Source organism: Lepus europaeus, chromosome 8 (genome assembly GCF_033115175.1).
Source record: "Lepus europaeus isolate LE1 chromosome 8, mLepTim1.pri, whole genome shotgun sequence".
Taxonomy (NCBI): Eukaryota; Metazoa; Chordata; class Mammalia; order Lagomorpha; family Leporidae; genus Lepus; species Lepus europaeus.
In genome coordinates, this window is record NC_084834.1 from 7,592,185 (window position 1) to 7,664,273 (window position 72,089).

Below are 72,089 nucleotides of genomic sequence, written 5' to 3' on the forward strand. Positions count from 1 at the left end.
ATTGGCCGCAACGGCTGGAACTGCACTGATCTGAAGCCAGGAGCTTCTTCCTGGTCTCCCACGTGGGTGCAGGAGCCCAAGCACTTGGGCCATCTTCTACTGCTTTCCCAGGCCATAGCAGAGAGCTGGATTGGAAGTGGAGCAGCCAGGATTCAAAACAGTGCCCATATGGGATGCTGGCACTGCAGGCAGCATCTTTACCCACTATGCCACAGCGCTGGCCCCGTTACAAAGGATTTTCGAAAAGCTCATGGAAATACAAGAAACAAACCACATGGATTTCAAAGTTTTCTGCACCAAAATCAACTTATATTTTAATTCGATTTCCCACAAACTTTTTAAAATGCCCTCCTACACGACAAGTAATAGACATGCAACAGAGGTCTGTTAAATTATTTTTTTCAGTATTTCACCACAATCCAAGAAAGTACAGATAATTTGTATTCCTACTTAAAATTAGAAAAACAGAGCTAAAGAGATTTTGTGACTTTCTCAAGGTCATAAGGAAAAGGAAGCTAGATCTGTGTCAGCAAGTAAGTAGCGCAACTGGGACTACAGCTGAAATGTTTTAAGCAGTAATGTGGCTTTTGCCACCCTGCCTTGTTAGGTTCCTAAGCACTCTAATCACTACTGTTCACAAGAATCAAGACAAGACTCAGCGTACTGCTGCCCTTAGCACCATCCAGCTCCAGGGAGGACCACTGAAAGAGAGGGGCAAAAGGAAAAGAGATTGTGTTTGCCGGGGCCGAGCGGAATTCCTGCGAAATGGAAAAGGCAGACATCAGTCACCCGCACTGTGGGGAAGAGCAGGGAGCACAGGATGAAGGAAAGAGAGGTCCAGTGCTGAGCTGCACAGAGATCACTCTGCTCCCACAGACTGATCTCTGGTCAGAGACGGAAGTCAGAGTTAGGCCAGCATTGTGGGCAGCAGGTGAAGTTGCTGCTGGCACCGGCATCTCATACTAGCGCGCCGGTTTGAGTCCCAGCTCCCTGCTAAGGTGCCTGGGAAGAAGCACGCGATGGACGGAGTACTTGGGCTCCTGCCACCTCTATGGGAGACTCAAATAGAGTTCTAGGCTCCTGACTTCAGCCTGGCTCAGCCCTGGCTGTGCAGCCATTTGGAGAGTGAACTGGTAGATTGGAAGATCTCTTTCTCGCTAACATTCTAACTTTCAAATAAATAAATCTTTTAAAAAAATACTGAAGTCAGAGCTCTCAAAGATATTCAGTGTGTATTTACAGAGTTTTAATGCTGTTAAGGAGCCCAGGAATCATTAGTTATCCAACTCTGTGCAATGTCATGTCCCCGTTGTTTCTATCAGCAAATAAAAATGTCCCTGTGTTGTTCCCTGCTCTTACTGTCCTCTTCTGTTCCTCCCACACACAGGACAGGCCACGGAGGCAGCAGGAAGTGAGACCAATGAGTCACGTGGCCGCAATTAAAGCAACCAGAGAGCCTGCAAGATCACACTGATCTTGGGTCAGGCAGTCACCAGCCCCTGTTGTCTCAACATGATCATGACTTAACGTGTAGGAGGGTTCCCACTGACAACCAAGACAGACATCCAGCTCACAGTGGTGACCCTAAGTACTTCACACTCGTCTTCATTTAGTCCTCATCCCATCCCTGTCAGACTTCATACCCATTTAGAGAGAGGAGATTTGAGGTTAACAGTTAACGTGGTAGAGCTAACATCTGCACCCAGATCTTTCTGATTCCCAAATTCAGGACTCTAAACTACTACATTATACTGTTGGCTGGCGCCATGGCTCAACAGGCTAATCTTCCTCCTAGCGGCGCCGGCACACTGGGTTCTAGTCCCGGTCGGGGCACCGGATTCTGTCCCGGTTGCCCCTCTTCCAGGCCAGCTCTCTGCTATGGCCCAAGTGCTTGGGCCCTGCACCCCATGGGAGACCAGGAGAAGCACCTGGCTCCTGCCTTCGGATCAGCGCGGTGCAACGGCCGCAGTACGCCTACCGCGGCAGCCATTGGAGGGTGAACCAACGGCAAAGGAAGACCTTTCTCTCTGTCTCTCTCTCTCACTGTCCACTCTGCCTGTCAAAAATTTTAAAAAAAATTTAAAAAATAATAAATAAATAAAAATACTGTGGTTACTGAAATAAAATGGGATGCCCTAAATTAAATGAGAAGAGAGAGTAAAAAAGAAAAGGAATACAGGAGATATTATCCAAATTCTTTCAAAACGGCAAATTCCATTCCCATGTGAAATATGCAGATGCTGTTTGCTGCCACACACACCATATGTCGTGGTGAACGACGTCACTGGAAGTATTTTCTGTACATCACGCGCACCCCAGCAGTTGGGCGGATGGAGTGCCTGCCTGGGTCCAGCTGCCACAGCAGTTTAGAGAAGGTGGAGACTCCTCAGCCTTCTCCCCAGCCTGATGCCCACTGGAAGCAGCAATCTGCCTTCTCATTGCAAAGCCTAATATTCTGATGCTTTTTGATTCAGTGGCAGGAGTGAACTGCATAATGTGCAAAGGAGGAAGAAAGCAGTACAGACATCAGCCTCTTGGGGGAGAATCGTATATTACTATCCACATTCCAAAGCTGAAGGGTGAGGCTTTTTAAAGAATATTTATGGGGCATGGAAGTTTTCCTTAGCAAGAATGATTGGATGGGGGAGGGAGGCGGAGGGAGAGGGGGAGAGACAGACAGAGAGGGAGAGAAGGCAAGCACCTTATTTGCAAACTCCAAGGTGGCTCATGTCTGTGCTCTAGTCTGGTCACTCCATAGGTTAATTAAGTATTTCTAGATGGACAGTTAAGGCTCACTTGAAAAAATGGGAACGTTTTGGAAACAAAACCATAAATGGAAGTCTAAATTTTCCTGGACTATTCTAAATCATGAAATCCTTTTAAATGAGATGAATTTCTTGAAAGTATGTGGTATCACAATAGGGCTGGTACCTTAGCATTTTATTAGTTAAGAGAGGTGTAAAAGTATTTGTTGTGTTATTTTTAAAGTTAACATGTTTCTTGGTTTTTCTGTCACAATAGTCAAGTCGATTTTAAAATGCTATACTTGTCACTTACTAGAAGAGCCTTTCAAAAGAGAAATTACAGGACAGGCATTGAGAGTAGCATTTAACACATCACCTAGGATGCCTGCAACCCATATCAAAGTGTGTAGGTTCAAGTCCTAACTCTGCCTTCCAGCTCCCTACTAATGTGCACTATGGGAGGTAACAGGTAATGGCTCACGTCCTTGGGTCCCTGCCACCCATGTGGGAAACCCAGACTGAGTTTCAGGCTCCTGGCTCAGCCTGGCACAGCCCTGGCTAATGCGGGCATTTGGGAAGTAAGCCAATAGATGGACGGTATCTGTTATACATGTAAAATGAAAATAAATAAAAATTTTAAAAGAGAGAGAGAGAAATTACAGAGGTGAGCATTTAGCCTAGCAGCTGGAATGCCAGCGAGACGTGTGTGTCCCACATCAAAGTGTCTGGGTTTGACACCTGGCTCTGGCTCCTAACTCTGACTTCCTGCTAGCAGATCCTGGCATGATGTGATGATAGCTCCGGTAATGGGTTCCTGCTACCCATGTGGAAGACTTGTATTGAGTTTCTGGCTCCTGGTTTGAGCCTCAGGCCAGCCCTGGCTACTGTGCCTCTGGGGAGTGAACCAGTACGTGGGAGCTCTCTCTGTTTCTGTTTCTCTGTCTCTCAAATAACTTGAAAAAAATTTTTGAGAGAAATTATAGTTACTGGAAAAGTAATAAGGACATCAATATAAAGATACTTTGAAAGACAGATCTAGGGGCCGGCACCGTGGCTCACTTGGTTAATCTTCCACCTGCGGTGCCGGCATCTCAAATGGGCACCGGTTCTAGTCCCGGTTGCTCCTCTTCCAGTCCAGCTCTCTGCTATGGCCCAGGAGTGCAGTGGAGGATGGCCCAAGTGCTTGGGCCCTGCACCTACATGGGAGACCAGGAAGAAGCACCTGGCTCCTGGCTTCGGATCAGTGCAGCGCCAGCCGTAGCAGCCATTTAGGGAGTGAACCAATGGAAGAAAGACCTTTCTCTCTGTCTCTTTCTCGCTCACTGTCTATGACTCTACCTGTCAAACAAAAAAAAAAAAGAAAAGAAAAGAAAGAAAGACAGATCTTTGCTGATTTAAAGTTTAACAGTCTCCAAGATGAGGAGATACCTTAAGAGAGAAAAAAAAAACTTCCCATCTGCATACAAGTCTCAACTACATCTCCTCCCCCAAAGCCATAGTGATCCAAGGGTTATTGGTAGAACTATGTCATGTGATTGCTCTTTAAAAGAACAGAAATTATACTGGCATGTTTTCTTCATACACCTGTAGAAAACTCTATTAGTCACACCAAAGAAAAGCCTCATAATTTGTAAAATCTTTATATATAACTCAGTATTTCGTATGTAGATTCCAATAAGGAAACAGTCACACAGGTGATGGTCCAAGGAGGAGGCTTGTAATTTAATGAAGTCTGAATTGGCCCCTCCCATGCCCATTCTCAACACACACATGCACACACCCTGCCTTGGCTCTCTGGACTGTCCATCATCACTACACAGTCAACATGTTCTGAGAAGATCAAAGTAAAAGTTTTTCTTTTAAAAGAGATGGAACTAACACCAACTACACCAAAAGGCACTTTACACTATCTTAGACTAGGATAGGGCAAAGAAAAATACAAACCGTTTTGCAGTAGAACAATATACATGGAATTAAATAAAGCAAGTCTGGTAGACTCTTGTTCTGTGATTTTAGGTTTATTTCACAACTTTTATTTTTATGCACAATTGAAAATTAGCAAGAATTCGAATACAGGTCTTCTATAATGAATTTAAGCATCACTTTAATTGATGGAAATTATTAACTGTCCTTTCCTAATTCCTTTACCAAATGTTGTACTCAAAATCTGGATTCCTCCCAGACAAACTCCCTTGGGGAGATGAGGGGGAATTTTGTTTCCCTCTCTTGAAATGAATGTCACATGAATACAATATCGTTCCTAATTTGCAGTAAACCAACTTCATGGAAGAATATTTACTTTATAAATTAATTCCGAAATACAATGTGAGAAAGAGACACACCCAAAAAGAGGCATAATTTTCTACATCTGTTTACTACAGAAGAGAATTTAGCCAAACTAGCACTCTCAAGCCTCATGCCACCCTAATGTCCAAGATGACAGACTATCATAGCCATCGTGAGATGCATATGATTCCATTTTCACTGGAAGCAAACACGACAACAAGAATATGAGAAACTTTTGGTTATTTATCTATTTAGTTGAGAGGCAGAGATATTCCATCTGCTGGTTCACTCCCCAAATGCCCGCAACAGTGGGGCCTGAGTTAAGCTGAGGCCAAGAGCAGGGAACTCCACCCCGGCCTCCCATGGGTGTGGCAGGGGTGCAACTACTTGAGCCATCACCTGCTGCCTCCCGGTGTGAGCATCAGCAGGAAGCTGGATCAGGAGCAGAGCCTGGCCTAGAACCCAGTCATTCCAAAATGGGGTGTTGCTGTCCCAAATCGTGTTTTAGCCACGTCAAACACCGATCCCAGGAGAAACCATTTGGAAGAAGTTTCAGTAGTGGCTGCCTTAAGTGGGGGAATTATAAGTCATTTTTGATTCATAAGTCATTTTTGATTCATAAGTCATTTTTGATTCATAAGTCATTTTTGATTCTTCCTCACAATTCCTCTATATTCTATGAGCCTTATAAAGTTTGACATGGGTACAGAAAGAGCTACGGCTCTAAACTCCCAAATCAAAAAGAAAGAGGCTCTGATGTTACCGGCTGGGAGTGCCAGTGGCAACCTAGAAAGTCGATGACTGTCACACATCACCTACTTGACACTTCTGTTGGCGCAGGCAACTTCCACTGGCGATAATACTGGCAGTTTTACCACATGACAAAGGGAAGAACTGGATTAAAATACTTAGTCTGGGCCGGTGTTGTGGCCTAGCAGGTTAAGCTGTCATCCACAGGCACAGCCATCCAGTAAGGGCCCAGGTTCAATCCCAGGCTGCTCCACTTCCGATCCAGCCCCCTGCTGTGGCCTGGGAAAGCAGTAGCAGATGGCCCAAGTGCTTGGTCCCCTGCATCCATGTGAGAGACCAGAAGAAGCTCCTGGCTCCTGGCTCCAGCCTGGCCACCACACCGGCCATTGTGGCCATTTGGGGAGTGAGCCAGCGGGTGGAAGACCTGTCTCTGTCTCTCTCTCTCTAACTCTGCGTTTCAAATAAATAAATCTATAAAATAAAATACTTACTGTCTCTGCATGGCAGCGCCTCACGGAACAGCCCCGTAGCTCCCCTCCACTGCTGGTATCAGGGCCCCCAGCTCGGCCATCTCCTGCTAGGGGACCAGCCACGTTATCTCCTTATTGCTGACCAAACAAGACCTCCCAGATTCCTCACAGTAGCTGCCCCTGGGGCCGTCACAGGCCTCCCGGGGTGCCCCTAGGAGACCACAACGCCTTCCAGGCAGAGAGGAAACTTGGGCAGACCTCGTGACTGCCCAAGAGCCACTTCCCAGACTAGGCAGTGAAACCCACCAGAGAAGGGGCGACCCCTAACCAGCCCCAGGGGCAGGCCGAGCCCTACCTCACCCTGCGAGGGAGTTTGCCAGTGGCTCATCCTGGAGGCGACTGGGAGACTGCAGAGCCCAGGGCCTTCAGGGGTCGCTGCTGCTTGGGCCTCTCCTTTTGGTCACTGTGCACTGTTTGATTCACAGTTATTTGAGAAGCAGAGAGCTCCTATCAGCTGGTTCACCCCGCCCTCCCAATGCCAACAACGGCCTGGGGTTGGACCAAAGCCCAAACTGGAAACCCCAGGACTCCGTTCAGGTCTCCCGCCTGGGTGGCGGGAACCCAGCCATTTGAACCATCACTGCTGCCTCCCAGGGCCACATTAGCAGGAGACAGAGATGCACCCAGCTGCAACCCCGGGCACTCTGATATGGGGTGCGGCTGTCTTAGCTACTGGGCTGCACCCTTGGCCCTGGGCAGCTCTTTAACCACCCTGGAGCCCTCTCCCAGCCTTGGACCAAATGTAAATAATGCTTTTTGCAGGAATTGGTGGGAAAAACAATGAAATACTTTCTCATGTTTAAATTCTTAAGAGCTCAAAGAAAATAGAAACAATTATGAAAGTGGTGGCTTTTGCAGTATCCCTTCTGTGACTTTATCATTTTGAAAACCTGGACAGAGTTTTTAAATCAAAGTCATAATTGATGCTTTTAGACACGGCTGTTTGAGTATCTCAGGACTTAACAAAAATCCCAGAAATGAGTGTTAGTAATCTTACTTGTTAATGCACATTAGTTGACGTCCTATACGTTTGCATGAGTTCAGTCCGGTCATAAATCCAGGGGTGATCTTTGTCGATCAGTGATTATTCTGTTTCTCTAGACACAAAGGGAGTACACAGTATATTTGGCTCCCTCTGTCTGGCAGACCGTTCTCCAACAGGAGAACAGGCTCTATCCTCTGTTCTGTGCGGACAGTGACAGAGGACTCGGGGCGGGATTTAACCCCTAGCTTTGTCCAGAGGTCGTGCAAATTAGATGCTTTCCCAAAGTAAGAAAAATAACTTCCCCGCCACATTACAATATATAAATATTTTCCCCTGAACTTCGTGTAGTTGAGTCATAAAAATGGTCTGTAGCGTGGGTGGTCACAACGCAGAAGTGTATACAATGGAGCCTGAATTTATCCTGGAAAATATCATTTCCCGGTCTGATAAAGGCTCCAAGATTTGCCTTCTTGTTTATTGCAGAAATTTATGTTTTGTTGCACATTTCTTTGCCTTATGATTACAAAAAATAAATTAGATCCCTTTCCTATATATATATGTAATTTCTCTATTTTTTAAATTTTTTTGTATTTAGGCTTTGGGGGGGATTTACAAAGGTTAGTATTTGTGAGCAAAGGTACAATATTATACAACATGACAGCAAGAGGAGGGGCGCTTCCTGCAGTGACCACAGAAACTTCTGCGCCCAGAAGCACTTGGGGATCTCGAAGTGAAGACTGAATGTTCATGTCTGATTGAAGGGTGAATACAGACAGTGAGGGACAGAGCCCATACAGAGACTGTCCTCACATTCACTCAGTTACCCATCAAATCTCCCTGAGGGCTGGCGTCTGTGTGCTAGGGTCTATGAATAGACTAAGGAGCGTAAGAGATAAATTTCCACTTCCACAGCATTTATATTGTGGGAAAACACCAGCAACATTAAACAAATCTATTTGAATTTTTTCCAGGTTATATTAAATGCTCCAAAATTAGAAAGCAGAACAACATGAGAGACCAGAACCAGAGATAGTGATAAAGAGCCCTCCCCACCCACCCATGTGAGATCTGTAAAAGAAAATTACAGAGAGGGAACAGCAGATCCAATAATAAGGGAAGAGAAGTAGGAAGTAAAAAGAAACAGAAGGCAGGGGCCAGACTACAAAGCACTTATAAGAAATTGATGCTGTGCAAACTCATAGAATGGCGGATGTCCTAAACAGCACGCTGGCCTCAGAATCAGCCCTCAAGGCATTTGGATCTGGCTGAAGAGCCCATGAGAGTATTTCAGGCATGGAAAGCCAAGACACTCTGGGGGGGGGGGGGGGGGAGACCTAGATGAAAGATCTCTGTGAGTGAGATCCCAGCAGAAAGAACAGGCCATCAAAGAAGGAGGTACCTTTCTCTGAAGGGAGGAGAGAACTTCCATTTTGACTATGATCTTGTCTAAATAAGATCGGAATTGGCAAACTCAAAAGGCTTCCATAGCCTTGGCAACTCATGACAAGAGCCTAGGGAGATTACTGACGCCATAAACAAGAGTGCCAATTTGTTAAGTCAACAACAGGAGTCACTGTGCACTTACTCTTCATGTAGGATCTCTGTCCTTAATGTGTTGTACAATGTGAATTAATGCTATAACTAGTACTCAAACAGTACTTTACATTTTGTGTTTCTGTGTGGGTGCAAACTGTTGAAATCATTATTTAATATATACTAAATTGATCTTCTGTATATAAAGATAATTGAAAATGAATCTTGATGTGAATGGAATGGGAGAGGGAGTGGGAGATGGGAGGGTTGTGGGTGGGAGGGTGGTTATGGGGGGAAAAAGCCACTATAATCCATAAGTTGTACTTTGGAAATTTATATTTATCAAATAAAAGTTAAAAAAAAAGAAATTGATGCTGTGTTTGATTCTGAGTGGGAAAGCTACCCAAAATGCATAGCACCATTTATGACTTGGCTCTTCTGAGACTAACAGCTGTATGATCTTTGCTCAAGAAGAGCGTCTTTTTTATAATTATATTCCAGACCCCTCCTTCATCCAGACTTATCCCAACAAGCCCCAGCAGCCATATGGAGTGTGGGTCAGTCTTCAAGACACTTTACTTTTCTAAAATTACTACAAAACTGTATATTATGGGGATGGGAATTGTGGCACAATGGCTTGGTATGCCCCCCCCCCCATTCTCTACAGGAGTGCCTGGGATCAAGTTCCACCTCTGATGCCCATCCTGCTTCCTGCTAATGGGCCTGGTAGACAGCAGAAGATGGCCCAAGTGCTTGGACCCCGCTACCCACGTGGAGACCTGTATGGAGTTCCCGGCTCCTGGCATCAGCCCGGCCCAGCCCTGGCTGTTAGTGGGTATTTGGGAGGAAATGGCGGATGGAAGAGTCCTCTGTGTCACTCTGATTATCAAGTAAATAAAACTTGAAAAAAAAAAAAGACTTATGATGGACATTTTAGAAATAAGTAAACAAAAAGGAATAGTGTCATAATCCCAGGTTTTAACGATGATCAACCATTTTAAGTTTATGTATTTATTTATTATTACTGCAAACTGCACTTTATTTAGTCATTGTTTATATTTGAAACTCTGGGAGCTCGTAATTAACATCCTTGCCTGTAACCCTACAGACACGAGAGAAGGTTCCAGCCTTATATTCCACATCGTTTGGCTATGCTTTGTCCTCGTGAGTCCTTCCAAGCTGGCTGCCACCCGGTTTCACAAGAGTTCTCTTGCCCCCATTGCACCTGGGAGGATCAGGTGCACGCACGCTCGCAGCACCTGCGGTACTTTGGCTTTTCACGTGGGCTTAGGCAGAATTTTCCTCTGAGCGATAGAGACGACATGCCTCCCACTAAAACTTTTTCCTATTCAGGTACTAGCCCAGCTTCAGTTTTCTGCAAAGATTTTAGGTGAGGAACGGGAACAAAGATGATGACAGCTCTCTGGCCACCACCAACTTCAGTGTCTTTGGTTGCTCTGATGTTCAGCTCCATTGGCTGAGCCTTCAGGCCTGAGTTCACCCCCAGCTCCAGGAGCACCTGGGAGACGCCCAACTCAGAATCCTGATCTTTGTGCTCAAGCTGAGCATGGCTGCCCTTGGTTGTATACCAGCTGAAGGAGAGGCCAAGAGCCTCAACTAGGTATTTTATTGTACTTTTTAAAAACACTTCTTTATTTGAAAGGCAGAGTGGCAGAGAAACGGGGAAAGAGGGAAAGAGAGAAAGAAATTTCCATCCACAAGTTCACTCTCCAAATGACTGCAGCCAGGCTGAAGACAGGAACCTGGAACTCCATCCTGGTGTCTCCCACATGGCGGGTGGCAGGGGCTTGGACCATCTTCTGCTGCTTTAGGCTGGTTAACAGGAAGTTGGACCAGCAGCAGAGGAGCCAGGACTGAAACTAGTGCTTCCAGATGGGATGCTAGTACTGGAAACCAAGACTTAGCTGTGCCACGACGCTGCCCTCCTCTGAACTAAGTATTTTAGCCATATAAGCAATACATTGTTCTCTGCAAATAACACACACACACACACAAACTCAAAAAAAGGCACTGAAAATGGCACAGTGCAGAATGCACACTACATCTCCTTCCAGCATGGCCTTTGTATAAATGCATGGGGTGGGATTACTGTTCATGTCGTGTTTTTGTCATTTGGAATCTTTAGCGATCTTTCAGCCGTATTTCTGCTTCTCCTTCTGCCTCTCCTGGAATTCCCAATTTTACCTGAGTTCTTGACACATGCAGAGTAGAAGTGCCTTGGATTGGGAATTCTGTGGATATAGCAAGCCATCTACACAACTGGAAACCACAGGTGAGCACCCTGCTTAGGAATGTGGCTCCCAGTGTCTGACCCTGGCAACCCTGACTGTCCTTGGCCCTCTGCAGGCAGGCAAGCAATAAACCACTCTGTGACTCACTTGCACTGTTTTTCCTGTAAAAAAGCAGAAACAAGTCTCTACATTGAAGTGTCAGGATAACACAGAACACATGTACCCATGGTATTTTCACATACTGTGTACTCAGTAAATGGTTCTTATTTTTATTATTTTTTAAAGATTTATATTTATTTGAAAGACAGAGTTACAGAGAGGCAGAGGGAGAAAGAGAAAGGGAAAGGTCTTCCATCTGCTGGTTCACTCTCCAATTTGCCTCAATGGCCAGAGCTGGGCCAACCCGAAGCCAGGTGCCAGGGGCTTCTTCCAAGTCTCCCACATGGGCGCAAGGACTTGGGCCATCTTCTACTGCTTTCCCGGGCCATAGCAGAGAGCCGGATAAGAAGTGGAGCAGCTGGGACTCAAACTAGCACCCAATTGGGATGCCAGGTGCTTTACCTGCTAAGCTACAGCACCACCCCTATATTTTTGTTATTAAATTTGTCTTCCATGGGATACACAGCAGACTCATAGAATGGCAGATACCCTAAACAGAACCCTGGCCTCAGAATCAGCCCTTAAGGCATTAGGATCTGGCTAAAAAGCCCATGAGAGTTTCTCAGGCATGGAAAGCCAAGACACTGTGGAAAAAAAATGACCTAAATGAAAGATCTCTGTGAGTGAGATCCAGCGGAAAGAACGGGCTTTCAAAGAACATACCTTTCTCTGAAGGGAGGAGAGAACTTCCACTTTGACTATGGCCTTGTCTAAATAAGGTCAGAGTTTATGAACTCAAGAAGCTTCCATAGCCTTGGAAGCTCATGATAAGAGCCTCAGGTGATTACTGATGTCATAAATAAGAGTGTCAATTGTTAAATCAACAACAAGTCACTGTACACTTGCGCCCCATGTAGGATCTCTGTCCTTAATGTTTTACTATGTGAATTAATGGTAAAACTACTACTCAAACAGTACTTCATACTTTGTGTATCTGTGTGGGTGCAAACTGTTGAAATCTTTACTTAGTATATACCAAGTTGATCTTCTGTATATAAACATAATTGAAAATGAATCTTGATGAAGAATGGGATAGAAGAGGGAATGGGAGATGGGAGGGTTGTGGGTGAGAGGGACGTTATGGGGGGGGGGGAAGCTGCTATAATCCAAAAGTTGTACTTTGGAAATTTCTATTTATTAAAGTTTAATAAATAAATAAATAAATTTGTCTCCCAAACAACAAGAAACATTTTTTAAAATGTCATTAGTGAGCCCTGCTTTCCTACCAAATAATAAAATTTCAGGAGTATGTACTGAACGGTGGTATCTGGGATAAATCATTATCTGCTAACTGTGTACCTCAGAAAGCACGTTTGCTTGGTAAGCTGTGAGTGGAAGTCAAACCACGATGTCATGCTGGTGCTCTTGTCAGTCTGTGTGTCTTTTGTAACAAGCCTCTTGCATTGCAGCACTTACTAATGCTTTATTTATGTTCAAAAGATTGGGTCTTGGTCTGTGTTTGAGACTGGCTTGTGATTGAACAGTAGCCATTCCCAAATAAGGGATGGAAAGACCCCGGATGTGCAAAAAGTAATAATAATAATAATAACTGACTACTACCTTTCATTATCAACAGTCATGATTACTGTCCCTGAGAAAAGGGAGAATCTTGTTAGCAATGACATCCTTGAGAACTGGTGGTATACCCATCTAAACTGCTTCCTAATCGAGACAATGATCTCTGTTCTTGGCACAATGACACTAACCGCTCAATTTAAAAATACTGGTTGGGGGGCGGCAGCACCGTGCCACAGCGGGTTAGGCCACCACCTGCAATGCTGGCATCCCATATGGGCGCCAGTTCAAGTCCTGTCTGCTCCACTTCCAATCCAGCTCCCTGTTGAGGTGCCTGGGAAACTAGCAGAGGATGGCCCAAGTCCTTGGGCCCCTGCACCCCTGTGAGAGACCCAGACGAAGCTCCTGGCTCCTGGCTTTGGCCTGGCCCAGCCCTGGCTGTTGCAGCCATTTGGGGAATGAACCAAATCAAAGATTTCTCTCTCTCTCTCTCCCTCTCTCTCTCTCTTTGCCCCTCCCTCACTCCCTGTGACTCTGCCTCTCAAATAAATAAATAAATTTTTAAAAAAAACAAAAACAAAAATATTGGAGGAGAGAGTAAAGAATAATTAATTTTTGCAGAACATATTAATAGAAGTAACCAGGCAACAACCATTCATGAAGTTCAGACTAGCTTTTTTCCCTTCTTGCTTGGCTCTGCAGGGGAAGACAGTAGATCTGTGGAATGCTTCATCTTTGAGCTACTTTTTAAAATAGGTGGAATAAATTTACTAATAAAAATCTTTGAAGCATTTACAAATCATCAGTATAAAAGCATTATTTTGGGGCTGGCGCTGCGGTACAGTAGGCTAAGCCCCTGTTTGCAGCACAGGTATCCCTTATGGGCGCCAGTTCATATCTCAGCTGCTGCTTTTCCAATAGAGCGCTCTGCTGTGGCCTGGGAAAGCAGGAGAAGATGGTCCAGGTCCTTGGGCCCCTGCGCCCATGTGAGAGACCCGGAAGAAATTCCTGGCTCCTGGCTTCGGACTGACCCAGCTCCAGTTGTAGTGGCCATTTGGGGAGTAAACCAGCAGATGGAAGATCTCTCTCTCTGTGTGTGTTTCTCCCTGTCTCTGTCTGTAACTCTGCCTCTCAAATAATTTTTTCTTTTACAAAAAGGATTATCTCTGTTCATTGGCTAAATGTTGACTAAGTCTGCAATTGAAATTCTGACAGATAATTTGATGGAAATTAAATTACCTTTTAAATAATATATTAAGTATAATTTGTGTTATTTTAATTGTAATTAAATGTGAGTAACCATGAAACAAGGTAATACTTTCATTTTGTAAAAATCATAAACAAAAAAAATTTAACTCAGATTTTTATAATTTAACGTTGTTAAAAGATTGCACAATCTGCCTCACTTTGTGTAAAAGATTAAAAATTGGGAGATGGGGATACAGCATCAAAAGATTGCTCATCCAGGAAAACTGTCAAGTATCTGTCTTTAGATTTCACCATTCTAGAATTGATACAGTAAGAGTGATTCATAAACCAGCAAGTGGTAGATCTGTATCTGCCTTTCAAACAAATTATATATATATATATATATATATATGAAATTTTAAAAATCAAAGATTTCTTGTGATTCTATGGATGCCAATTCACTATTTGTCAGGTAAATATACTGCTTACAGAATATAATCACAATAAGAAAATTATTTTTTTTTGACAGGCAGAGTGGACAGTGAGAGAGAGAGATAGAGAGAAAGGTCTTCCTTTGCCGTTGGTTCACCCTCCAATGGCCGCTGCGGCCAGCGCATCACGCTGATCCAAAGCCAGAAGCCAGGTGCTTCTCCTGGTCTCCCATGGGGTGCAGGGCCCAAGCACTTGGGCCATCCTCCACTGCCCTCCCGGGCCACAGCAGAGAGCTGGACAGGAAAAGGAGCAACCAGAACAGAATCCGGTGCCCTGACCAGGACTAGAACCCGGGGTGCTGGCGTCGCAGGTGGAGGATTAGCCTAGTGATCCGCGGCACCGGTCAAACATTTATTTTTAAAAACAATGCATTCAGCTTCTCATTTTATATTAAATAACCCTAGGGATGTAAAATATTTCATTAATATAAAATTAGAAGCTTATGCTTTGTTATTTATTTGAAAGTTTGTTTTTAAAAACTACCAGAGGGGCCAGTGCTGTGGCATAGCTGGTAAAGCCACTGCTTGCAGTGCCAGCATCCCATATGGGCACTGGTTCAAGTCCTGGCTGCTCCACTTCTGATCCCACTCTCTGTTATAGTCTGGGAAAGCAGTAGAAGATGGCCCAAGTCCTTGCACCCATGTGGGAGACCCTGAAGAAGCTCCTGGATCCTGGCTTTGGATCGATACAGCTCCACCCATTGCAGCCATCTGAGAAGTGAACCAGCAGATGGAAGACCTCTTTCTCTCTGCCTCTGCCTCTGTGTAACTCTGCCTTTCAAATAAATAAGTAAATATTAAAAAAAAAAACTACCAGGAAATTCAAGTAATTTTTATCTTCCTGAGAGCACTTCAGATTCCTTAATAATTTTTCTTATGTCTCAAAAATTTGATTGTTAAAATATTTTTATATTAAATGGTAGAGTATATTTTTGTCCAGTATTTTGTCATCAGTTTATCATGCAATTATAAACACACTCTTCTGGAAGCAGAGACTAGAATTTCACATGATATATCAAAATCAAAAATTGTAAATACAAAAACTTTTTACACATAGCAAAGATTGCAGACCCTGGGAGGCAGCAGGTGGTAGCTCCAGTAGCTGAGTCCCTGCCAGTCACCTGGGAGACTTGGATTGAATTCCAGATTCCTGCCTTCAGCCTTGGTCTGACCCAGCCCTAGGCGTTGCAGACACTTGGGAAGTAAATCAGAAAGTGGTAGATTTGTGTGTGTGTATGCCTTTCAAGCAAATTGTATGTATGTAAATATATGTAATTTTAAAAAGCAAAGATTTCAGGCTGTCTCCAATACCCTAATTACATAAGAAATGTAAGTTATTTAAGTAGTGTGGAAGTTAACCTCACCGATGTTATGATACAATACTCCACCTTCATCCCCTCCACTCCATGACCACTGCTGCTTCTTTCTCTGGCCGTGAGCTGGCAGGATATCCTGCAGCTTCTTAATAATCTTCAGAGCAAATCTAACGCGGTCAGACACGGACTGCACAAGGGTGACAGAGAATACTTGCACTCACACTGAAAGCAGGTTTACTCTGTGTTTTAAGAGCTATGGAATATCTGGTCATTTCTAAACTGAAATTTCAGCGTTTGTCCAGATGTTTGACATTAAGGAGACCCAGTCTAACTCTAAGTTAATAGAAAATCGAATATATATTATCAACTGTGCTACCTGGAGGGTAGTACAAACAGAAGGAAAGAAATCGAAGAGGTTAAAAAGGCAGGACATGGGGCCGGCGATGTGGCACAGCAGGTTGGGCCCCTGCGTCCACACCAGCATCCCATACAGGTGAGGGTTCGATTCTCAGCTGCTCCCCTCCAGTGACAGATGTCAGCCTAAGGGTTTGAGCCACTGCACCCACGCTGGAGACCTGGATGAAGTTCCTGATCCTGGCTCCTGGCTTCAGCCTGGCCCGGCGCTGGCCAGGGCAGCCATCTGGAGAGTGAACCAGCAGACGGAAGATCTCTCTGTCTCTCCCTCTCTATATAACTGTGCCTTTCCAAGAAACAAATAGATCTTTAAAAAATAAAAATAAATTACTGGCTGACTCAGTGTGAGTAGTTGACATTCTTCAAATGACACTCTGTTAAAGCAATCCTAATTTCAGTCACTTTCTCTCCCTTGTTGGTGACTTAAGCGAGATAATGAAATGAACCTCTGTGCCTGAAACAGATTGTGAAAAGAAAGAAGGGCACGAATCTCTTCGTCTTCATCTATTTTAGGTCATCATAAATAAATTGGAACAGATAAAAACAAAACCACAATGATGATAAGCAAAAAGTCCTCTTCGATATTTGTAGTATTCATCATGTATATATAGAAGGAACAAAAACTCACTGGGGTCAAGATAGTGTCAAATGGAACATTCACAACTATATCTTGTCTGTTCCAACAGGAGATTCTATTAGAAATAGGGGTCTGGCACTGTGGCCTAGTGGGCTAAACTCCACCTGCGGTGCCGGCACCCCATATGGGAGCCAGTTTGTGTCCGAGCTGCTCCTCTTCCGATCCAGCTCTATGCTGATGGCTGGGAAAGCAGCAGAAGGTGGCCCAAGTGCTTGGGCTCCTGCACCTGCGTGGGAGACCCAGAAGAAGCTCTTGGCTTTGGATCAGCTCTGCTATAGACACTGTGGCCATTTGAGCAGTGAACCAGTGGATGGAAGACCTTTCTCTCTGGCTCTGACTCTGTAATCTACCTCTCAAATAAGTAAATAAAAATCTTTTGGCAGGCGCCGCAGCTCACTAGGCTAATCCTCCGCCTTGCGGCGCCAGCACACCAGGTTCTAGTCCCGGTCGGGGCACCGATCCTGTCCCAGTTGCCCCTCTTCCAGGCCAGCTCTCTGCTGTGGCCCGGGAGTGCAGTGGAGGATGGCCCAAGTGCTTGGGCCCTGCACCCCATGGGAGACCAGGATAGGCACCTGGCTCCTGCCATCGGATCAGCGCGGTGCGCAGGCCTCAACGCGCCTACCGCGGCGGCCATTGGAGGGTGAACCAACGGCAAAAAGGAAGACCTTTCTCTCTGTCTCTCTCTCTCACTGTCCACTCTGCCTGTCAAAAAAAATAAAATAAAATAAAATAAATTTTAAAAAAAAAAATCTTTTTTAAAAAAAGAAGAAATATGTGTACCATATAGGGATTAAAATTATGACAGTAAAGAAACCTGAGACTAAAAAAGATTAACACAAGATTAACACAACACAGCAGAGATTCAGTAGAGTATGAAAAGGAAGAGGTTGAATATCTAGGATAATAATGCCAGCTTGACAGATAAGTGACACTCACATTTGTTTTTTCATTCTCATCAGAAATGTAGATCATGGCCAGTTCCCACCAGTTACTTTCTCCTCTCGAATCATCTCCTAGCAATTTAGGAGACTGATGTGTCTTCCCTATGCCTGAGACATATACAATTTAGATTAGATATAAATTTAGATAGGCAAATAAAAGATTAGCCAAATGAAGTAATTACAATGAAGGTGTAAATTTAGCTTCTTGGTTCAAGACCCAGAGGGGCTCCCCATGCAGAGCTCTGAGGCTGTGTTTACCAGAACTGTCATGAGGTAAAATACACCTCACACAAAGCAGATACGTGCCGAGAGGAGCTTGTGGTTGTACAAGGGTTTATGTCCTGAATTTTAAATGCGTATAATAAAACTCCTCTTAAATGTGAACTCCATTCACTAGACTTGCCTTGTTTGTCCTATTCCTGTAATCAAATGTACCCACTACACCATATAACTTCCCATATGAATATATACACATGATGTACATATATTATATATACATATACACATGATGTACATATATTATGTATACATATACACATGATGTACATATATTATATATACATATACTCATGATGTACATATATTATATATACATATACACATGATGTACATATATTATGTATACATATATATGTATATGGGATGATGTTATAATGCTGCAGAATTTGACTAAAATTCTAGCCCTTGTTAAACTCAGCATAAAGAGGAACCTCAGAGAGTATAAGTGTATGGTTCCCTCCAAGTTTATTCTTACTGTGGCGTACAAATTCCTTTCCTCACTTTGCGAGCCTACTCTGTGAATGGGTTACACTGTTACTGAGTGCCATTGTTCAATTAGGAAAAGTTTCTCCCGTAGGTAGCCCAAAGGAATCCTCAACAGTAAACAAGTAGAGGAGACAGCCATCCGTTTAGTAATTCTGCCTTGAAATTTTCTTTCTACTGTGTTTTGCTGAGAGAAATTCTGGTGCATCAGAGGAAAAAGAAAAATATCACTGAGACTAAAAAGATGCACGCAACACAGCCGAGATTCAGGAGGGTATGTGAAGGAAGAGGTGGAGCGCCTCTGCCAACCTTATTTTAAGGCGAGACTCCTAAGGAAAATAACACTCCATTGTCCTCTGTTAGAATGGGGAGGAAACATTGATATGTTAACCACCCTCTCATGCTGAGGTGTGACAAAATGACCAGTAAAGAATTTTAAAATTTAAGTTGTTTCCATAAGACTGTCATTCCATCCCGACTACTTCCTTGAACGCATTTAACTGGGTATGGCCTTAGTGTCACATTTTACTAAGAGCAGAGTGGGAATTAAATGGGTAAAACGGGGCCTCCTAAAAGTAAACAAGTGAAGAATCCATTGAAGTTCCTTCACATTCAAGCCCTCTTGTTTTAGCTTCCCCTTTGTCGTGCTGCCTCCACTTCTCATTCTCTCTACATTTCCTCTGTTACTTAGCCCTTCCCTTCTTCTCCTTTTCAAATGAGTGGATTCCCATGGATGTTTTTCTCTTCACACACACACACACACACACACACACAAGAGGCATCCATGCAACCCCTCACCCCCACTGCATCTGCTACTGATTGGCGTCTACCAAAAAGGACAAAGGGTCACAGGAGCCATCCTTCAGTGTGCATGCAGGGTTCTGGCAGACCGGCTGGAACTGGTGGAAGCAACTGTCATTACAACACTGCCGAATTAACTAATTGGATCCGTATGTGCGACCTTACATGCTTTTAAAAAGAAATTAACTTCAACGTGTAGTTCTGATTCCAGTAAGAAAGAGTGCAGAAGTAGAAGCACACACCTATAATAATTCATCAGTTTACTTCTTTGCAAGGTAGTATACCAAGCTTTTACAGAGACCTTATATTAATAGGTCTTTGCAACCGTATGATAGAATAATTAGATGTAATTTATTTATAAGAAAGAAGTAGCCTATCCTAAATAATTGTTTAAGTATTTACATGCATGCACACATGTTTTGGAACTCCATAGTTACTGTTTCTGAAAATCAGCATTTGGCTCAGAGTTCAGAGTCAGAAATATAAAGTGATCTGTTCATTTGAAGTATGAATGAAACTTAAAATTTTTAAAAGCTTCAACAAAGATATAAAATACTCTTCACTATAAATATGTAAGGAAACATCACAATGTTTGAAGTATGATAAGGATTGGCTTATAGGTTTATGTGAAAAGGTACCCAGCAACTGAAAACAGGAACTCCGACTTCAAATCCTAGCTCTGTTGGTTCCTCACTCTGTAACCCTGGAGAAATATCTCCTCTCCATATATATCAGTTGCCTAACTTGTTTTTCATTTTTAAAGATTTTATTTATTATTTATTTGAGCTGTAGAGTTACAGACAGTGAGAGAGAGAAAGGCCGTCCATCCTCTGGTTCACTCCCCAAATGGCTGCAATGGCCAGAGCTGCACCAATCCGAAGCCAGGAGCCAGGAGTTTTTTCCAGGTCTCCCACCCGGGTGCAGGGGCCCAAGCACTTGGGCTACTTTCTACTGCTTTCCCAGGCCATCAGCAAAGAGCTGGATCAGAAGAGCAGCAGCCGGGACTAGAACTGGCGCCCACAGGGGATGCCAGTGCCACAGGAGGCAGATTAGCCCACTGCACCACAGCACTGACCCCAGTTGCCCAATTTGTAAACAAGGCCCAACAGAATGGTTACACAGATTAAACGAGTTAATTCAAGTGAAGTTCCTACAACAATGCGCGGTACACAGTAGGTGATGTCGAGGTGAGTGCTGTCTCTGACAAAAATCGTTATTGCTAAACATTTGTTCTGTTCCTGGTTTTGCTTTGGCCTTCAGCAAGTCACTTAATGCCAGTTTTCTTGCAAAAAGGAAGCAAACTGGACTTCATTTCTCTGGATATATATCTCGGTGACCTTTATTGGACTTCAAAAGCACATAAAATAGTTTAAACATCGTTCTGAGTGATACAGGTTCAACAAACATAAAGCAGATACAAACATGTCTAGCTCAGGTGCCAAGTTTGGGGAATGCAGAAGTAACTGTGCAATAATAGTGAAACACACCTACTAGCCTGGTCACGGGGCGTGACGGACAACTGTATGCTACATTCTTATAAAGTAACCTGTGTGGACACTCACTACAGGAAGGAGAGCATTGGCAATCACTCAAGACGTGGTCAGGGTACAAGTCTGGCAAAGTGTAGCAGTGCCAGACAACTGGCCTGAGCAGCCTGCGATTCCACTAACTGGACTGGATTCTCCATAAAAGAGAAATGCTATTTTGTTGGGAATGAAGTAAGGGTCAGTTAAGAGAATGAAACTCTTAGAAATTGACCAGAAAGGTTTTGTGTACTTTTTTAGCCACACATTAATTAGCATGCTACCACCTTAATGTTCTATCTGAGACCTGGGGTGCTGGGTGTTTTCTTTCTCACAAAGTACGAAAGTACAACAGGATTGCTGCTCACAGGAGGGGCTCATTTCATGTTTATTGAGTGAATTAATGAACCCTCATAAATTTTCATTAAAAGGAATCAAAGTAGAGCGAAAAGTTAGGGTTTCATAGAACTTTGGAATCTGTAAACTTTAAAAGCCTAAATTCCTCATTTACTTATTTATTTCAAGGGGGGAGAGAGAGAGAAGGAGGGATATAACACACCCATCCACTGGTTCACCCCCCAGCTGCCCACAGTGCTCGGGGCTGGACTGGACCAGCCAAAACTGCTGGGAGCCGGGCACTGAACCCAGGTTTACCACAAGGGTGGTAGCAGCCCAGCTACGTGAGCCATCCCTTCTGATCCGATGGCCTGCACTAGCAGGAAGCTGGAGTCAGGAGCTGCACCTGGGACCTGGCTATCCTCACGGGCCATGGGTGTCTTAGCCACTAAGCTGAACGCCAGCCTCTGCCTCACTTTTTAAATGAAACATCTGATAAAGTGGTCCGACCAAAGCTGCAATATTTAGAGACAGAAGATTAAAAATTCAAACTGACTGATGAGGAGGCTATTTGCATTATACCCAACTTCCTTCACTTTTGGTCATGAACAAAATCGCCAATCCCAAGATTCAAATTCAAATTTTTCTGTTCTTTCTTTATAGCCTTAAACTCTAGACCTTTCAAGCTCTGTGGTTACACACAGGTTCAAAATTCCATGAATCCCAAAGTCTTTACAGTACCCTTAAAGAATTCCAGCACTGAGTTTACTAGCAGGTTTATATCATATATAATTTACCCAATAAATGATAATTGTTGCTTAGGAGTCACTTGCATTTATTACGAAAATTCCTGAGACTGGTTTTGATAAAAATAAGCACATAAACAAAGTGAAAAGCAGGAGTAGAGAGGATAAATCCAAATGTATCTCATTATTATTTTTAAAAAATTACTAAGTGGGATCCCTCCTACGCAACTGATCGTTTTTATCTAATTTGTTCTTCATTCAAAAAATAAGATCACCCAGTATCATTTTAATGCATCACAATAACAGTCTCCTGGATGCCATTTGGTCAATCACTCTAACCCAGCAGCTTGGATAAGAATCACAACAATGTACTGGTGTCTGAATATTCCAATTATGTTGCTACCTCTGTTATTTTTGCGTGTGACATAATTGAGAACCTATTATGCCCATGACTGTGTTTTTTTTTTTTTCAAGTTAAGAGGATTAGGAAGATTATCCATATTATCAAAACTATGTGCCTTTTTTGGAGTTATGGGTTCTTGAGAAAATATATGCTTTGGCTCAGATATTGGCCTGATGCAGCATTTATGATCAGTAATGTTTTTTCAGACAGCACATGTGCCCAAGTAGATCCTGGGAAAATTTCTGAGTGAGCATTAAACTGAATAAATGTTTTACCACACTCAGGATTCTAATGTTATACATTTGATATCTCCAACATGTCTGATTCACCACTTCCTCTAAGCAGGCAGAATGCCAATTACAGTCACACAAGGTTTCAGAAATAATCATTTTTAATTTTCTGTGATTCTACTTTCTATGACCATAGCTATTAGCTTCTTCCTCAGTGATAATCTGGGGCCCAAGAAAAGCAACAGACAATGAAGATTGGCAGAGAGAACTAATACATGGAAAAAAAAACTAAAAACATTGGATTGGTCTAGATCCAGAAGTGGTCAAGATGGATCTAAGGATCAAAGGAAAAGGCATATCAAAACCAGGTCAATCAATGGACTGATCTGAAATCCAGCAAGAATCAGAAGGCAGATAAATCAAAGAAATGCGAAGCCAGAAAGAAATAATAGCACAGGCAGATTCCTGACTGGGAAGGGAGAGTGAACGCCATTCAGGCAACCGGGAACCAAATAGGAAACATCCAGGAAGATAAACTCTAAATTGAGCCATACACTGTCTCCACCAGGATTACTTTTAAATGTTCCCATGTGTGGGGAGGAGCAAACCTCGCCACAAAGATAAACAGGTGTGTTAGCCAGCAATCAAGAGTAGATACTGGTGTTCCTAAGATCTACTTTAGAGCAGAATTTAACAATTTATTTGTTTAACAATAAATAAGATACTGACAACGTGGCAGTGAAGTAAACATAAATATCCCTGCTACGCTCATGGAGCTGACATTGTACAGAGTTAGGCAAGTTAAGAGTTTAGCTACAGAACATAGCTTTTTAACTTGAAAGGGAGTCCAATCTCTATCCTTACTTAGGCCAAGTTCTATAAACTCCCATCCTAGTGCTTGCTCTAATTAGTTCCTGAACTTGTCCTTTTTAGTTTTCTTTTTCAGTTTTTACCAGTAAATATTTTTCACATATTTTTTTTCCTTAAAATTTGTTTATTTGAAAGGCAGAATGATGGAGAGAGAGAGCTTTCATTCTCAGGTTCACCACCAAAAGACCACAACAGCCAGGTCTGGGCCAGGCTTAAGCCAAGACCCAGGAACTACTCCCCAATCTCCCATGGTATGGCAGTACTTGATGCATCCAGTCTTGGATGGCAGGCACTCAAGCACTCTGGTCAACCTGCACTGCCTTCCCAGGCACATTAGTAGGGAGCTGGGTCAGAAGTGGTGCAGCTGGGATTAGAATCCGAGCTATGAAGCACGCTACCCACACCACAAGCTACGGCTTAACTCCCTGTGCCACAATGCCAGCTTCCACATGTTCCTTTTCTTTATTCCAATTTTCATTTCTGGAGCCATACTGACTTTAAATTCTTATTTTCTTTTTAAACTGTTTCATGATTTCCATGCTCCATTAAGTTAAATTCAGTACTTCTTGTTTCTGGAGAAGACATCAAAGGGAGGTAGGAAAAGTCCGGCCATCCATGGAGACTTTTCTGTAGAAGACCGTATGTCATCAAGAAACTGTCAGACAGGATGGATGTATTAGGGCCCTCAAGGGAGGCATTCAGTATATGGTGGTGAAAAGGCTATGATAACAGAGGAAATTTTCCAGATCCCTGGGAGAGAGCTGAAGTTAGTTTCAGTTGGCAGGAATCAGGAAACGCTTAATGAGGAAGCCTACACAAAACCTTAATTGGCTAGCTAATATTTAATGAATAAGCATTTAATTCGAGGGTAGGGGCTGTGTATGATTCCTTTCCTTTACCGTACTACCTAGAACAGAGCCTGGAAAAGAGCTCTTGTTTAAAAGGTTCCTAAATGTAAGTTGAACTTATCTTGAATGACTGTATTCAACCCTGAAGAACTAGCAGGACTTAAATTAAGGAAGACAGAGATAAACAGAGCAGATCTTTCCAAAGAAACACAGCATGAACAAAAATAAGAGGAAAATATGGGCAAAGAGTAGCTTAATGTGCATGAAGCACTCAAAGATCAAATTCGAAAGTCTAATGATTCTATCTGAATGACACCAGTTGCAGTAGAGTGGTGAAACCTGGAAGCCAGTGTCCCCTGAGAAGGTGGTAAGGGGGTAGAACAATCAGAATGCACTGTTCTTAAAAAAAAAAAAAATCATTTATTAGGGCCGGCACTGCGGTGCAGCAGGTTAAAGCCCCAGTCTGCAGTGCTGGCATCCCGTATGGGTGCTGATTCGAGTCCTGGCTGCTCCACTTCTGATCCAGCTCTCTGCTATGGCCTGAGTGTTAGGGACCCTGCACCCACATGAGAAACCTGGAAGAAGCTCTGGCTTTGAATCAGCCAGTTCTGGCCATTGTGACCATTTGAAGAGTGAACCAGCGGATGGAAGACCTCTCTGCCTTTGCCTCTGCCTCTCTGTAACTCTGCCTTTCAAATAAATAAATAAATCTTTTTAAAAAATCATTCATTTTCTTTTTATTTGAAAGAGAGACATAAAGACAGAAGGAAAGACATTTTTCATCTGCTGGTTCACACCCTAAATGCCCACAACAGCCAAGGTCTGGGCCAGGCAGAAGCCAGGGGCCTGGAACTCAATCCAGGTCTCCCACGGCATGGCAAGTACTTGATGCATCACTTGTTGCTTGCCAGGGTGCACATTAGCAAGAAGCCGGATCAGAAGTGAAGTAGCCAGGACTTCTACCCAAGTGCTTTGCTAGGGGATGTTTGCTGCACCAAACGCCCACCCCAAGTAGATTCTGAACATCTGGCTGAGTGGAGGCTAAGTGAAAAAGGGCAAAGGGGGAGAATTTTTAGGCTGAAGACAGTATTTTTATAGTGAGAGACCTGAGATGAAAGAAGAAAGATGGAAGATACAAGTGGAAAAGGAGATGGGCCAGATAGACAAGGGCCTCCTAGGGCAAATGAAAGGGACAGGAACCAAAACCAAAAGGTAAGATGCTTAGGACTGGATAGACAGGGGCTTCGTAGGACTGTGCTACTTGCTATTTAATTTTGGGCAAGACACTTAATTTTCTCAATTTGCTTTTTCATCTGCAAAATAGAGATAAAACATATCACAAGATTATTACATGTAAAACAAATAACCTCTTGCAGCTGTTACAAAGACAACCATGTAATATATTTCTTGTGCGAGTCTGAATAGCATCCCCACCCCTAAATTCAACAGGTTATTTTGTATTACAGGTGTTCCAAGGGGCGACGTAGGTTGTTGTGACAAACACCTGCCCTTGTCAGTATATTATCTTTAAAGACTCACTACTACACCTTTGTATAGGCTTAAAACTAAGCCTGACGTTGCATTTCTAAAATCCGTCTAGGTGTCCCACTGGTTTGCTTGACTCAACACCCATAGTCCATTGATTTTGCAGAACAAAGTCGAATACAACTACTACCAAAATGGTGCACTTTTTAACACTATGCTTCTGGTGCCCAAACAGGCAAGCATATTTCAGGGTTTTGAGCAAGTGATTTTAAGAATGTCTGTATACTGTCATAAAGTGCAAGCATAACTAGGCAGGCAGGGAATTTTTACTAACTGACTTGTAAAATCAAGACAAATCGTGCACTAATTTCAAAACTCGGGAAGTCCAAGGTTGTATACCAGCTACCTGTGCATAAAGAAGTCAAATACAACAAAATTCCTGGCTGTTCATGACACGTTACATATGCTTTAGATTTAGCAATTTGGCTGTACTTGTACTTCAGACTGTATCTAGTCTCTGTTTTTGGTTTACTTTATAATAATTACAGAAATTTCCATTTATAACAACTCTATGCTATAAAAGGAAGCACTTAAAAGGATCTCGGTACATGTGTGCAAAAGACGAAACTTTGCTTTTGTTTCTTCTGAATTCATTGAGAGACTGCCTAAGAAGTTTTCCACCTATAATTTCTGAGGCTGCGACGTGTTCGCCTGGTATTCTACCACATGTCATTTTTAACAGAACACAGATTTCATGAGTTTGTGGGTTCCCTGAACTTCCTTTTTGAAAATCTTGGACGTTGGCAGATGACTCGCCATTACTTTTTACATTGCACTTTACAAATAAAAAAGTAAATACTTTGCAGATTTATTTCAGAACCTTTGAGACCCCAGGAATCTTTACGGATAGAAACCCACTCAGATGAAGCAGTTTGGAGAGTTAACGTAAACAGGCAGCACTTTGTAGTAGGTTTGGTGAAGATAAAGCATTTCAGCACGCGTTCTGCCACAAAGCCTGAGGTTAGAGCTTCAGAATTCCTTCTGAAAAGGACAAAAGAGAGACTTCCTGTCATTTCCTTGGCTTTCTGCATGTGGGACCAATATGGGCAATGCAAAGTTTAAACAGATGCAAATGGCAGGGGGAGGAGGCGCTGTCAAGCCTTGCTTTACATAGCTCTCCATACCCAGGTTGAATTTAAGTCCGCCTCTCCTTGGAGCTTCCCGAGGCGACTGCGGCTGACGTTGCGGCAGGCTTGAATGGTCTATTTCACCAATATTTGCTTATGGAAATAAAGGGGAGTGACGGGGGGAGGGGGCGGAGGGGAGGAGGGGCTGGAGGCGGCGGGAGCCTCTGACCACAGCACCGCGCACCAGTAACCTTGTCTGATGTGATCATTAACCTTTCTGGAAGAGGCCGCTGGCAGATCTGCGAGGTCCGTCCTCAGAATGTGAGGGGAGCCGCAGATACATCGCACACACTATTCACTGTCTGTTTGTTTTACTCTGAGAGCTATCGCTCCACTTGCGGGGGGGGCAGAAGAACATGAAATTGCAACGGTTCTTTTTCATGTTTCTCATTTTGATGATGAGTCTCCTCCTCATCAACGGACAGAGACCAGGTAGGACTCGGCTAGATTGGTAACGCGTACCTTGTGTTCGTGCGGCTTGCGTCCCTGGGTCTCTGAGTGTGACTGTGTTTACTCTGAAGTCTCTTCGGTGTGCTTGCAGTTAGCAGAATGAGGGTCAATGTGTAGGATTTTGGATGCATGCTATCTATTCTGTTGGGTCTGTTACTTGGAGTTTTTTTTAAAAGCTAGATTTAAAATGGTGATAGTTCCCTGTTTGTTCTAAATATAAAGAACATTATCCTTAAGCTATTGTTGTCCTTTTTTAAAAAAAAAAAGAAAGAAACGCAGATGCTGGCCTATTTATTATAGATGTTAAAAATTGGGTTTTTTGTTAGATAAAATGCAAAATCCAAAGCACTTATTAAAAGCATGTTGCTGACTGGAAGAGGGCAACTGTAGCAGCATTAAGAACATATATGTAAAAAAGAACATATAAAAACCACAATGTGACGAAATGCAAACAAAACTTTAACAGGTCAGTAGCTGCTATTTCTAGTAACATAGTTAGGTTTGCCACTTAAGAACAAGATAGTGCAGTTTTTATCATTGTGCTCATAGAACCAAAAAATATCAAAAATATATGTATTTATGGTTGAGATATGTGATATTAACTTACTTGAGACTTTTCTCAAGGAAAACATCAATTACTTTGTCCTTCACCAACAGGAACTGAGTAGACAAAATTGTGTAATGTGCTTTTCCTTCAAAATCAAATATCTAAGATTTCAAAGCACTGGCAAGTTAAAATTTGAGAAAGTTAGCTTTCTGACTCAGGAAAACCGCAAACCCAAGTGTAAATACAGAGGTGATAATATTTACATTCAAATATGTCAGAGCATTTGCTTGATGATGATACTTCTCTACCGAGACAAGAAAATGGGGCAGAACTGGTTTAAAATTCAGACTCTGCCTTCTAGTGAATTAGAAGTTTGAGCACCGTGAGGGTCTTTGAAATGATGGCCTCTGGTCTGTCTTTTTAACATAAATAAGGGAGGGTTCCAAGTCAGCCACTCAGAGAGTGCAGCTTGATTCCTTTTTATTGGTTGCAGCAATTGCTGTTCTAACCATTTCTACTTTCCCAAAACACAGAACACCATTACAGGTCCTTAGGACATAGCTGTGACTAACTCACTACCTCAAATCACAGGTCCACAAGGATTTAGGAAGAAATCACAGAAAAGGCAGCAGATACTGCTACTAAGACCTTGCTACTGTTAGGAATACACCTGGTGTACATCCATTACATTGATTTTGTGTGTCATCACATTTGAACAAAGAATAAACTACAGTTTGCAAAATATAGTATGGCATTCTCCAGATTACACAATTCTCTGAAAAATGCTCCTCTGCTTTTTTTTCCTTCAGTCCATTTGGCCATGAGAAGGAAGTTCCACAGACACAACTGCCTCCAGAGGAGATGCGTGCCTCTCCATTCCCGGGTGCCCTTCCCCTGAGGTATTTCTGAGGGACACTCATTTCACTGCATTTAATTGCGTACGCAATGAAGGCTCATTGTTCGTGATTTGTAATAGGGGCTTGTGGTGTCGTCAGAGTTTCAGAGGTACACGCAAGGGAAACGGCATAGTGTTTGAGAGTTGGCTTGTCAGTTAAGGAAGAAAATGAGATAGATTAAGAAGATGTAGGAAAATGTTGATAACTGTTGAATCTGATAGTGCAGGGGGCTAGGGACTATTGTGTGTCTTTGAGAGCTGTGAGTACAAAAATCAGACATGAGGAGAATTGAGTTACAGAAGCGTCTTTAAGCATGTATTCTGAAAACAGGCAAGGCACCAGATGTTCTCCGGAACAAGCACATTTTCCATTAAGCCTCCCATGGACTCAAAGCATTTGGACATATTTACTCAACAGCATCATCACGACAGGCTGGCCTCCATACTTCCAAGTTTACCTTTAATATATAAAACCAACTTAACATTAATGGCACGGAAGCTTTCCAGACTCCCAGCTAGGACTGGTCTCAATGCTTGCAATTTTGCTCCTCCCTTTTCTGTTATTACACTCACTAAAAGGCCAATGATTTCACACCATCACCATCACCAGGAACACCGCTTGACTCAATTAACTTTGAAACACTGCTCAAGTTTAAGTCACTTCATACTTTAAAAAAAAAAAAAAAAAAAAAAAAAAAAGCTGATCTGGTGTCCCATTGTGGTGATTTTAAACTCTTTAATTCCTTTAAGATATATCTTCCTAAAGAAAAAAACTATACAAATATCCCTCAGCTGATTCGCACACACAGGGAGTTGCTAAATTAGCTGATTCAGTTGATCTGTAGATGTAGCTGTTAGGGCTCTTTTCATTCAGAGGAAAGAATGGTTGCTGTACTTATTGTTTGATACACGCTTTTCAAACCCAGTCAAAGCCTTGCCATAGGAAATTAAAGAAAAGAAGAACAATTCAGTAATAAGCACGTATCAAGAGGGCTGGGACAAAAAGCCAAATTCTCTATGCCTGTATCTGTAACAAATTATTCCCTGCCATCAAAATATGAAAAATATGTGTGGTGGGGAAATGCAGACAGTTCCAGTAGGGGGGTCTTGAGGAGCCAATTAATAGTGATTGGAACATGCTTTCAAAGGATTTCATATGTCAAAATAAACCTTTGGTGTGTGTTGGTAATGTTTCCAGCAGAGATTTTTCAGTCTTGCGCTTTTCAGAAATCTGTGCTTAGGAAGAATGAAGAAGTCCTGGATGTTCCCAGCACTGCTCCACAAATGACCTAGGAGGAGAGGGGGCAATGTCACAACAGCAAGAGAATTCCTGTGCAAAGATACTTTGCAAAACACAAGCGCAAGTCCTTTAGTTAGCCACAGGTTGCCTTGATTTTGTTGCAAACCACCCACCATAAAAACTGGGAGTGCAAGTAAACAAGATAGAGTTGGGAAATTTATCTCATCAAAGTGAGAGGAAATTCTGACCTATAAACTAAGTTTGTAGACCAAAGAGAAACTTAAATAAAGGTTATGTAAACCTTTTAATAATAACAATCCTTCACAGGAGTCCGCAGATAGCTTTATAGACACGCTCAGGTTACAGCACCTTTTTTCTCTGTGTTTAGGCTAATCCTACATTCCAGCTATAGTTCTTTGAAGAAAAAGTCACCTGTTGGAATCCAGTGATTATTATAAGAACCAGCGTAAGATACACATTCAGATAATTTCCCAAGAGCTTGCTCAGTCAGCACTGTGATCTAAATGCCATCTTCAAATTGGACAGCGTCATTCTCACTGTCTCAAACATTCCCATTTTTTATGTGTCTTGCAACAAGGGCACTTAGACAGCTGGTTAAGGGCACTGTAGACCTAGGTAGTGGACTCTAAGGTAAAACCCATTCATTTCCTACCCCCTCTGTTTTCTGCCTGCTTTAGATAAAATCGCATGTGGTTATTTAATTCAGTTAGGGTCAAGTAAGACTGTAAAAGGATAGGCAAGACAAACAATTGACTTTGGAAGTTTTCCAGATTAACCCTTCTTAGTGGTTTAGACCTTCAGCTCCTTTGATAGGTATGCCCTATTACCTGCACTCTGTCCACTTTTTCTTAAAGGACTCACAATCCCGAGCAAGATTTCCTTGCCTGTTTTGAGTGAATTAAGTGGAAAATCTGTGCTATATGCAAATCATTTTCTTGCCCCCCCCCCTTTTTTTTTGGTCACAGAAATATTTTGGTATTACCTTCAGCCCTAAGTGAACTAGAGCAGAGAAGAGCAAGAAGGGTGCCAGGAAATGAAATCTTACAGGTTAACGTGAGAGCTCTTGAGTGGGAAAGGAGGTAGGGGCTTAAGATTCTAAGGACTTCCCCCTCTCAACAGTAAAATCTCACTGTTACCTGCATTTTTATTTGTGAATAGGCACTCTAGATAACTACATGCCCTACTAATCACAGGGCTTCTAGCTTTTTCATAACAATGGCAGAATGAAGGCATGGAAACCATATATTATATAAAAACTATGTATGGGTTTCAAAATGTTTTATGTGTCCAAATATACTGATCTTTTAATTAAAAATTTCCATGAATTTTTAAAGTACCTTTGTATACATTCATGGTACAAAATTTGTTTTTAACAATATGGAAGAATGTCAGGTCAGAAGTAAAATCCCCCACCTTACCATCTAGAAGTAATGGCTATGAAAAAGTTTTGGTAACAGTGCCTGTTAATACATTCACGTACTCCCTCTCACTCTTGCTTATCATTCAAAATGTGCATCTCACTCTCAACTTTCTGCCTCATTCCTATCCCCTTGCCATCCTGGGTTCTGGCTTCCTTGACCAAGCCTGTGCCCTGCCTCCTGTCTCTCAGAGGCTGTCCTGCTGTCTTGACTGTTCTCACTCTATTCCTCTTGGGCATATCTACTGTCCAGTTTCCTTACTTGAACTCCTCTTCCAGCTCTTAGCAAGAGATGCAGAAAATGGGGATGGTTGAGCCACTGTGATCCCATAGTGCTCTCTAGTGACCAGTCCATGTGCTTCACAAGCAAAATGCCTCAAACAGTAGCTGTTTCCTCTCCTCCCAGCTATTTCCAACTGACTGCTCCCCAGTTCACGCTGGGAAAGGTCTCTAATGACTTCCTTCTGAAAACCGTGAGCATAGTTCCTGCTTGACCTCGGTTATCCCACTGTAGGTCAAATGGTGAAATGGGTTTTCCTTGGCTTCCACAATATCATACTCCCTTGTGACCATTTCTGTCTGGAACACATCCCTAGTCCCCCTTCAGGCCCTCTACAGTGTCCTGTCTTACTTGGAATCAGCTTAGCTGTACTACCACAGGCACCTCACATTCAGTGTTGTGCGTCAGTCGCCACCGTGTGTCATTCCTGTACCACAGCTCTCTGTTGCGATATCGTATACACAATCAGGAAGGAATATCCCTCAACCTACCCAACATACTCCTGTTCCTCTTTTTCTGGGTTTTCTCCACATATTGCCATCTGACATGAATTTACCTTGTTTTATGTTTAATACCTGCCTAATTTGAGAAGAAGAGACTTTCAATTTCCTTGACAAAGGACTTTGCTAACAGCTATACACTCAGTAATTACGGTAAGCACTCAAGAAATATTTGATGACCCAATGAATGAACACCTGAAATGGAATTTTTCAATTACTCTCACTCAAATCTTTTACCTTCTGTGGTCTCAAAGCCTGGAGAATAATTTTAAAGCTACCAGGGACCAGTTGTTTGCTACTTACCAGGCACCGTGCTATGAAATACACCTATCGCCGTCTCATTTGATGTACCTGCTCTTGTTGCTGGCTTCCCCAGCCTGTCATTTCTAGCTTGAGATACTTTTAAAACTGCCACTTGTTTGTCATCTCTATTGCCACTTCCTTAGTGCCTTATTGAGACCCCCACAATGTGACTTCAATACCTTGATTGCTTAATCCAGCCTCCATTCTGCTTCTGGAAAGTCCACTGCTCTCTTATCATCTGATTTTTCTAAACTTTAAATCCAACCACATCACATCTTCATCAAAATTCTTAACTGTCCCCATGGCTTTGAGGATACACTCACAAAATGTGACACAGAATGCAGTCTCTAGTCCTCTCTGTGGCCTCTTTCTCTTCCCATTCACCTGCCCAGAGAGCTAAGAATTAAGTCTGTGTCCAGTGGCCGATGCTGTGGCACAGCGGGTTAAGCCACTGCCTGGGTGCTGACATCCCGGATCAGAGCACTTCTTTGAGTCCTGGCTGCCCATCTCTGATCTAGCTCCTCACTAATGCACCTGGGAGAGCAGTGGAGGATGGCCCAAGTGCTTGGGAAACCAATAGAATTCCTGGCTCCTAGCTTTGGCCTGGCCTAGTTCTGGCTGTTCCACTTATTTGGGGAATGAACTTAGATAAGTCTTTTTTTTTAAAAAAAAAAAGAAAGACTGTGCTCAGACCACCTGGGTTCGAGTTGTGGCCATGTCATTCACCCTCTGGCAATCCTTGCTAAGTCACTTAGCCTAAGTTGCCCTGCACTACAGATCCATAGAATGGAATGAGTTATGGTACTTTTACCCTCTCATAATACATGGCACATATGAGTAATATTTACATATATATAAACACTGATATATATATGTATCTGTATATATATATATATATATACACACACTGATATATATATATCTGTATACACACAAACACACACACACATACAGCCCAACTACAGTTACTCTTACTTTGAAAGCAACAATTCTTGGCCTACTGCTGTTCTTCAAGCTACACTTCTGCCTGCAGTATCATCCTCACTGTCCTTCATTCTTAGAGAAACTTTCTTGATTTTAAAGACCCCTCGTGGCTGGCGCCACGGCTCAATAGGCTAATCCTGCGCCTGCACACCGGGTTCTAGTCCCGGTTGCTCCTCTTCCAGTCCAGCTCTCTGCTGTGGCCCGGGAAGGCAGTGGAGGATGGCCCAGGTCCTTGGGCCCTGCACCTGCATGGGAGACCAGGAGAAGCACCTGGTTCCTGGCTTCGGATCAGTGCGGTGCGCCGGCCGTAGCAGCTATTTGGGGGGTGAACCAATTTAAAAGTCAAGACCTTTCTCTGTCTCTCTCTCACTGTCCACTCTGGCTGTCAAACAAAAAAAAAAAAAAAAACAAAAAAAAAAGACCCCTCACGTGCATTGATTTAAATTTTCTGCACCTAAATAAGCACTTTTAACTCCCCTTGCCACGAGCTGTCTGAAGCCCTCTCCTGTGAGATGCCCACTTTCTGCTCTCAGAGCGCTAATGGCACCCTCTGTCCCAGTCCTCACTCCCTGTGTTAACTGACTCTCCTCCTCCACACCTCCCTCCGCATGCATGCTAGAAATTCCCTGAAGGCAGAGGGGGTTTTATTTATCTTTGTATCTTCAGCCAAAAAAACAAACTAAAAAAAAAAGTGCCTGAACACAGCGGGCTTTCCGTAGCTGTTGCTAAAAGAAATGAAAAGCAACCTTCACTCGTCCTCATAGCGTGGAGGACTTCCTGCCCTCACACCCCACCGACATTTCCAGCGCCCTGGCCAGCACTTGCTGCCAGACCCAACTGGGACTGCAGATCTGTGTTTCCCCTCCCAGGAATTCCTTGCCTCCTCCAGGGTTCAAATTCCACTTTCTCCAGGAGCTTCACCCAGATTCAATTAGCTTAAAATTATCTCTTTATGCTGCCAACAATCACAGCATTTTTATTAGGTTTCTAAAGCCATTTATCGCATTCTACTTTATTTTTTTAGATGTTATCAGTTTTAGGATGTGAGATCCTTGAGTCTAGACAAAATTTGACCCCTAAAGCTTAGGGGCCAGACCTTTGCTTAATGCAAATGGCCTGAGAACTGCCTTAAGTACATGGGATTCTGGTGTGAATTGTAGGATCTGCAGAACACGCTGCTTAAAACCAAATGAAATACAGAAAATTCCTGTTATCTTAGTTATTCACAGTCTAATGTCCAAAGACCATGCTTGGAAAAAATTCAAGATGTCCTTAATTTACTGATGAAATAAAACTTGTAAGTAAAGATCAGGAAACCTTGATGATAAATATATTTATATACACATTTATATGCTGTGTATATAAATAAAATATATAGTGATGTTTATAATAATATAAGCATGTAAGAATTTAAGTGTATCTTAATAGAAAATATGTAAGTGATGGACTAAAGCCAACTTTTAGCATTTTCTTCATCTAAGAAACTGATTTCTCATTACAGTAATGCTTTCTGGAGATATTTACTTAAAGTGTCCTCTGCCTTACTCAAGAATCTAAAATTTCTTTTTAGCATAAATCTTTAGTCCTCAGTTCATTCTCAGTCATGTTTGCTTAACATTTAACCAGAGGCCTGTTAAAAATCAGGTAAACAATATACACATGGCAGTCATGTATTTGAAAATATATTATTCTTAGATAAGAGGAAGAGAAAATTACTGCTTTTCAGGTAAACTGACATCCATATAATCATTCATTATGAACATTTCGCCATTGGATGTATTTTTTTTTTTATTTGACAGGCAGAGTTAGAGAGTGAGAGAGAGAAAGAGAAAGGTCTTCCTTCCATTGGTTCACCCCCCTAATGGTCACCATGGCTGGCGTGCTGCACCGATGGGAGGCCAGGAGCCAGGTGCTTCCTCCTGGTCTCCCATGCGGGTGCAGGGGCCCAAGCAGTTGGGCCATCCTCCACTGCCCTCCCGGGCCACAGCAGAGAGTTGGACTAGAAGAGGAGCAACCAGGACTAGAACCCAGCATCCATATGGGATGCCGGTGCTGCAGGTGAAGAATTAACCAAGTGAGCCACGGTGCCGGCCCCCCATTGGGTGTATTTTTTAAAAATAGAGTTGTATGGTATATAGCATCACAATTCTTTCACTGCTATTCATATTAAAATATATATGAATCTGACGTTAAGATCATGCACAGTTATCACCTGAACACTAAAAATTTTGTTAGTGGAGCTACAATCCCAAGGAGAATTACCAATTTATAATTAAAGCTTTTGATAGTTACCTAGGCTATTTATAAATGTTTATAGATAACAAAATTAATAATGGAAATCACATAGCTTTGTTCTCTTACAATGAGTAGAGAAGGAAAGTCAGCAGAAGACAGAAGTGGTCCCCAGACCGTATCCCCCACTAGGTCTCAGCTTTGCAAGGGGCTTGGTTAGCCACACCCACTGCTTAGACCTCAGTCCTTCCAAGAGACTGGCCATCTTCCACCTCTACTGGTGCTCTCTGGTCTGCCCTCTCTCCGGTCGAGATTCCAGGACCCAGTGTTTCCATCACTATGGCCAATACTGTAGCTCTCTTTGCTCTTATCTTCGTCTCGCTGCTCTGAAAGAACCCTGAGGCCTTCACCCACACGGGGTGTTTCCACTAGAGAACACGCGGTCAGGAAGGAGCTGTGCTTGTGTTCATCACCTCCCCCATGTTCACTCCTAGCACTCCCGTTTCTGTGGTCACCCTGCTGCTCTGCCCTGTATGATAACAACTCCTAACCATGTCTACGCACCTCAAATCTCACACCTTGACCTTCTTCATTTTCAGCAGTCTTCCCTCTTAAATAACAAAAAAAAGAAGTTGTCAGTGCGGGATGTATATGGTGGCATATAGTCCCCAGCTTCCCAGTAAACACTAGACCCCAGGCTCTCTTCCTTCTACCCCCATGCTCTTCTTGGTGCAGTGGAAGGCATGACCCTCTATGCTGTAGTTCCCCTCTTCCTGCTTTCTCAATCTTAATTTGCCACAATCTTTCCTCATTCTCTTCCTTCCTTGAACCGTCATGTCAACATGGAGGTTTAAATACTGATAAGCCTGTATACTAAAACACATCACACACAAAACCTTCAATGAAAGGTTTTTTTTTTTTTAAAGATTTATTTATTTATTTGAAAGTCAGAGTTACACACACAGAGAGAAGGAGAGGCAGAGAGAGAGAGAGAGAGGTCTTCCATCCACTGGTTCACTCTCCAGCTGTCTGCAATGACCAATTGGGGAGTGAATCATCAGATGGAAGACCTCTCTCTCTCTGCCTCTCCTTTCTCTGTGTAACTCTGACTTTGAAATAAATAAATCTTTGAAAAAAAAAAAAGACAGGGAAGGGAGGGGAGAGAGGGAGGGAGAGAAGGGAGAAGAGAGGGAGGGAGGGAAGAAGATGGTCTCAGGTACGGTGTGATCAGAGATTGATAGAATGAGGTAGTTGAAGTCAGGCTACCTACAAGAAGTGTACCTTATTTAATAGATTGGGGAGCTTATACAGCTTTCTTTGGATAGTTCTGAACTGGCTTCAAGGGAAGAGGAGTAAAAATTGATTACTGACCATATCTTTTTTAATAGAATGCTTTTATTTAATAAATATAAATTTCATAGGCACAACTTTTGGATTGTAGCAGTTCTTCCCATCATACCCTCCCATCCCCAAACCGCTCCACCTCCTACTCCCTCTTCCATCCCATTCTTCATTAAGATTCTTTTTTTTTTTTCCTTTATATGTGGGAACTAAAATTTTATTTTTTTTTTTCAATTTTTTTTTTTTTTACCAAATCTTAACTATCTTGGGCTATTGAGTACAGATGCTGTGACTTGGTTTTCTGAACTGGATGCTCATAGCTTGTAAGTCAGTGTCCTTTTTATCAGAAACTGGCCATTCTTCATTTGCATAGTCAGTCTCTCAGCTCTAAATTGATTTTCTCTCGAGTTCTCACATCACCTTAGCTCAACTACTGCTTCCTGTCCAGCAACCTTCGCACATTCACTTTTTACTCTCTTTTAACCCAGAATGACTGGGGCTTGGCTAGGCAGGAGCCAGGAGCCTGGAACTCCATTCTAGTCTCACATGTGGGTGACAGGGGCCCAGACACTTGGGCTGTCTTCTACTAATTTCTCAGGTACATTAGCAGGGAGCTGGACTGGAAATGGAAGCAGCCAGGACTCAAATTGGTGTTCATATGGGATATGGGATGTCAGCATTGAAGGTGGCTGCTTAACCCACTGCACTACAACGCCAGCCCTCAACCTGATGTCTTCATTGTCCTCCCAAGGCTACAGGTCTGGCAAATCAAACATTAGTTCTAAACCATTTCACCCCACAAATATTGGTATTTTTATTGTTGAGTTTTAAGAGTTCTCTATAGGTTCTGAATGCAAGGCCCTTATCAGATAATGATTTGCAATTATTTTCTATCATTCTGTGAATGTCTTTTCATATTCTTCCAACACAGGGCATTATCAACATTTTAAATCATTTTCAAACTGGTAAGCAAAAGACAATCACATTTTTATGTTCAAAATTTAAGCAGTCTGAGTTGGGAGACATGATTCCTAGAAGAGGCATAGCCATGTTTTCACGGCAAAGTTCGTTATGTGTTAGCACATCACCGTGGCTGTCAGGAAAAGGAAGTGTGAAGGACTGGAAGTGTCCAGAAATGAAGCAGGGGCTACCTTCACGTCCTCAGGAGGCCAAAGGAAGCTACCTGGGGAAACACCTCTGCAATTCCTCTCTTCTCTTAAAGGAAAATTAGGCAGTTATATTTTGCCTATAAATTTAAAATTTACTGCTAAATAACTGAACAGTCGAATAGCAACGACTGATTCCTAGGCACTATTTTAAAAAATAATCAAAATTAGTACGTTGGTTGTGATTTTTTTATTATTGTTGGTTTGCTTCTAGTCACTGTCGGCTGGTTAAAAAGAAAACTCAGAAATCAAATTCCAAAATGTTGAGGGATAATTGGGCTTGCTAGACTGGGTCACTGAGCAAATGAAGATAACTGAGAGTCCCTTCACCAGCTTAAAATCAGATTTTTGGGGCCGGAGCTGTGGCATAGTGGGTAAAGCTGCCGCCTACAGTGCTAGCATCCCATATGGGCACTGGTTCTAGTCCCAGCTACTCCGGTTCCTATCCAGCTCTCTGCTATGGCCTGGGAAAGCAGGGCAAGATGGTCCACGTCCTTGGGCCCCTGCACCATGTGGGAGACCTGGAAGAAGCTCCTGGCTCCTGGCTTCAGATCAGCGCAGCTCCAGCTGTTGCAGCCATCTGAGGAGTGAACCGGCAGATGGAAGACCTCTCTCTCTGTCTCTCCTTCTCTCTCTCTGTAACTGACTTTCAAGTAAATAAATAAATCTTTAAAAAATTAGATTTTTGAAGAAACATAGGTGCTATTATAGTGAAGGGTAAGAATATATAAAGTTGCTTTCAGCTGTGAAGAACCCTGGTACATTTTCGTAACTCAGTGACTACTCAGAAACAAAATGAAGTGTGGGTACGCTGGTCTCTGGGTGCTACTTCTATGTATGATGTGTTTGCTTCTCCTTGCCCCCGACTGTAGGTCTCCAGCGCGCCTCACTGGGTCTGCCTGAAGAAGCAGAGGGAAGACAAGACTCCAACCCCGGAAAAGAACCTCACTGTGACAGGGGCGTGGTTGCCTGGAAGTTCCTGAACAAGAAGTTATCATTGAAGAGCACCAGGGACGTTTTATGAGTTTCACAGGACTCTCTTCCTGGCTCCGCTATAGAGGAAAAATAACACAAATTGAAACGTGATTCTAGGCAAAGCACAGTTATTCACCTGCGTAACAAAAATCCTCAACTTTCTCTGCACACTGTTAGCCTTACATGGATTAGAAAGAAAATACACCAGTTAATGTCTTAGAACTCTCTAATGTTAAAACTGCAAGAATTAAAAATTGCTATTTTATGCTCCTATAAAGCTCCAAAAACATTAACATTGTGTATTTCTGGGTGATGTACAAAATACTAAATTTGAAATCAGTTGCATTGACTGGCTTTGCAGAATAGGGAGAAAATAACTTGTTAATTATTTATATAGACAGACTATGAGAGAAGCTATTCATTCGTACCAATTGTCTATGATAAGCTTTAATGTTTATGAAACTATGATTTTTATTTTTTGAGTTATTCCCACTTGACGTTATGAAAGAAAACATACAGGGGACTGGTAGTGGTTGCAATTCATTTTAAAGCAGAAACATTTATTTCTGAATAATATAATTACAAGAAGTTGACGTGTGATTTTTTGGAGTTCTGCTTCATCCCTGGATTATTTTGCATGGATAGTTCCTTAAAATGACCTGCACTGATAACATCTACAATTGGGCCAGCGAGGTCCTGGCAGGGCACCTGTGTCCCTAACAGACTGGTGCTCATCACTGGGATCACTGTGTTTTGTTGCTGTTGAGCCTGTGACAGTGAGACCTGTATATAAAAAGTCAGGAGTTCAGAATGTGACTTCCCCACAAGGAATCTTAGCTTGTCTGAATCTGAATCGTTTTGATAGCCTGATGTTTGCAAGTTACTAAACATTCTCTTAATTTATTAACTTAGTGTCACAAAATTTTCCTTATCCTAAGTTGATTCTAGATAAGAAATTTACAAATTCATACCTTGATTAGAAGTTTTACTTTGTTACCATCACAGATTAGGAGGTGTCATAAACCATTAACCCTTATTTTTCTAAAACAAGAGATTGGAACCAATATGAATATATAAAGAATTTAGAATAGAAAATCTGCCAGCATCATGGAGTTTGTCTCCCTTTCAAAACTTTTAATAACTTTTGGGACAGAAAATGCTAATACGAGGCATTGTAATTAAATTCTCAAACAAAAGATGTTTTAGGATGTCTTACGTCATTATTTAAGTTAGATACTATTAGGAAATTCTAAAATACTTTTTAGATAAATTGTAATTAGTTTTCACAGATGCATTTGAATAGAAAAAATAAGCTTTTATAATCAATTATATTTATGTTTGAAACATATACTCATATATATTTCACATTAAAATTGACAGCATTTTATAAAGTTTAGATACGTCTTGTTCAATATGAGCCTATACTTTTTCAAGTACAAATTCCTCCATTCACAGAAAAACAGTTAAAACCAGTGGCGGTGTGGCACAGTAGGTAAAGCTGCCACCTGCAGTGTTGGCATCTCATATGGGCGCTGAATCTAGCTGCTCCACTTCCGATCCAGCTCTCTGCTGTGGCCTGGGAGAGCAGTGGAAGATGGCCCAAGTGCTTGGGCCCCTACACCCGTGTGGGAGACCCGGAAAAAGCTCCTGGCTTCTGGCTTCAGATTGGCAGAGCTCCAGCCATTGTGGCCAACTGGGGAGTGAACAAGCAGATAGAATAATACCTCTCTCTCTCTGCCTGTGTCTCTCTGTAACTCCACCATTCAAATAAATAAAATCTTTAAAAAACCAGAAAATTGTTTGTTTTTAGACTATTCTTCAAAAAGAATGCCCACATGAAATAAAACTCCTCTTTTATTGGTATCTTTTAAAAAAGATTTATTTATCTGAAAGGCAGAGTGACAGAGAGAAAGGGAAAGTAAGAGAGAGAGATCATCCATCCACTGGTTCACTCCCCAAATGGCTACAACAGCTGAGGTGGGGCCAGGCTGAAGCCAGGAGCCAAGCAGTCCATCTCAGTTTCCAACATGGGTGGCAGGAGCCCAAGCACCTGGGTCATCCTCTGCTGCTCCACCAGGTGCATTAGCAGGGAGCTGGATGGGAATTGAAATACCCAGGACTCGAACCCAGCACTCCAACATGAGATGCCGGCATTGTAAGCAACAGCTTAACTCACAATGCCGGCCCAATTATGATACTTAAGCAGAATATTTCAAGCTATCCTAAAAAGAATTAACAAAAGAGCTTTTTTAAAAAAAATATTTATTTATTTATTTATTTATTTATTTGAAAGTCAGAGATACACAGAGAGAGGAGAGGCAGAGAGAGAGAGAGAGAGAGAGAGGTCTTCCATCCTCTGGTTCACTCTCCAGATAGCCACAACGGCCGGAGCTGCGCTGATCCAAAGCCAGGAGCCAGGAGCTTCTTCCCGGTCTCCCACATGGGTGCAGGGGCCCAAGGACTTGGGCCGTCTTCTCCTGCTTTCCCGGGCCACAGCAGAGAGCTAGATTGGAAGAGGAGCAGCTGGGGACTCGAACCGGCATCCATATGGGATGCTAGTGCTTCAGGCCAGGGCGTTAACCCACTGTGCCACAGTGCCAGCCCCAAAAGAGTTTTGTTCTTTCTCTTCTAAAAGCTATTTTCAGGGGCAGGTATTTGGCCTTGCAGTTAAGGTACCAGTCAAGATGCCCCCTGCCATATAAGGGTGCCTGGGTTTGGTTTCCAGCTCAGGTCCCGATTCCAGTTTCCTGCCAATGCAGACTCTCGGAGGCGGCAGGTAACGGCTCAAGTAGTTGGGTCTCTGCCACCCACGTTGAAGATCTGCAGTGAGTCCTGACTCCCAGCTCCCCAAGACTGAACTAGCAAATAGGAGTTCTCTCTGTGTGTATCTGTCTGTCTGCTTCTCAAATAAATATTCAAAGGTTTAAATAAGAAATTATTTTCAGGCCAGCATGGTGGTACAGTGAGCTCAGTCACCGCCTAATACGCTGGCGTCCCCCATCACAGCACCAGTCCAAGTCCCAGCAGCTCTGCTTCTCATCCAGCTCCTTATTAATGCACCTGGGAAAGCAGCATAGCATGGCCCACATGAAACAGTTAGCTCACATCTGAGGTAGGCAGCCAGGGACAGAGGGCTCAATGACTCAATTCTGACGTGCAGAAGGAAACCCAAGCCTGATTGCAGAGGAAGACGCCTGGAACAAAATGCCCCCACTGCTCAAGAACAAGATAGAAAAGCTGAAAACACAGCAGGATGTGGCCATGGCTGGGCCCATCCGGCTCCAGATACCAACTCCCCAGCAGTGAAAACGTCATCAGAACTAACTGTTGTGTCTTCAAAACCCCCTACGCACTTCTCTTAGCTCAAAGAATATAAAGTGGGAGCTTTCCTTTGCTTCAACAAAACCTTGCTTTTCGCTTAACAAACCTTCCTTCCTGCTCACCTTTCGTTGTCTGTGTTGCTTATTCTTCTTGATCATAGCACATGAACCCGAATAGTGAGAACTACACACTCCTGCAACACAAGTACTTGGGCTCCTGCCACCCACTTGAGAGACCCAGATGGAGCTCCAGGCTTCTGGCTTCAGCCTGGACCAGCCACCAGCTGTTTTGGCTGTTTGGGGAATGAACCAGCAGATGGAGACACTCTCTATCTCTCAGTCTCTCTCCCCTCACCATCATTCTCCCCTTTGAATAAACGCATCTTTTAAAAATTGTTTTCAAGGAGCAAAGAAAATATTTAGATTTGGGTTTTTCTAAAGCTTTATAAATGATACAACACAAAATAAGTCACTTAAATCTGATCCCTCTAAAGTTCATTTATGTCCTCAGAAGGAAATGGAAAATGATATTTTAAATAGATTTATAGGGGCTGGTGCAGTGGCGCAGGTTAATCCTCCATCTGCAGCACCGGCATCCCATATGGGCAGTGGTTCTAGTCCTGGCTGCTCCTCTTCTGATTCAGCTCTCTGCTATGGCCTGGGAAAGCAGTAGAAGATGGCCCAAGTCCTTGGGCCCCTGCACCCATGTGGGAGACTTCAAAGAAGCTCCTGTCTCCTGGCAGCTTCGGCCATCTGGGGAGTGAACCAGTGGATGGAAGACCTTTCTCTGTCTCTCCCTCTGTCTGTAGCTCTGTCTGTACTTCTCAAATAAATAAAAGTTTTAATAAATAGATTTATAGATAATATGTTATATGTTTCTATGTTTTGACTGAGATAAAATCAACCTGAGAAAAAAAGAATTACATTTATTTGAGGTTTTTTAGGATTAGAATCTGGGAGACATAAAATTCGGGCAATCTTGAATACGTGCTCCAAGATTTTATACAATGATGGCTGGTTCTCCAGCCCAAACAGAAATTAAATCTCCTGTTTGTCAGGAAGTCTGATTGGTGCAGAACAGGTCACACTGGCACGTGAGAAGGGGACTAGACCCAGGGAGCTGCTTTCACACACTGTTGCAGAGGCTGGTGAATTTCACCCCAGAAACTTCTGTTCAGCCCACCTCCCTAGATCTGCATGTGCCCAGGTAGGCGTGGGCAAAACAACAAATACACTGTAAGCCTTCAGTTGTCTGTGTGCCTAAGGCCTCTTTTAACAAAGAGCCCTTTGGCTGTTTTGAGTATTCCAGATCTGTGCTGTGCCGTTTTAATTCTATTCTTTGCTAGGTCTCCTCTTTGATCCAGATCTTTGTGCAGGGAAGCACTGGGGATCATCTTGAAGATCAGTGATATCCTTGCTGTTGGAATGGATCTGTTCAGAAAGTGATGCCCTTATGGGTGTGGGATGGAGGGGGAGTGACAGCCATGGCAATGAAGTGAGTTTCAGAGCTGCAGGCCACACTGAATAAACCAACAGACAAGTGAAAAAATCAGACCCTTAGGCAGGTCAGAAATGACTCGTGGTTGTCGAGGTCAACAGCAAGTCCAGTGGAGCCACAGGTCGGTGAATATGCTCTCAAGTTTGGGGCTACCATTATTTTGGTTCTAGCAATACTTCTGAGGCATTCAGATAAATACATTTTTTTTTTTGACAGGCAGAGTTAGACAGTGAAAGAGAGAGAGACAGAGAGAAAGATCTTCCTTCTGTTAGTTCAACCCCCAGATGGCCACTATGGCCAGTGCACTGCGCTGATCCGAAGCCAGGAGCCAGGTGCTTCTCTTGGTCTCCTATGCAGGTACAGGACCCAAGCACTTGGGCCATCCTCCACTGCACTCCTGGACCAGAGTAGAGAGCTCGACGAGAAGAGGAGTAACCAGGACAGAATCTGGTGCCCCGACCGGGACTAGAACCCGGGGTGCTGGCGCCGCAGGCAGAGGATTAGCCTAGTGAGCCGCGGCGCCAGCCAAAGAGATAAATACATTTTTAATAAAAATATTCTCAGGTGGAAAAGAAAATACTTAAATTTGGATTTTTAAAAAGCTTTACAGGGCAGCAGCCATTGGAGGGTGAACCAACAGTAAAGGAAGACCTTTCTCTCTGTCTCTCTCTCACAGTCCACTCTGCTTGTCCAAAAAAAAAGATTCACAAATGATAGAAAGCAAAACTGGTCGCTTAAATCTCCCCCCTCTTAATTTCACTTACGCCCTCAGGAGGAAACAGAAAAAGATACTTTTTTAGATAGATTTATAGATAATGTGTATGTATTTATATGTTTTGATTTAAATAAAAATCAACCAAGTTGAGAACAAGAATTAATTTGGGACTTAATTAGGATTGTTACATTGGAAGCAAGATTCAAGCAGCCTTGAAAATATTAATGGGGCAAAAGTTGTAAAAGGCAATAGTAATTCACAAGAAAATAACTGTAAACATCTCAAGAGTAGCAAAGAATAGAGGTAACCAGCAAAATATATCAGGCAATTTAAAACTAAACCAGCTAAGAGAATTAAATGCAAAGCCAGAATGCCCCTTGAGAGATTTACCAAGTTTAAGGAACTCTGTAGTTTCTAATTCAATCTGAGTAGTGGTTTTAGTGCAAATGCAACAAAAGGTGTTAGTTAGAGCGCAGACAGACACTGCCCTGGGCAGGGAGGAGGCAGCCAAGGGTGATGTGATTGTCCAGAACTGAAAGGGCGGAGAGTCGGGAGCCCTTTGGTGTACACTAAGAGCCCTTACAGAGGCCCTAATATTCTAGTAACAGTGCAGGTGAGGGTTGTCATCCCGACTTCTAAGTTGGTAGTATCAACAAGCTATCCGGGACAACAGAATTCTCAAGAACCTGCTTCCTTGACCCCCATAACAACTTGCAGGAGGTCACACCCTTCGAACGGTAACAACTACTATCTTGTAATTCAGAGGAGTCCTCATCTAGGTAACCCTTTATAATACTTAATGCTCTCTTCTTTCTTTTCATTTTTTTAAGGATTCATTTATTATTTAATTGAAAGGCAGAGTGACAGAGAGGGAGACACACACACATACACACACACACATACCCCTGCCTTTCCAATAAATAAATAAATCTTAAAAAAAAAAAAATAGGGCCATTGTTGTGGTGTAGAGAGTTAAGCCACAGCTCACAGCACTGGTATTGCAGTGCCAGCTGGAGCCCTGGCTGCTCTGCTTCCAATCCAGCTCCCTGCTAATGCACCTGGGAAAGCTGCCCGAGATGGCCCAAGTGCTTGGATGGAGACCTGGATGGAGTTCTGGGCTCCTGGATTTGGCCTGGACCAGCCCCAGGCATTGCAGCCGTTTGAGGAGTGACACAGAGGATCGATCTATCGTTCTGTCCCTGCCACTCTGCTGTTCAAGTAAATAAACAGGTCTTTGAAACAAAAAAGAAAAGATTTTCTCCTTTTCCTTCAACAAACTAAATATCTTCATACCTTTAGCCTTAGTTTTCTTCCTGAACACACTAATTAAAATTCTTAACTCAGAGGCAGGCACTGTGGCACAGCTGGCTAAGCCGTCACCTGCAGCACCAGCATCCCATATGGGTGCTGGTTCGAGTCCCGGCTGCTCCACTTCTAATCCAGCTCTCTGCTATGGCCTGGGAAAGCAGTGGAAGATGGCCCAGATCCTTGGGCCCAGCCCCTGCACCTGTGTGGGAGACCTGGAAGAAACCTGGCTTTGGATCAGCTCAGCTCCAGCCATTGCAGCCATTTGGGGAGTGAACCATTGGATGGAAGACCTCTCTATCTGCAACTCTCTCAAACAAATAAATCTTCTAAAAAAAATCCTTAACTCACAGTGACCTTAATTTCCAGTGAACACAGGAAACGAGGGATTGGGCACTGTGTGCTATAGCAGCAATCTGCAGATGGGCACATGTATAAATCACAAAGTCTCTAAATGTCTGCTGTCTTATAGTTTTTTGTTACATTTATGTCTGTTAATAGTTGCCAATATCTTTACTCTCCATGTAGTGAAGTGCAGAGGAAGCAAAACTTTCTTTATCCCCTTAGTTTTTCACTAGGTCAGAGAGTTAAATTGTCCCCCCCCCCCCCGAAACCTTTTATTTAAGGAATACAAACTTCATACATTTCATAATTACAGCTTTAGGAACATGGTGACTCTTCCCACCATGCTGTCCTTCCCCCCACACCCCCACCCCTCTTCCTCCTCCCTCTCCTATTCCCACTCTTTTTTTTTAACTAAGATCTATTTTCAATTAACTTTATACAATATGATTAACTATGTTAAGCAAAGAGTTCCACAAAATGTATGAAAAAAATACTCACCATTCCTCAACAGTCCAAACAAGGGCTGTTCAAAGTCATTGCTCTTCAAGTGTCAACTTCACTTCTACAGATTGCCTTTTAGGTGCTCTCGTGGTTATCACAGGTCATGGAGAACATATGGTCTTTATCCCTTTGGGACTGGCTTATGTCACTAAGTATGATGCTTCCCAGTTTCATCCATTTTGTCGCAAATGACCAGATTTTTTTTTTTTTTTTTGACAAGCAGAGTGGACAGTGAGAGAGAGAGACAGAGAGAAAGGTCTTCCTTTTGCCGTTGGTTCACCCTCCAATGGCCGCCGTGGTAGGCACACTGCGGCCGGCGCACCGCGCTGATCCGATGGCAGGAGCCAGGTGCTTCTCCTGGTCTCCCCTGGGGTGCAGGGCCCAAGGACTTGGGCCATCCTCCACTGCACTCCCTGGCCACAGCAGAGAGCTGGCCTGGAAGAGGAGCAACCGGGACAGGATCAGTGCCCCGACCGGGACTAGAACCCGGTGTGCCAGCGCCGCGAGGCGGAGGATTAGCCTAGTGAGCCGTGGCGCCGGCCCAGATTTTTTTTAACCTCTGTGTTAAATTGTTCTTTCTACAGATTTTCCTACACTTTAGCTTTTCATTCTTCATGATAAGAAGGTTCAGATGCACAGAAAGGGCCGGCACTGTGGCGTAGCGGGTGAAGCCGCCGCCTGCAGCTGGCATCCCGCATGGGCGCTGATTTGAGTCCCAGCTGCTCCACTTCCTATCCCGCTCTCTGCTATGGCCAGAAAGTAGTGGAAGATGGCCCAAGTCCTTGCACTCCTGTACCCGCATAGGAAACCAGGAAGCTGCTCTCGGCTCCTGACTTTGGATCTGCACAGCTCCGGCTGTTGGGGTCATCTGCGGAGTGAACCAGCGGATAGAAGACTTCCCCAGCGTGCCTCTGCCTCTCTGTAACTCTGCCTTTCAAATAAGTAAATAAATCTTTAAAAAATGCATTGAAAACTCATCCCTACGTAGGAACTTTATTATATCTACTTATTCTTAATAATTATGCCTAGACTGCATAAATAGCTAGTCATCATCTTGGGTCATTCTCCCCCAAAAACACATTTTGTGGTATAGAGGTAATACAAGCTTATTTTATCAGTAAACCTAGGTGAGTAAACATATTATATATAAAATGCTGGAAACTCTAAAGACAACCCAACTTTTAAGTGTGTGTGTGTGTGTGTGTGAGAGAGAGAGAGAGAGAGAGGCAGATAGACAGGCCTGGAGCTTCTACCTGCTGGTTCATCCCCCCAATGCCAGGAAGGCAATCCAGGTCTCCTACGTGGGCGGCAGAGACTCCGCTATTCAAGGGATCACCTGCTGCCTCCTAGGTGTTGTACATTAGCAGGAAGCTGGAATCCGAAAGCAGAGCGCCACTAGAATCCAAATATTCGGGGTGCAACCATCTGAATTAGCGTCTTAACTGCTAGGCCCAATCGTATGCCCCAGGCTTTCCTAATTTAAACAAATACTACTATTATTTTGCTTAAGCCAAGAAAGGAAGGTTTAGGTAACAGTCTAAGACAGGATTGCCAGGAAAAACCTTAAACCAAATTAAGACTTGCTGTGCAGGGTAAGTTGTCATAGCAAATACTGCCTGTCTGGTATTTTCCTGCCAAGTCTCTGTAGTAAAAATCAACGACAAAATGTAGCAGAAGGGGTCCCTCACCTAGCAGAGGTGGTAGAGTGGCAGGATTAAGTTGCAGGGTTCCAAATGGAGACTAGAACGAGGGAGAAGAATGATTTCATAGGATGTTAGTGTACTTACAGACGCTGGTTTGACTGGAATTCAGGAGACTTTCAACAGCATGTGCAACCTGCAAAAGAAAGCTCCATTCTTCAAACGAGTTCAGATAAAACCTCTCTACCAATCTGGCTGCTACTTTTTTTCAAGATGTATTTATTTATTTGAAAGAGAGAGAGAGAGAGAGAGAGAGAGGAGACCTTCCATCCACTGGTTTACTCCCCAAATGGTAGCAATGGCTGGTGGGGGTGGGGGTTGGGTGGCTGGAGAAGCCAGGAGCCTCCTCTGGGTCTCCCCTGTGGGTGCAGGGTCCCAAGCACTTGGCCATCTTCTGTTGCTTTCCCAACAGAAGTGGAGCAGCTGGGACTCAAACCAGTGCCCATATGGGATGGCGCCAAGGCTTTACCCCAAAGGCCACAGCACTAGCCCCGTTGCTACTACTTTTGAAACAACTAGGCTATCGGGCCTATTTGCAGGCTATAAACTGATACTGTCTTAATGCTTGCAGGAAATATTCCTTGCTACATTGCTCTACAAACACTGTGCCTAAAGAAACTCTGCAATCTGAAAGTAGCTCAGCCTTCTGTGGAGAAAAAGTCTGGGGGCAAGGCAAAGAGCATAACAAAAAAGGAGGTGTTTCAGTTGTTAGGAGGAGCAGGATCCAGTAGAAAGGAGAAAAAACCCAGCAAGGGTTAATTAGACTAATTGACAATTGGCCCAAGAGTGAAGCCCTTGAGGTTGTGCTTCAGTGGGGAAGCAGCCCTGCCTAGAAGTGCACGATTTATTTTCCAGCGACCTCACAGTGTACAGTAGGGGCAGATCCCTTAATGCACAGGGCTCTCGGCTTTGTGACCTTTGCTATGGACTCGTAATGCTCCCACGGAGGTCCTCCTCGTTCTTCAGGTGCAGCTGCAAAGACACGCACCTGCTTGTGTGTTGTAAGGACGCCATTTTTGATTCATCTAATCTAAGCCTCTGTGTGCTGATTAAAAATGCACCACGCTGGTTTTTTTAGTGAGACTCTTGACCCTCCCCTTTCTGATTTACCCTACAAATAAGCACGTGTATCCAGACGAAAGCTTCCCCACTCTGACCACTGTAATTTTAAATCTTCCTGGGTTAGCCTGGGCCTATTTACCCATACATCTGCATGCAAACGCCCCCCAGGTGTTATGAGTAAAACCAGCAGGCGTTTCAGAAGGAGCTGCCCATTAAAATTCCTTTTGTAGACAACTACCAATTGTTTATTTAGTTTTTGAAAGATGATTTCAGCTGACTAAAGCTAAGGGAACTGTCTTTTGTGAGTGACAGTGTGTTGCTTCGATGGGTGCTCCCCAGACGCATCACCAGTGCGTGGGTGACCACCTCTTACCTATCTTGGAATGAACCCTCTCCATGAGGGAGGGGGGTTTAGGGACTACTGAGATCACCAATTTCTTATGCAGGTTCCCCAGAGATGGGTTCAAACTGTTCTGTTACACCCAGGCATGGGTATATATTTGGGGATTCCTATCAGACTGCTGAATGTGGTAGACCAGGAGCCCCAACACCTATTACAAAGCAGAATTTGATGCTAAGGAAGACTGTCTATAAAAATATTCTCTTACATTATATACAGAAGTACATAGCCAGGAGCTGAAATACTGATCTATTCTTTACCCTATAAAATACATATTCCAAGGGTAGCAGTAAGTGCAGCATGTTGAATGATGTAATAGAGAGCTCAAGAAAAACAAGTGATTTTGTGAAGTCCTATACAGAACAGGGTTCACAACGTTTAATCAAAGATGGCAAAATGTCTAGGTGTGAGCTGGTTCTTACCCCAGCCACCTCGAAACAATCAGTGGCCAGGCCCAACAGCCATCGCTGAATATTCTGCTGAACAGGGGGCAGCAAACTTCAGCGAAGAGCCTGCTGGGAACCACTGTAGGCTTTGCAGGCCACAGACAGCCCCTGTTGCCTACCATTTGTTTTTTAACAACCCTTTAGGGCCAGTATTGTGGTGCAATAGGTAAACCTGTGGCCTGCAGGGCCAGCATCCCATAGGAGTGCCGGTTCGAGTCCTAGCTGCTACAGAACAATGTGGATCATTTCAGACGAGCAGCCTAATATTCCAGACTCCATATCCAATTTCTGAATTTTGTCTATCCTGTTTTATCTCTTTAAATTGAGCTTAAAAATATATAATTTTAGGTAAACTACAAGCACTTTTCAGGGTACATTATTTATTACACTCATTTTGCTAAATATGCTCTAACTTGGTCACCCTATTAGTTTAAAAAAAAAAAAAAGGGCTGTCGGGGCCAGCACTGTGGTGTAGCGGGTTAAGCTGCTGCCTGCAGCGCCAGCATCCCATATGGACACCAGTTTGAGTACCAGTTGCTCTACCCCTGACCCAGCTTCCTGCTGTGAGGCCTGGGACAGCAGCAGAAGATGGCCCAGGTGCTTGGGCCTCTGCACTCAAATGGGAGACCCAAAAGAAACTCCTGGCTTCTGGCTTCAGTCTGGCCCAGCCCTGCCCATTGTAGCCATTGGGGAGTGAACTAGCAGATGGAAGACCTCTCTTCTCTCTCTCTCTCTCTGCCTCTAACTCCACCATAAAAAGTAAAACAGAACAAAACAAAACACAACCAAAACAAAACACAAAACAAAATAAAAACTGTCAGTGTCCATGCTGAATCTATCTATAATCATTAAAGATAGACTTCGATGGTTAACATATGATTAATAGGGGGCCGGTGCTGTGGCATAACGGGTAAGGCTGCCGCCTCCAGTGCCGGCATCCCATATGGACGCTGGTTCCAGTCCCAGCTGCTCCACTTCCAATCTGTCTCTCTGCTATGGCCTGGGAAAAAAGTAGAGGATGGCCCAGGTGCTTGGGCCCCTGCACCCACGTGAGAGATCTGGAAGAAACTCCTGGTTCCTGGCTATGGATTGGTGCAGCTCCAGCCATTGCAGCCAACTGGGGAGTGAACCTTCGGATGGAAGACCCTCCTCTCCCCTCTCCCCTGCTCTTTCTGTCTGTAACTCTGCCTTTCAAATAAATAAATAAAATTTTTTAAAAAATCATTAATAGTGTTAGGCACAAGCATTAGTTATCACATCCGAAAGATTCAAAGATTTAGGACAAAAGGGTTTTTAAACCATTGTTTTTTGTGTCTTAAATTACCCAATAAAATTTGAGGACACCATTTGTCTGAGGGGAATATTCCAGGAAATATAATTTAGATAATTTCAGAGCAGTGGCTCTCAAAATGTGGTCCCCAGACCACGCATATCACAGCAACAGGGAACTTGTGAGAAATGCAACATTCTCAGGTCCCACCCCACATCTACTGAGTGAGAAACACTGGGCTAGACCAAGCATTTGGGAAACCTATGTTAGCAAACATTTCGGGGGATTCCGCTGACTATATGATCAGCGAGCGTAACTGTTACAAACCAACAAAAGGTCAAAACATTTTGACAAAAATAGTCTTGGCAGAATCATTTATGGAAGCAAAAAATTCTCGTTAGTTAACTGCAAAAATAAGCCTTAATTATTATTACTATCTTTCAGCTATACCGCTAAACTGGTTTGCTCAATCAACTTCTCTTCCTAACAAACACACAGTAAAAAAACGACACGGCCAACACAGCCCGGTTCTCTTACAGTCTCTCCACCACTTCGCTCTGGGTCCCAGGGGCCTCCACCGCGACCCGGGCTGTTCCCGGGAGGGACCCCCAGCTGCCTGCCCCGGCGTGCAAGCAGTTCTCTGGACAGGGCCAGGAACTTTGGGGAACCTCCATCAGGCCTCTTCAGTCTCACTTTGCAGGCGGCAGGCGCCTCTGAGACCAGTCGCAGGGCACAGCTTGGCCAAACTCAGTTTTGTAGCGGGATTCCTGAACAGAGAGACCAGACGCCCAGGCCTTTCGTAGGAAGCAGTCTTCATTACGCCTGGCGGTGGGGTCTTGGCAGGCAGGCTTGCGATCATCTGAACCCACGGTTTCCAGGAGTTACGCTGTTTGCCGGTTTTGACAGCGGGGTGGGAGCCACCTAACTCACTGTGTCACCCTCAGGTGATGGATTAAGTGGTGGGCAGTGGCAATCTGAAGAAAATCGCCTGAGCGTGGAGGTGGCTGCCACCGAGCACCTGCTGCCCGTTACTTTGGAGTAAGTGAAAGGGATGAGCTATACTGACACTCAAGTCTTCTTTGCGGCTCCTGTGTTGTAAGGTAACTGACATTTTAAGATGAAAGTTATATTCAAGATTGATACTTTGGGGTCAGTGCTGTGGCGTAGTGGGTAAAGCCGCCACCTGCAGTACCGGCATCCCATATGGACCCCGGTTCGAGTCCTGGCTCCTCCTCTTCCCATCCAGCTCTCTGCTGTGGCCTGGGAAAGCAGTAGAAGATGGCCCAAATCTTTGGGCCCCTGCACCCGCCTGGGGAACCCAAAGGAAGCTCCTGGCTCCTGGCTTCAGATTGGCACAGCTCTGGCCGTTGTGGCCAACTGGAGAGTGAACCAGCGGATGGAAGATCTCTCTCTCTCTCTCTGCCTCTCTTTCTCTGTATAAATAAATAAATATTTCAAATAAATTATTTAAAATTTATGTAATAATTATTATGTATTATGTAATTATTTCAAATAAATAAAGAAATCTTTAAAAAAAGAATGATACTTGCCTTTCAGTGATAGTCAGTGGGAATGTTGAGTGGGCTAAGATGATAATTCCTGGGCTGAAATGTAGGTCTCCTGAAGTAACTCCTCATCGCCTACAGCTCCCCTTGCAGGGACCCAGAGAGCCTCAGACACACTGGGTGGGCTGTCTCCCAGTAGACTGTGAGTTAAGAGGTCCCGAGGCCTGGGAATCAACATTTTTAATGTTCTTAAGGTGATTCCAATGGGCAAACAGCAAAAAAAAATCCTTGCAATTTCTTACGTTTTTAAAAATATTTATTTATTCGTAGTTGAAAGGCAGAGTTACAGGGAGAGGGAAAGACAATGACAGTTCTTTCATACACTGGTTTACTCCCTAAATGGTCACAATGGCCAGGGCTAGGCCAGGCTGAAGTCAGGAGCCTGGAACTCCACCCAGGTCTGCCACATGGGTGCAGGAGCCCAAGGACTTGGGCCATCCTCTGCTGCTTTCCCAGGCACGTTCACAGGGAGCTGGAGCAGCAGGTAGGACAAGAACCAGCACCCAGATGGGATGCCAGCATCTCAGGCAGCCGTTTAACTCACTGCACCACCACAATACCCGGCTCACTCACTTAAGTCTTCAGCTTTGCTGTAAGGAATTTGCCTGATGCCGAATGATCCCTAACAATCTTTCTTTTAGATTTTGTTTGCCAATTTTATTGCTGCCTGTGGGTGTTCTTTCATTGTGACTGTTGGCTCCTCCTCTGCCGGGAGCCTGGCTCTCTGTGATCCAGAGGTATGAGCCACCCTGGAAGCTTGTTAGAAATGCAGACTAGAGACCCTGCACCTGTGGCACCATAATCTGCATTTGACCAAGATCCCTGGGTGGCCTGTGATAAAGCTTGAATAGCCTTCTCTGCCCAAAGTCTATACAGACCAGGCACTATTGTAAACCACACAGCAAGAGATCTATTTAATTATCTACTAATATTGCTATTCATTGCCTCAGGTGTTTGATAAAGGCTACACCAGGCCAATGTTCTTGGGTTGTACTAAGTGGGGCATTGCTTGCTCAGTGGATCCTTAATGGAGTCCCTTGGGGATCCCTTTAGCCAGAAGGAGGGACACTCTGGGGGTGCTTCATCTCCTTCCTTGGGCATTCACATGAAAAATCGTTTGCCCCTAGAAACTTGAATGTCAGTAGGAGCAAGACTTACTTCTTTTTTCCCCACCAAAGAAGCCTTTTATTTAATGAGTACAAATTTCTTAAGTTCAACTTTAGGAATACAGTGATTATTTCCACCATACCCACCATCCCACGCCACCTCCTCTCTCTCTCATTCCCTGTCTTATTCTCCATTAAGATTCATTTTCATTTAACTTTGTACACAGAAGACCAACTCTATTCTAAGTAAAGATTTCTACAGTTTGTCCACACATACAAAACTGAGAACAAGTTTTACAGTTCCTTCTCATAATATAACTCACTGAGGATAGAGGTCCTACATGGGAAGTAAGTGCACAGTGACTCCTGTTGTTAATTTAATAATTTACACTCATGTATGACATCGGTGATCACCCGAGGCTCTTGACATGAGCTCCCTAAGCTATGGAACTCTTTTGAATCCACAATCTCCGTCAATATTTAGACAAGGCCATAAGAAAAGTGGAAGTTCTCTCCTCCCTTCAGAGAAAAGTACATCCTTCTTTGCTGGCCATTTCTTTCCACTGGGGTCTCACTCACAGAGACCCTTCATGTTGAACATTTTTTTTGCCACAGTGTCTTGGCTTTTCATGCCCAAAATGCTCTCATGGGCTTTTCAGCCAGACCAGAATGACTTAAGGGCTAATTCTGAGGTCAGAGTGCTATTTAGAGCAATTAAGACTTACATTTTTTTTAAAGATTTATTTATTTATTTGAAAGTCAGAGTTACACAGATAGGAGCAGAGGGAAGAGAGAGAGAGAGAGAGTCTTCCATCCGATAGTTCAATCCCCAATTGGCCTCAATGGCTGGAGCTTCGCCTAGCCAAAGCCTGGAGCCAGGAGCTTCTTCTGGGTGCAGGTGCAGGGGCCCAAGGATTTGGGCCATCTTCTATTGCTCTCCCGGGCCATAGCAGAGAGCTGCATCAGAAGTGGAACAGCCGGGTCTCGAAGCGGTATCCATAAGGGATGCCGGCTCTTCAGGCCAGGGGGTTAACCCACTGTGCCACAGTGCCGGCCCCTAAGACTTACTTCTAATCTAGACTTGAAACACTTCTTGATGTTATTCTTGTTTTGCATTTTGTAATTGTTCCTTTGTAAAATAAGTTTGGAATCACACTGGTGATAGCTACAGACCAACAAGGAAAGCATCAAAGTTTCTCTAAGCACTCACAGTAAGCAAGCAAACCATGAATTAGGTTATTTAATCTTTCAAGTGTCCTGCAGCAACCATCTCTGTGAGAGGTGAAATAGTACCAAGGACCCTAGGAGAGCAGACGTTTGCTTTCCTTGTGCACGATACATTTCTGACCCTGACCTCAGGAAGTTTTTAAACCTTTGCGATCTACGATGGATTTTATAGTTCTGGAGAGGAATAAAATAGAGAATTTATACAGGAGCTACAATTTAAAAGGGAAAATATCTTGGAAAAGGATAGGAAGAAAAATCCTTGCCACCTTTTTTAATGACATAAAATGAAATACACTGGGGAAAAGTGCTTTCCAAATCACAGATTCGTTTTCACGTTTCAACTTCGGACATGTTTAGCATGTGCAGTGCACAGCAGCAGGTACTCCCACAGGCATGCACATACTGCTGTGATGGCTACCGGGAAGAGACATTTCGAGAACATTCCTCGTGTTTCTTACACATCCACGGGCACACCCTGAAGTCTACAGAATTCAGTTACAATGTTTTGGAAGTCTTCCTTGCTCCTCCTGCCTCTCAGTCCCCCAGGGAAGTATTATGTTGTAATTTTTAAACTTGATTCTTTTTCTCTTAAACTGACGCATTACAGTTGCACACCCTTGTGGGGTACAGTTTGGCAAATTCACTTATAATGATCAGATCAGGTTATTTAACATTTCCCTCTGTGTGCACCTTTATCATGGGGGGGGGGGGTGCAGCCTTCATGCCCCTCTCTTCCATTTATTCATAAAATACAGAACAGTTTTCTGTAAAGGATAGTCACATGGAACACTAGAACTGACCTGCACAGTGCCTTCTATGGCATGGCCAGCGGCTTTGCAGTGGGTCCCCTGGCCACGCCCAGCACTGGGGACCCGGCCAGGCCACCACTGCAGGAGTGTCGCATCTGTAGGGTGAGCTTTGCTGCTGAGGGTGACAAGGATGGAGGACCTCATGGATGGACACTTCTGCAGTACCCAGGACCCCTTCACCTGTGAGTGACCTCATCAGACATGTACACACATGTACAAACACGCGCACACGTGTGTGCACACACACCCACACACACCCATACTCAGGTCTCGGGCCTCCTCTCCATCACCCTGGGCTCCCTGACATTCTGTTTCCTAGGAACCATTCCTGTGGGCCTGCTTTCATCCCAAGTTTCCTACCTTCGCTCCCTCCTACCTGGCTCCTCTTTCCCAGGCAGGGGTCCTGCTTGCAGGCAGCAGCAGCTGATTTGGCCCCGGAAGTGGTTTTGGTGAAACCAGGACGGAGGAGGCCTCCCCCTGGGGGAACTGCGTGCTTCCCTCCCAGCCCTGGCTGCTTCTGGTACTCACCCAGCCGCCCACTCAGAGTCCACACTCACACTCCCTTCCTGGATGCCCCAGAGCACACCCCCCTTATTTGCAGTTTGTGTGCTCACCTGAGTCTTGTGCCTGCAGAGAGGCAGTGGCATGGACACTCTGGCCGCACCAGGTCTTTCTCGGTTCTCAGCTTCCTTGTTCCTTTCTGTTCCCTGTTTGCCTTCCACGCCCCACCCTGCCTTTTTGGTAGCCTTAGAGATTAAGTTTGGAGGTTTCTTTTGTACCTTTCAGGATTCCTACACTCTATTTCCGGTTCCTCTCTGCACTCCTCTGTAGCCTCACATAGAAAGTAATAATGTATCTGTGCCTTCTGTGAGGGATCAGGGAGCAAGTGGACCCAGGTGTCCCCGTCGGGGGAGCAAGGGGACCCAGGTGTCCCCGTTGGGGGAGCAAGGGGGCCCAGGTGTCCCCGTCAGGGGAGCAAGGGGGCCCAGGTGTCCCCGTTTCCCAGCCCTCCCCTCCAGCACCTCGTCCTGTAGCAGTTAGAGCTTCCCATCCCCATAGCCCTTCCCTCGGTATGGAGTCTGGACAAATAGATTTCTATTATATGTAAAGAAAAGACTAACTATTTTGATGTCCATTACCAAATTCCCTGTATCCCTGTCCCCCACACCCTTCCTTGTCTCTGGTAACCACTGCTCTACTCTCTTCTTTTTTGAGATTATCTTTCATTATCGAACTAATCTTTCTATTGCTGTTCTTTATGAATTTATCATCATATGTAAAATCATATATCATGGCTTTAAACAATGTGCTGTATTGCTTTGCTTTGAACTTCATGCACAAAATTCTTTTTTTTTTTTGGACAGGCAGAGTTAAACAGTGAGAGAGAGAGACAGAGAGAAAGGTCTTCCTTCCATTAGTTCAACCCCCAGATGGCCACTATGGTCAGTGCACTGTGCTGATCCGAAGCCAGGAGCCAGGTGCTTCCTCCTGGTCTCCCAGGCAGGTGCAGGGCCCAAGCACTTGGGCCATCCTCCACTGCCTTCCTGGGCTACAGCAGAGAGCTGGACTGGAAGAGGAGCAACCGGGACTAGAACCGGCGCCCCAACCGGGACTAGAACCCGGGGTACCGGCGCTGCAGGCGGAGGATTAGCCTAGTGAGCTGCGGCACCAGCCTTCATACACAAAATTCTTCATACAGGTGCATTCTTCCATGACACTTAAAAAAAAAGATTGATTTTTTGAGAGGCAGAGTTACAGACAGAAAGAGAGCAAGACAGAGGACAGAGGTCTTCCATATGCTGGTTCACCCCCCAGATGGCCAGAAGAGCCAGAGCTGAGCTGATCCAAAGCCAGGAGCTGGGAGCTTCTTCCAGGTCTTCCACATGGATGCAGGGGCCCAAGCCACAATACAAGGCCCACATGACACTTTTTAATTCTACATTAGCTTTGAGATCCAGCCATGTGTTTCTTAGTGGCCAAAATTAGTTTTCACTAATTAAGCATATACTACTACATGGTTTTAAATGAATGTATCCCATTGTCCAGTTTCACTGTTGATGGACATTTTGATTGTGCCAAGGTTTGTTTGCAATTATAAATATTTTTGTAGAGCTGGTAAGAATCATCTTGCCAGTTTTTAAAATTTTTTTTCTTGTGCTCAAACTATATTATCTTAAAATGTGTGGTCACTTCTGTGAGCCATGGTCATGGGCTCCAGGTTTAGTGACCACCCCAATTGTGAAACTGAGTGAATTCATGGGAGCCTGCGGTGGTCACAGAGGCCGTGCACACCAACCCAGTCTCTGTTTCCACCGGTATCTGTGAAAGGACCCTAGATATCTGGCGCAATGCATTGGAAAGGGCATGCATTGTTATAAAATTGTATTGATGTGCAGGAAAACATCTTGTTAAAATCTTTCCTCTCATTTCTGTTGTAATTGCATCTTGATACTTAATGGCAAAGCTGAGTACTTGCAATCACAGTACTTTATTCCTAACTAAAATATAGTGTATAAATATGTATATAAATATGCAGATATATGTATAATGTGTAAATGGAGTAACCTCTGTGTACATAGCTATAACACCTATGGAGCAATTTCAGCCACTGATAGAAGCTAACTCAGTCACCTCTATGGCTTATACCACCTTAACAGCATCTTTGTTGCTGGAGAAAGAATATGTATCATTCAAAAAGTATAGTCATGCCCATTCCGGACAAAAACAGACAGGCAGGGGCTGGCATCGTGGCGGAGCAGGTAAAGCCGCCGCCTGCAGTGCCGGCATCCCATACGGGCACCGGTTTGAGTCCTGGCTGCTCCACTTTATGACAGCACAGCAGTCAGAGGCCAGGTGCATGAGGTCACGTGGAGCTGCGTGTTGCCTCATCTACTGCATGTTGCTCTGGCGGTCTCAGCGTGTGGCTTTCTTCCTGTGAGAGGGCTCCCCCTGCAGAACAGCAGCAGCATCCATATGTCACATCAGCACCCCGTGACGTGGGTGCCGCCGCTCACTGTGTGAGCTTCTTTGAGAAGTGTTCTTCCAACACCAGCCCAGCTGCAGTGTGTTATGCTTGGAGTGTGTTATGCATATGCAGTGTGTTATGTATAGAGTGTGTTATGCATAGAGTGTGTTATGCATGGAGTGTGTTATGCATAGAGTGCTGGTGCCTGCTATCAAGGGTGGCTGAGTGTCAGGTTCTTCTCAATTCCTGGCGATGGCATCTTTGAGCTGTTCAATCGCATACTTCCTCCACGGAGGTGAGATACTGAATTACGTTCAGAGATCCCCGAGCCACTTCACATGTAACTGTAGCGGTCCAGAGAACTGTGTTAACTCTGTAATGAAGTCGCACCCTGCTGGCCCATTTCTGGCACAGTGATGTCATGTCTCTGTCAGCCTCAGAGGTGCTCAAGGCTGCTGAGGTCCTCAGGTGTTTTGTTAGCAGTAAACCTTCGCTTTCCCACTCCTCTTCTCTATCTCTAGTGAGATCCTGACGAACAAACCTCTGCCGCTTTTCCCACGAGGGCGCTGGACAGTCTTCCGTGGAGACACACGGAGCACTCCTGGCCTGAGCTTGCTGGGTCATGGTGTCCCTTGCTTCCTGACCTCCGCCTCATGAAAGGGGGAGTTGGCACTTGCTGGTTTGACCTCTTCCCTCTTTCAGGTTTCACGTTAAGTTTTCCTTGTGATTGTTGGCTTTGGTTCAATTTTGTTCCAACACAAGTAGTTGAAGACTGCATTTCATGTTGGAATAGTTTGAGGCCTGTTATCTGGACTAGAGGGAGGTGAGCGAAATGGAATACTAGTGATTCCATAAAAACATTTATTGATTCCGTGACTAAGTGCTCTAAGCAGGATATGCCAAGTCTATTCTAACTGTATACAATCCTTCAGAAGTTCTTTTACAAATGTGTACATGGTCGACACAATGGCAAAAAACAATCTAAATGAAAGACCCTGGTGAACAAGACCCCAGCAGAAGGAACAGGCCATCAAGGAGAGAGGCACCTTTCTCTGATGGGAGGAAGGAACCTCCACTGTGACACGGCCTTGACTAAACAAGTTCAGAGTCGGTGAACTCAAGGGGCTTCCATAGCCTAGACAGCTCATAGCAAGAGTCTCAGGTGACTGCTGACGTCACAAATAAGAGTGCCAATTGTTAAATCAACAACGGGAGTCACTGGGTACATGCTCCCCACGTAGGATCTCTGTCCTTAATGTGTTTTACTATGAAACTTAAAAACACTACTAGTCGAACAGTACCCTATACCTTGTGTGGTTGTGTGAGTGCAGCCTGTTGAAATCCTTGCTTAGTATATACTAAGTTGATCTTCAGTATATGAAGGTAATTGAAAATGAAACTCGATGAAGGACAGGATGGGAGAGGGAGTGGGAGAGGGGAGGGCCACGGGAGGGAGGGAGGTTGGGGGGGAAGCCACAACAATACAAAAGTTGCACTTTGTAAATTCACATTTATGAAATAATAAATAAATAAATAAATAAACAAATGTGTACATGGTCACATAAAATAACAAAATGGTTCAGGAAAACTAGACAATACCTAGTGCTGATGTGACATGTAATTTGGAATGTCAGAGTCTCTTTGAGATTAATTATGGGATCATTGTGTCCACCAATGGTTTTCTTTTTTTTTTTTTAAAGATTTATTAAATTGAAAGTTATAGTTACACAGAGTGAGAAGGAGAGGCAGAGAGAGAGAGGGAGGGAGAGGTCTTCCATCCGATGGTTCACTCCCCAGATGGCCACAAAGGCTGGAGCTGTGCCAATCCAAAGCCAGGAGCCAGGAGCTTCTTCCTGGTCTCCCACGTGGGTGCAGGGGCCCAAGGACTTGGGCCATCTTCTACTGCTTTCCCAGGCCATAGAAGAGAGCTGGATCGGAAGAGGAGCAGCCGAGATTTGAACCAGTGCCCATATGGGATGCCGGCACTGCAGGCACAGCAGGCGGCAGCTTTACTCACTTTGCCACAGTGCTGGCTCCGCCCACAATGGTTTTCAACTTGATTCAGATCTTGGCTCATTTTGAATTATATTTGTCTGGAGTACAAAGCATTAAAGCCTCAGATGCTGGGAGGAAGGTAAAAATGAACACTGTGCATTTCATGAAACTTCTTAGGTAGAAAGTGAGCACATCCTGTGCAGGAAGAAGCGGCAGCCTTCTCATTTCCTGTTCTCCGGAAGGGCAGCAGCAACTTAGTGATGAAGAGAGACAGAGATGAAGGGAAAGCACAGAAGTACAATGAATCAAATATTTATAAAACTATTTATTCAGTTTGATTTTAAGGACAAGAACTGTGTGACAGCTGTATACAATAATACAAAATAAAGCTATAAGTACAAACATAACAGCTCTTTAATATTTAAATGACTGGAAATTACAAAGCAAAAAAAAAGAGTAATTCAGGGGCTGGCACAGCAGGTTAAGCTGCCTCCTGCAACACTGGCATCCTCTGTGAGTACCAGTTCAAGTCCTGGCTGCTCCACTTCCGTTGGTTCACCCTCCAATGGCCGCTGTGGCCAGCGCATCTCGCTGATCCGAAGCCAGGAGCCAGGTGCTTCTCCTGGTCTCCCATGGGGTGCAGGGCCCAAGGACTTGGGCCATCCTCCACTGCCTTCCCGGGCCATAGCAGAGAGCTGGCCTGGAAGAGGGGCAACCGGGATAGAATCCGGCGCCCCAACCGGGTCTAGAACCCGGTGTGCCGGCGCCGCAAGGCAGAGGATTAGCCTGTTAAGCCACGGCACCGGCCTGGCTGCTCCACTTCCAATCCAGTTCCCTCCTGATGCATCTGGGAAAGCAGCGGAAGATGCCACCCACATGGGAGACCCAGAGGAAACTCCCTGCTCCTGGCTTTGCACCAGCCCATTTCCAGCCATTGTGGCCATTTGGGAAGAGATCCAGCAGATGGAAGACCTCTCTCTGTCTCTCCCTCTCTCCCTCTCTTTCTCTCTCCCTCTCTCTGTGCCTTTCAAGTAGATAAATAAATATTTTATAGCAGATGCAGTTATATGCTTTTTAAAAAATGTTTCCCCAGAAACCTTTTATTTAAGGTATACAAACTTCATGCAAATATAACTTTAAGAATGTAGTGATTCTGCCACTGTACCCGCTCTCCCACCCACACTCCCACCCTTCTTTCTCCTCTCTTTGCTATTCCCATTCTTATTTTTCACCAACATCTATTTTCAGTTAATTTTATACACATAAGATTAACTCTACACTAAGTAGAATTCAATAAATAGTATAAAAAAAAAACTATTCAACAACAGCTGAGAGAAGGGCAGTTTATTCACCACATCTGAAATTGTCAATTTCACTTCTATAGATTACCTTTTAGGTACTCTATTAGTTAGTACAGACCAGAGAGAACGTATGGTATTTGTCCTTTGGGGACTGGCTTATTTCACTAAGTCTGATGTTTTCCAGTTTCTTCCATTTTGCTGCAAACGACAGGATTGCATTATGGTCACTGCCTTCACCTCCCTCGGCTCTCTACTCACTCTCCCATCAGTTCCTGTGGACCCAGACCTCAATGATCCATCTGTGCTTGGGTTACTGAACAAACCTCATGACCTTTTCTCGGGCACACAGTCACAAGGGGGTTTCTAAAATCGACACACAGTCTTGTTTATAATGCTTTTATGACCCTAGGCTTTCGGGAAGATGGACAAATACCCCATCACGGTGTACCAGTTTGTCCATGTTCTGCCCTTGTTGAACCCCACAGGTGTACCTCCCAGCTTTGACTTAGCTCTCAGGCACATGTGCCCTCCTCTGCACTGTCCACTGGCTGCTCCTCTCTCTTCCTCCCCTGTTTCGCATGCTGTTGCCCTGGGATCAGTTGCAGATAACCCTTGTCCACTGGAATATTCCCTTCTCTTTGAATGTTGAGTTCTTATTGCATCACCCCCTGAAGCAAGTCATGCTGTTCTCACCTGCTTCCAGGATCTTATTCTTTGCCCCCATTTGTAATTTGGGTCAAGACTAACAAGAGGTAATGTGATCAATTGTTAAAGGAGTCTTTTCTGATAATTTTAAGCAACATGATAATTTTTCCATTACTTCAAGTTTTCTGTAATTACAGAGGAGATCTGAGCTCTTCCTCTCCTGGTTTCTCTAGATGCAAGAAGCTGATGTCAGTCCATCCTCTCTGGGAGAAACAGGAATGTGTGAGGATGCCTGGCCTGTGCTTGGGGGAAGAAAATGCACACAGGACAGTCAATGCTGTTACCAAGAAGAATCAGCAAGTGTGCTGTCCTACCACACAGGACTCGGGTTCTGCCTCCAGTGAGGCCACACGCTGGGAGACAAGCACAGAGGGAAGGGGGTCCCCCCATCGCTGTCACTCCAATCAGAGTTCTCAGGGTCAGCAGGGACTGCTCTGAGTCACTTGCACATCCCTCTCCTGTGGACCGGGAAATGGCAGAGTCTGGCTCAGCTCATCACAGCTCACGCATGTCAAGTCTTCCTGCACAGTGGAGTCAACCAGCAGAGACACAGCGTAGAGGCTGACGAACAAGGACACGAATTTAATTTAAGAGAGGGTCTGGGAATCACAGGAGGCGAAATGGGCTAGAGGATGGAAGCGCTTGTGAGCGGCAGGGGCCTCCCGTCTGTTCCAACAACAAGGAAACCGGCCCAGCTCTGGGGTCAGCCAGGCTACCAGTGACATCAGGAAAAGCAGGGCTGTGGTCCATGTGGCCCTCTCCCGCTCTCCACAGGGGAATGAGGTACCCAAGTGTGGTTCTCACTGTGTTCTTCTCCTCCTGCCTTACACACACACAGACACACATGGATGAATACATTCCCTTTAAGGCTTCGTACCTCAGCTTCTGCAGGAAAAGAGGCTGCATTTTGGTTAGAACGCTCAAGCCTCTTCCCAGGGGAACAATCCTAGTCTCTGTCGGGGGTGGACTGTAGTGGGACATGTGTGCCCTGGATGCGTAGACCCACAAAGGAGAAATGGGAGGGCCGATGCCCCCTCTCGAGCACAGGCAGGTTTGAGCATGCTCCAGCAGCTGTTCCCTAAGCCCACAGCACACACACGCCGTGAGCAGGAGCTTCCAAACACATGTGTAAATCAACGGTACTGGTGGCTCCAATCTGAGCAGTAACAGCCTGACCGGGTGGACCACTGGGGTGCGATTCCTGAAGGGGACACTTGAGCTTTCTCCCTGCACGTGCACAGTGCTGTCCTGCACAGCTCCACCTCGCTTTGCTAGGTGAGCCCAAGCTGCCCTGTATCGGAGCAGGAGTATTTTCAGTCCCAGCATGGATGGTGCCGTCTTCCGTGACACCAACAGAGTTTTCCCTCCAGGGGTGTCCTGGGTGCTCTGATGGGAGGTGGGATCACCAGGGCCTCCCATCACCACCTGTGACTGGGGGTGGGGGGGCAGCACAAGGCCTTTAACCAGAGGAATGGTGTTCTCTATGTGGTATTCCAGTGTTCTGGTGAGGTGGGCCCCAGGTCAGAGGCTGGGTGTGGAGCTACCAATGTGTCCAAATTGGGGATGGTACTGGTGTTTTCCAACTCTATGACTGTGCTAGAATGGAAGGTGGTGGAGGACAGGCGTCCTACCACATGCTTCCTGTCCCGGGTGTTGGCTCCCCTGCATGTGATGGATTTTTCTGTCTAGATAGGCCTCAGAGGCACTCATAGGAAGTGGAAGCCCAAGGTGCTTCATGGGTATGGCGTCATGTCCTCCCACAGTCCCCCCTCCCTGAGGTCTGGGCAGGTGGCCCCAGGTGCATGTAAGGTGGCAAGTCCTCGAGTGTGTCCCAGCACAGGAACAGTGGTGGTGTTCACAAGTGGCTGTGCTATGGCCAAGTGAGTCCCAGGTGCTGGGGTGGGAGGTGGACATAGACATGTCTCCTAAGACATCTTTCATGGCAAAGACCTGGCCTCTCCAGAGGCGGGTGTTTCTGTCCACGTGTGTCCCAGGTGCTGGGGTGGGCAGCAGGGGCCCAGAGGTCTACAAGCATGGGATGGCCTGTGTTTCAGGTCACACAGAGGATCTGGAATGTGGTGAGCACAGGAAGTTGATTCCCTACACAGGAGGGATGACACCCGGCAGCAGCCATGCAGTGGTCAGGTGCATCCCAGGTTCCCCGACCCAGGGTGGCAGTGGAGTGGGACTGGGTGTCCCTGTCCCAAGGTGCACTGCTCTGGAACTGGAACTTGGAAGCACACTGAATCCCAGCCTCACAGGTCCAGAGGGCTGCTGGCCCCATAGCCACCCGTCACCCTGGTGGGAGGCCCCTGGGGGTCTCCAGGGAGTGCAGGGTGCAGAGGCTGGGCAGGCTGCCAGGCCACCTGGGCTGGAGACATGGCGGGCCCACCTCCCGTCCGCTGGCCTCATGTCCTGCTGCACTGTGGAGAGGAAAGGTGGACTCTGACTGACGGAGGAGCCTGCACACTGTCTGGGACATAACGAGGGAGGAGAGTCGGGGGCAGCCAGAGGATTAGAGTCAGGGGTCTCACTGACATTGGACGTGGGAGGGATGTGCAGGGGCAGACAGATCTGGCCGGCATGGGTGGCAGCAGCCGCTGGGAGCCACGCAGCACCCAAGGGCCGGGTCAGGCAGTCTGCACTCTCTGCCCCAGCTGGGGAGAGGGAGGGGTGGGGAGAGAGGCACAGAGCCCACCCTGCCGCCTGCTTTATCCTCCAAGACTTCCATTTTACTGAGGGGGTCTCGGGGTTCCTGGGGCCCTGGGTGATGCTCTCCACGGTGCCCACGTCTCCTCCTATAGCAATGCAGGCCAGTCTGGGAGCTGGGGCCGCTCACCGCCATCTCAGAGCAGAACCTGGGGCGTGGTGCGGGCAGACAGCTGACTGCTGCCTCCGCGCATCTCCGTGTCCGCCCAGCAGGTCTTTGGCCCGCGGCTCCCTGAGTCCCGGGGCCCTGCTGGGGGCCTGGCACAGGGCTGTGGGCGCCCGGACAGCGCAGTCCTGAGCAGACGCTCAGCCGAGGCCCCGGGCCTGCTCACTCCAGGTCGTCGGAGGTCGGGGCGGCGCCTCCCCGGGAGGCAGCGGGTCGCCCTCGGCCCGGTGCTCCCCCAGGTCCAGGGTGGTGCTCCCCCAGGTCCAGGCCGGTGCTCCCCCAGGTCCAGGCCGGTGCTCCCCAGGTCCAGGCCGGTGCTCCCCCAGGCCCAGGCTGCTGCTCCCCCAGGTCCACGCCGGTGCTCGCCCGTGGCTGCGGCCGCGAGTCCTCTCCCGCTTCTCTTCCTCTCCAGCCGCCCTGGTCCTGGGGCGCCGGCTGGGCCCAGGCTCCTTCAGGCTGGGGCAGAGGAGGTGAGGGCGGGTTCGCACCTGTGGGCCCGAGCCGGGGGTGCGACGTCTGGCAGGTGCCCTAGAGCGCCCCCGCTTCTCCGTGCACCCGCAAGGGCCGGGAGCGGAGGGGCCCGCAGAGCGGCCTGGGGCGGGCCGGCGACAGCGGCCAGGATCACGGAGCCAGGGCCCCGGCCCGGGCTCCCGAGAGCGCAGAGCGCCCCGAGCCCGTGTGCGCGCCGCCCCGCAGAGCAGCTGCAGGGCCCGGCCCCTCCCGCTGCGCGCGGCGGCCACGTGGGGGCGCCCGCGAGCCGGCGCGAGCCGGGCTGGGCGGCAACGGCCTCCCCGGGCGCCCAGGGACGGCGGCGGCCATGGCCCGGGTGGCCCCTGGGGACGGAGCCGCCTGCGGCGCTGCGGGCTCCTGGCGCTCGGCCGGGACGCTCGGGGGCCCCGGGCCCGGGCGTCGTGGGCCGTGTCGGGCCCACGCAGGGCCGAGCGCGCTGCCCGCAGCGTCGGGGGCGCCCCGTGCAGGCCCCCCCCCCCCACCGGGCCGGCTCGCTGGCGGGGCGCGGGCGGGTGTGCGCTGGCCGGTGCGCCCGGAGCAGGTGCCTGCCCTGCTCTTAGGGCCGGGAGCCCTGGAGGTGGAGTATCAGTGTCTCACCAGAGATGTGAAATGGCCATACCCTTCCCGGTGCCCAGGACGGACCGGTAAGATCATGGAGCCAGCAGGTTCTCCGAGCTCCCAAGGGCACACACTGCGGGGACCCCGGTGTGCGGTGTCTGTTTCAGAGCTGGGAGACGTGATCTGGGTAACACAAGGCAAGAGGGATGGTTAGTGTCGCTGTCCACGGTGGTTTCTCTGGAGGGAGCAGGCTCAGCTCACCGAAGGGGGCGAGCTGGCCATGGCGTGCTCAGCCAGGCTGCCTGGCTCTGACACTCGGGAGAATTTGCAGAGTGGAAAACCGTCCTCACCTCAACCACCGAGAGGTTCCGGTCTTGGTTTTCACGAGGAAGGAGCTTATTCCACTCCCGCAGCCTCCTGCCTGTCTCTTTCCAAACTCTGTTAGAGGTTTGGACAGAATCAAGTAGAGAAGAAACACCGAGATAGCTGGTTGTTTAATGGATACATAGAGCATCTCATGGACTCACAAGGGCGTGCAGAATCGACTGTGATTCTGTCCAAATGCTGTTTTAGGACTGTACATTGGAGGGGAACTTCCAAGGTGCCAAGACAAGAGTCTACCCACCCGCTGGGCGGTGCAGTCCACACACCCCTGCGACGATCAGTTATACCCATTCCACAGAATCATCATCTTTAGACCTGGTAGGTGTCTGACGTAGACGGCACAATTTCCTGGATGCTTCTTCTTACTCTGTGTTCCAATTTCAGACTTGCTAAGCTCACTTGCCTAGGATGGAAGAATTGCATTTTTTGTTTGTCTGTGTTTGGAACCCATGAAAGAACACGGGAGTGGGAAGGAGGAGATCTGGAGTACGTTCCCAATCCATCACAAAATAAGTATGTTCCCTTGGGAATGTCATAGATATTTAGACCCTTTTCCCCTTATTTATATTTACAAAATTATCACAGGTGATTCCAAACATGAAGGGTCTCCAAAGTGTTGATCTGAACTTTGTGTTATGAAAACAATGTGTGGATAGCTAAGTATTTTTACACCAAGTTATATTTAGCTGATGCAGTAACTTATTTGAGAGGCAGGGTCTCACACACTGGTTCACGCCTCAAATTCCCATAATGGCTGTGTCTGTGTGAAGCCAATCCAGATCTCCCAGGAGGCTGGCATAAGCCCCGTTACCTTAACCATCCCGGCTGTTTCCCAGGGTTCTGCATTAGTAGGAACCTGGATTCAGGAGCTGGAGGCATCAAACCCAAGCAGTGTGACATTGATACTGGCTTCTTAGTGTACTAACCAGTGGACAATAATCCCAGTCCTGACATGTATATGTAGAAGTTTTCATTATTTGTTTCTTATTTATTTATTTAGAGAGAGATTTTCCATCTACTGATTCACCCCTCAAATGCCTGTAACAGCCAGGTTGAAGCCAGGAGCCTGAAACTCTATCTGGGTCTCCCACCTGGGTGCTACAGAACCAAGTACTGAGCTGTTTATCTGCAGGAAACGAGAACTGGAAATGAAACGAGGACTTGAACCCAGGCAATCCAGTACGGGATGTGGGTGTCCCCACAGGTGCACCGAATGCTTGCTCCTACACTTAGCTCCACTTTCATGAGGTATTTTGTTGTTGTTGTTTTTTCCACCTCCTTGCGGTACCTGAATTCTGTGCAGTAATGGTTTGGACGTCGTTGGCGTTCTGACTGAAGACAGTGACACATGAACTGTGAGCTGTGCAGCTGCTCCCTAGCTGTACTTCTGGAGTGTCCTCCGTTTTCTAGAGGACGAGACGACAGAGACAGTGCAGGAATGGATGACTTCAGATCCAAAGTAGATGAAGGTAAGACCCGTGCTTTCCTCCAGTTCTTAGCTCACCTGGCTAACACTGAGGGATGAAGTGGGAGGCATATTGTGAGTGTGTTTTAAAGGAGAACATTCCTGTAGGACCTCCAGCCAATAGCAGGAAGCACTGAATTCTGAAGAGTGTTCCCAGTTTTGTGAGGTTCACAACTCTATCTTCATGTCGAGCAAGTTGTCTAAGTGCCAGATAATCACCTGAACTTCTGCTGCTTCATAAACCAAAATTCTGCACTTCTAGAAGCTTCCCCCTTGATCTGAAATGAGTAACAGATAAGCTGTTTTCTAGACAGGCCAATCAGGCTGTGATATTTACAAATGAGAAATGGGCTCAGTGATTGGGTGGGGTTCAGTCCTCATCCTTAGGTGGTACTAGCGCCTGGCTAATGCCCTCTGTGCCCTCCTAAACGACAAAGTCCATGAGGACAGGAACTACCTCTATTCATCTCTTGGCATTGCTTTAATGTGTTATTTGCTGTGCAGTGGTTGGCTGTAAAAATGAGATGTGAAGGTATTAGCATTGTATACATGTATACATTGTATACATATCACTTGTCATCACCTCATACATGCACATTAATGATGGTGCCCGGAGTCCACCCTGCTCAGTTAGGCCAGTGCTTGACACCAGTTCTAATGATTTTCCACTGTTTTATACATTTCTTCCTTATAAATGAAACAATATTTGTAATTGTACTCATTTATGGGCTGCATGATGACACTTCAGTACATGTATGAAGTGCATACTGATCAAATCACGATAACTAACATCTCCATTCCAAACAACTTTTTACTGTTTCTATTGGAAAGAAAGACATTGCTTCCGTCTGCTGATTGGCTCTGCAAATGCCGGCAGTGGCCAGGCTGGTCCCGTTGAAGCCAGGAGGCCGGAATGCAGTCCACTTTTCCGTGTGGTTACAGGGACCTGCACACTTAAGTCATCATCTGCTGCCTCCCATGGTATGCTTTCACAGGGAGATGGATGGGAAGTGAAGTAGGCAGACCTCAAACCTGACACCCCACTGTGGGATGTGGGCCTCCCAAGTGCCAGCTTTGCCATTGTGACAAATCCCTGCCCATCCCCCCTTTGACATGACTTTTTGATGGGAGACTCAGAACTCCTTTCTTCTGTTTGTTCTTAAAATATATACTAGGTCATTGTGAACTGTTGTCAGCCCGTTGTGCCCTGTTACACACTAGGATCTTACTCCTTTGATCTAACTCTGATGTGGCACCTGTTCTCAAAACTCCCTTTATCCCCTTCTTATCCGTGTTCACCTCTGTGTTCATATTAAGTTTTTTTTAAGCTCCCACATATGAGGGAGAATATGGAGTATTTGTCTTTCTGTTTGTCTTATTTCGTTTACCCTTTTGCTGCAATGACAGAATTTCTTTTATTTCAGTATACAAATAGTAGTAGTATCCCATTGTGTATATATACCATATTTTCTTTATTCATCCATCTGATGACAGACACCCAAGTCGTTCTGTATCTTGGTTCTTGTCAGCAGTGCTCTGTAGAGAGGATGAGAGTCACTGAGGTCTTCCAGGCAAGGCCAAGTCCCCTGCTAGGGAGCCAGGGTTGGAGCTGTGCTGTTCTGTGTTCTTCTCTCTACGCCAGACTCTGTTATTTTCAGTTCCTGGCACTCGATTACTGAAGTTTAGCCTCAGTGGATCTCCTGGAAGTGTGATGTTTCCCTTGTTATTCAGCTTTTTGGTTTTGTTTTTGCTGTTGTCTGTGTTGGAGGTGCGTGCAGGTCCTCTCCATTCAGTAATCTTGCATCCTCTCCCTTGTAACTTTTCTTTCTTTCCATCAGTGTCTTCTGGACTAATCCAAGGAAAGCAGGTGAGGGAGGGACGAGGCCACAGCTCTGGTTGGCTGATGCCTAAGGGCATCTGGGTGTTCCTGGGAGCAGAATCCTGAAGCACACAGTTCTCCATCCTTCCTCTGTGGCTTGGTAGGGATGTGCTCCCAAAGGCTGGCATCAGCAGCTGCAAGGTGCCTCTGCACAAGGCTTAGTAACGGAGTCCACAGGGCCGAGGCAGTGTTTGGCTTTATCGTTTATATGTGGAGGTGTTCTGGGGAGAGGGTGATGTCGGGGAGCCTGATGGTTCCTTCTGTGAGAAGAGCTCATGGTCATTCCAGGCTCTGTTTCCGGACTCTGCCTCTTAGCTAGGGACAAGAGTCATGGGCAAAGTCTAGAAAACATTCATGTGCATGCTCAGCTTCAGTACTGTTTCCTTTTCTTTGAAAGTCCACATGAAGTCCTTCTATTTCTGTAACCGTGCGAATTACCAGTTGGCAAGTCTTCCCAACTCTGGAGTTTTGTTTGAGGCTGTTTAGCTCGTATTCATTGTGGAGTTCTTAAACCAGGGCCATCACCAATACAAATAATATTTTCTTCTGAAGAGTTACTGTTTCTTTTTATTTTACAACGTTCCAATTAGAATGGAATAAAAATATTCACTGGAGGCCACCATAAGACCCCACCTTTGGTGCCTTCTTTGAGAACACTGGGGAAAACAAAAGAGGCACATCTGGTCCTGCCGCCTGTAGTTTGTACTGCCGGGAAGGTGGTTTCGTGCCTTGGTCTTCAGTGTGTGGCAGAGTGCTCTGACGCTGACGTTCTGAAAATACTGTGACTGAATCGGGAAGGTGCGTGCAGCAGCTCTAAAGCCCTGAGCAAGGGTCAGGATCTTCTGTAACACCTTCCTGTGCTTGCCATCGGAAATGACCTCAAACTCCATACATTTCACC

General features: G+C 45.2%; 1 protein-coding gene and 1 pseudogene across 1 annotated transcript; one reads left to right on the forward strand and one right to left on the reverse strand.

Annotated features, from left to right (window-relative positions):
* Window positions 1-9,881: 9,881 nt before the first annotated feature.
* On the reverse strand, window positions 9,882-17,772 carry LOC133765756 (small ribosomal subunit protein eS7-like; annotated as a pseudogene).
* A 9,369-nt stretch (window positions 17,773-27,141) lies between these two features.
* Window positions 27,142-40,678, forward strand: APELA (apelin receptor early endogenous ligand). The gene is made up of 3 exons (XM_062198996.1): window positions 27,142-27,364; window positions 28,739-28,828; window positions 39,181-40,678. Exons 1-2 carry the CDS (start codon window positions 27,289-27,291, stop codon window positions 28,825-28,827), a joined length of 165 nt encoding a protein of 54 aa, XP_062054980.1. The 5' UTR covers window positions 27,142-27,288; the 3' UTR covers window position 28,828; window positions 39,181-40,678.
* The last annotated feature ends 31,411 nt before the right edge of the window (window positions 40,679-72,089 follow it).

Coding starts and splice junctions, on each gene's coding strand:
- APELA (XM_062198996.1), top strand. CDS start 27,289: ATGAAATTGCAACGGTTCTTTTTCATGTTTCTCATTTTGATGATGAGT. Junction 27,365..28,738: donor CATCAACGGACAGAGACCAG/GTAGGACTCGGC, acceptor TTTTTCCTTCAG/TCCATTTGGCCATGAGAAGG.